Source organism: Nesoenas mayeri, assembly GCF_963082525.1.
Source record: "Nesoenas mayeri genome assembly, contig: SCAFFOLD_59, whole genome shotgun sequence".
NCBI lineage: Eukaryota > Metazoa > Chordata > Aves > Columbiformes > Columbidae > Nesoenas > Nesoenas mayeri.
In genome coordinates, this window is record NW_027660042.1 from 100,659 (window position 1) to 172,264 (window position 71,606).

The following is a 71,606-nucleotide window of genomic DNA, read 5'->3' on the forward strand; positions in this document are numbered from 1 at the left end:
GGAGTGGATGACGAGCGAGTTGAGAGTGCATGGGTCAGGATCAAGGGGCAGGCTGGCAGGGGTGACACTGTTGTGGGCATCTGTTACAGGCCACCAGATCAGGCTGAGGAAGTTGATGAGGCCTTCTATGGGCAGCTGAGAGTGGCCTCACAGTCACAGGCCCTGGGTGTTGTGGGTGATTTTAACTTCCCTGATGTTTGCTGGAAGGACCATTCAGCCAGCCAGCCACAGGCCAGGAGGTTCCTCCAGTGCCTTGATGAGAACTTCCTCATGCAGATGGTGGAGGAGCCGACTAGGAGAGGTGCACTGCTGGACCTCATTCTCACTAACAAGGAGGGTCTGGTTGAAGCAGTAAAGGTTGAGGGCTGCCTGGGTTGCAGTGACCACGAGATGGTGGAGTTCAGCATCTTGTGTGGCAGGAACAGAATAGTGAGTAGAATTGCAACCCTGAGCTGTAGCAGGGCTAACTTTGGCCTTTTCAAGCAACTGCGGGGGGAAATCCCATGGGCAAGACTGCTTGAAGGAAAAGGGGCCCAAGAGAGCTGGACTGCATTCAGAGATTGCTTCTTCCACGCTCAGGATCAGAGCATCCCCACACGTAGGAAGTCAAGGAAGAGAGCCAGGAGGCCTTCGTGGTTGAATAGGAATCTATTGGGTATGCTCAAGCAGAAGAGGCGAGTTTACAGGTCATGGAAGCAGGGGCTGGCCACTTGGGAGGAATATAAGGCTGCTGTTAGAGGATGTAGGAAGGCAGCTAGGATAGCCAAGGCCTCCTTAGAATGACAGCTGGAGAGAGGGGTCAAGGACAGCAAAAAGAACTTTTTCAAATCCCTAGCAGATAAAACTAATACCAGAGACAATGTAGGCCCACTGAGGAATGGGGTGTGTGCCCTGGTGGCAGAAGATACAGAGAAGGCAGAATTACTGAATGCCTTCTTTGTGTTTGTCTACTCTGCAAGAGGCTGTCCTGGGGAGCCCTGTACCCCTGAGACCCCAGATGAAGCCAGGTCAATGGAGGAGTTTGCTTTAGTCGAGGAGGACTGGGTTAGGGAGCAATTAAACAGTCTGGACATCCATAAATCCATGGGTCCAGATGGGATGCATCCGCGGGTGCTGAGGGAGCTGGCTGAGGTCATTGCTGGACTGCTCTCCATCATCTTTGCCAAGTCTTGGGAAACGGGAGAGGTGCCTGAGGATTGGAGGAAAGCAAATGTCACTGCAGTCTTCAAAAAGGGCAGGAAGGAGGACCCGGGTAATTATAGACCGGTCAGCCTCACCTCTGTCCCTGGGAAAGTAATGGAACAGCTTGTCCTTGGTGCCATCTCAAGGCATATCAAGGATAAGAGGGTTATTAGGGGCAGTCAGCATGGCTTCACCAAGGGTAAGTCATGCTTGACCAACCTCAAAGCGTTTTATGAGAATGTAACAAGGTGGATGAATGATGGCAGAGCAGTGGATGTGGTCTACCTTGACTTCAGTAGAGCCTTTGACACAGTCTCCCACAGCATCCTCACAGCTAAGTTGAGGAGGTGTGGTCTGGACAATAGTGAGGTGGGTTGCAAGGTTGCAAACTGGCTGAAGGAGAGAAGCCAGAGAGTGGCAGTCAATGGTGCGGAGTCTAGTTGGAGGCCAGTATCTAGTGCAGTGCCTCAGGGGTCAGTACTGGGGCCAGTATTATTCAATATATTCATCAACGATTTGGACGAGGGAATAGAGTGTACTATCAGCAAGTTTGCTGATGACACTAAGCTGGGAGGAGTGGCTGACACGCCAGAAGGCTGTGCTGCCATCCAGCAGGACCTGGACAGGCTGGAGAGTTGGGCGGGGAATAACCTGATGAAATTCAGCAAGGGCAAGTGTAGAGTCCTGCATCTGGGCAGGAACAACCCCAGGTTCCAGTATAGATTGGGAACTTACATATTAGAGAGCAGTGTAGGGGAAAGGGACCTGGGCATCCTGGTGGACAACAGGATGACCATGAGCCAGCACTGTGCCCTTGTGGCCAGGAAGGCCAATGGCATCCTGGGATGTATTAGAAGGGGGGTGGTTAGTAGATCAAGAGAGGTCCTCCTTCCCCTCTACTCTGCCCTGGTGAGACCCCATCTGGAATATTGTGTCCAGTTCTGGGCCCCTCAGTTCCCTACTCCAGCCCAGGTGAGCACACAACCTCTGCCTACGCAATTTAATGCGTCAGCAGATTAACCAGGGGCTCCCAGAGCTCCGTCCGCCCACCGCTGACTCCACGCATCCGGGCAGAGCAACTCCCAGCCAAACGCGTACCCGCGCAGACCGACGCTTCCCACAACGTTAGAGACCACGTGACGGCCACGGCACCAAAAACACTCCGCAACGAAAACGACGCTCCAAGACCAGACAGGCATCCATCCAAATCATCTACGGGGAGGCAGCGGTCAGGCGAGGAGCCTCTCCTATAACCCCAAGTGAAAAAGGAGCCCAACGTCAGGGCTCCTGACCAGACGGCGGCACCACCACAACCGAGCAGAGGCGGCGCAACCAGACGAGAAGCTGCTGCAATGCCTAAGAACTTCTTCCCAGCATCTTGAAGTTCCAGTCCCTGAGATTGGATGCGTAGAGAGCACAGCCGCCGGCACAGCCCATGACAACGCCACAAACGCCACTGACCAGAAACGGCCGACACGCAAGAACCCTCCACGCTTTCGGCTGCTGATGCCAGAAAACCAGCGTCCAATGGGTGCTACGCCAGTCGGCACCGACGTTCCAGATCCTGGGACGGCACCCGAGGTGCCTTTCGTGTCCCTCGAATGCAACGAGACCCCAGCATCGTCTGACAGGCGCAAGGCAGGCTTCCCGAGTTACACCACAATGCAGACACAGGCTGGAGCTGCCCTGCCTGGCACACGCTGGCATCGCTCTGTAAAGGTCCCCGGGCCCTTTCCCCGCGCCAAGGGGACGATTCCCGGACGGCCCTTTCCCTTGTCAGAACTAAACCCCCCGTCCCTGCCATTCCCAGCCCCTTCCCAGCCCCCGTGCCTCCACTTAGCTTTCAGAGGGCCAAGGGACTGAACCCGTCTTCAACAGAGGAAAACGCCACGTGCGCGAAGGGCCGTCTTCCTGCATCGCCAGCTTCCTCTTCAGCGTCTACAGGAACACGAGAAAACACATGCTCGCTAAGCAGCGCCGGCACACGGCGTCGTGGGGTAAATGCCGACCCCTTCTGCAACACCCATCTCCTGCTAAGTTCCACGGCGTTCCGTTGGGCGCGTCGTGCCGCGGCCGCAGTCACCGACCCTCACCGCTCGAGGCGCCTAAGACGGCGAGAAGCGAAAGAACTGCTGTGCCTGGAACGAGTCGCCGGCCCCACGCTCCTCCTCACCCCTAGCCCGGCTCACTGCAAATGCTCCTCCCAGTCCAAAGGGCCCACAAAGCGCCTGCGAAGCGAGAAAGAAACGCTGAACCCAGTCACCAGGCAATACCGGGCTCCTCCACGCCCTCCGCCGCCTCACCTTCTCGGCTGCCGGCCCGCCTGCGGCTTCGCCCCTCACAGCTCGTCTGCGGCACCTGCAAAACCAGAGGCACGCGCTCGGACGCCGCCCGAAAGCGCAGCCTGCCTGCAGACGGTCCCATCTTGCCCTCCCTTACCTGGGCCGCTCACCCACCTGGGTGCCCTTGCTTTTGCCTGCCACGCTGTTGACCACGAAGACGTTCAGCTACCACCTCTAAAACACAACCAAAGGACGCTCAGACCTGCACCAGCAACATGGGACCTGAAACCAGCTGCCGCTTCAGCCCAGCGCTCCGTGCTCACCTTGCCCGAGGAGCTGCAGTGCCGATACCCAGCTTTCCTCTTCGCTTCACACCTAGGAAACAGAGAAACAACCAAGCTCAGTGAGAGCCACACGGCACGGCTTCTCTCTGGCGCCACGCACCGACCCAGCTGCTTACGGTGCACAGCTCACCTCCTCCATCGCTCCTCCGTGCCAAGTTGTTTATCTACATCTGAAATCAAGTTATTCAACAAGTTACCCAGGATCTCATCAACAGCTTGGGCATTCCACCCACCCCTGACTGCACACCTCCGGGCAGAGTAGCCTTAAAGACACTGCCTTATGATCCTGGTGCTTCTTTCGGAAATCCTAGAACTCTACTTATAGATACGAGATGGTCATTTTAACCCCTGCTAGAAAACCAAAGCATCAGTCCTAGGAGGAGAGATTATATCAGCAACTTGTTACACGCCTATACAAACCATAAATTAACACCTCATCTTCATTGCAGTCAGGAATTTCAGGAAAACGCAAAGCACGGGGAATTTATTCAATAAATGAAACCTAGTTACAAACATACCTTCAACTACAGCTGGTATTGAAACTTTGCTGCTCCTGAAGGTCCTGCGTCAAACAGGCATCTCCACTTCTCCAAACACAACTGCCCACGTAGCTTAAACAGCCCAAAAGCTGCCGACTGCTGAAGGAGCAGCAGAGAACCAGCACCCAAGCAGCCCAGGAGCAGCATGAGCTCCTGTCCAGGGGCTGGGGCTCAAATACCCTGAGACCCGCCCACCCCTTCCCACAATCCTCTGGGAAAGGAGAGGGGCCAATCACCCCAGGCCCACCCACCACCCTTATCAAATCACCTGGACCCTCACTGGAAATGACAGCACCTGCACTCCTGTCGGGCTCTGGCAGACACTGTTGGTTTTTGTGAAGCCCTGTCAAGACCTCTTGGGGTCTGTCAGGCCATATCAGGCTTCGATGGGCTCTGTAGGGCTCTGTCGAGACCTCTTGGGCTCTGCTGAGCCCTGTCAAGATTTCTCTGGCTCTGTTGAGGTCTCCAGGGCTCTGTCATACACATTGAGGCTCTATCAGGAACTGACAAGATTTGTCAGGCCGTGACAGGTCCTGTTGGGCTCTGTCAAGCTTTATCAGGCTCTGTGAGGATCCATCAAACTCTCTTGGGCCCTGTCGGGCTTTGTCAGGCAGTGTCGAGACCTGTCGGACTTTCTCAAGCTCTCTCGGGCCCTGCCTGGCTCTATTGGTCTTTCCTGAGCTTCGTCTGCCCCTGTCATGCTGTCGGGTACATGGCTCAGCAGGGGAGGGGAAGGAGTTGTAGGTCTGTAGGCCACACCCCCTGCAAGGAGCCCACCAATGGGGGTGGAAGTGTGGGTCAAGGGGGAGGAGCCCAGCTGGGAGGGTGGGGTGCTTGGAAAGGGGGTGGGGCCTGGTAGGGGCACACCCCTCTGGGAAGGCACATTGGGGAGAACTTGGGAGGGGGGTGGGGTGGGCAGTGGCCATAAGCCTAAACCTCATCCTTGCAGTAACCTAAGCCTAACCCTAACACTAAGTCTAATGCTAAACCAAGTCTAATCCTAACCCTAACTGTAATCCTAACCCTAACCCTAACCAAACCCTGACCCTGGCGGGCCACCGGTCATGTACCAGCCCAGGAACTCCAGCTCCTTAAACACCTGCTTGACTGTGGGTTGGGGGGGGGGGGTCACCCCAAAAACAGCCCCGGCCCCGCCCCCCGGGAAACCCCAAAACCCCCCAGGGACACCCCAGAGCCCCATGGGGTCCCCAAAACCCCCCAGGACACCCCAAAACACCCTGGGTTCCGTAAAACCTCCTCGATACCCCAAAACACCCTGGGGGCCCCAAAACCCCCCTAGGGCCCCCAGGTCTACCCCCCTACCAGGACCCCCCCCCAGGTCTACCTCCCACCCTGGGGCCCCCAGGTCTACCCCCCTCCTTGGTGTAGTAACGCTCCTTACCGATCAGCACGTGTGTGCCCAACATATGCACCGGTACCCCCCCAAATCCCCCCCAGGACTCCCCCAGCCTCCCCCAGACTCACACTGCTCCTCCCAATCCAAAGGGCCCACAAAGTGCCTGCGAAGCAACAAGGAAACGCTGAACCCAGTCACCGGGCAATACCGGGCTCCTCCACGCCCTCCGCCGCCTCACCTTCTCGGCTGCCGGCCCGCCTGCGGCTTCGCCCCTCGCAGCTCGTCTGCGGCACCTGCAAAACCAGAGGCACGCGCTCGGACGCTGCCCGAAAACGCAGCCTGCCCGCGCATGGTCCCATCTCGCCCTCCCACCTTGGCGCCCTTGCTTCTGACCACGAAGACCTTCAGCTACCGCCTCTAAAACACAACCAAAAGACGCTCAGACCTGCACCAGCAACACGGGACCTGAAAACAGCTGCCACTTCAGCCCAGCACTCCGTGCTCACCTTGTCCGAGGAGCTGCGGTGCCGATACCCAGCTTTTCTCTTCGCTTCACACCTAGGAAACAGAGAAACGACCAAGCTCAGCGAGAGCCACACGGCACAGCTTCCCTCTGGCACCACGCACTGACCCACCTGCTTACGGCGCGCAGCTCGCCTCCTCCGTCGCTCTTCCCTGCCAAGTTGTCCCTCTGCATCTGAAATCAAGTTATTCAACAAGTCACCCAGATGCTCAAAACAGGTTGCCCATCACACAGGTCTGCTTTCTGTTTAGGAATCCCACCAGAGGCTCTAATTGAGTCCCAAAAAACACTGGGGAAGCGACAGTCCGCTCCCCTGCCCACGGCTACTCCATCCCAGATGACTGCACAACCTTTGCCTACGCAGGTGAACATGTCCACAGATTAACCGTGCACCCCTAGAGCTCTGTCCACCCACCCCTGACTCCACGACTCCGGGCAGAGCAGCTCCAGCCAAATGTGCACGTGCACAGACAGACGCTCCACACAACATTATAGACGACACGACAGCAACAGCACCAAAAATGCTCTATAACAAGAACGACTCCAAACCAGAGACTGCATCGACCAAAAGAACCTGCAGGGAGGCAGCGGTGAGGCGAGGAGCCTCTACTGCAACCCCAGAAAAAATAAGAGCCGAACATCACGGCCCCTTATGAGACGGTGGCGCCGGCGCACACACACACAGAGACGGCGGCGCAACAAAAATGACTCCAAACCAGAGATGGCATCGATCAAAATAACCTGCAGGGAGGCAGCGGTGAGGCGAGGAGCCTCTATTACAACCCCAGAAAAAAAAAAAGGAGCCGAACATCACGGCCCCTTATGAGACGGCAGCTCTGGCGCAAACACACAGAGAAGCTGCTGCAAGACTTAAAACCTTCAAGATGCTGGGAAGAAGTGCCAGTCCCTTAGACTGGATGGGTAGAGAGCAGAGCTGCTGTGGCAGCCCAGAACTACACCATAAAACACAACTGACTGGAAACGTTCAAGATGCAAGAACCGTGCACCCTTTCAGCTGCCGATACAAGAAAACTGGCACCCGATTGGTGCTACCCCGATCGGCACCGGCTTGCCAGACCCCGGGATGGCGCTTGAAATGACTTTCGTGCCCCTGGAGCGCAATGATAGCCCAGGATCGTCTGACAGGCGCGAGGCGCGCTTCCCGAACTACGCGACAACAGACACGGGCTGGAGCTGCCCTGCCCGGCGCACGCTGGCGTGGCGCTGTAAAGTTCCCTGACCCCATTTATCTGCCCAAAGGGAACTGCTCCTGGACTGCCCTTTTCTGCCTGAGAACTTTAAACCCTCCCTGCAGTTCCCAGCCCTTTCCCAGCCCTCATGCCTCCACTTAACTTTTGGAGGGACAAGGGACCGGATCCGTCTTCAATAGAGGAAAACGTGACGTGGGCTAACGGGGATCTTCCTGCAGTTGTCACTTTCTCCATCATCACCTACAATAAGGAAAGCAAGGACATGCCTACAATTAGGCACCCGAATAATATTTATCGGTAGCAGCCTACGAGTCATTGCTTGCCTTGGCTGAGCTCCGGGAGGTACATTGAAATGATCTACCAGGGGCCGCTGCACGCTGCAAAGGTCCTGGAAACAAAACACTCTTCTAGGAGAGGAGATTATATTAACAGCTATTAATACAGCAATGCAAACCAAAACACAACACTCCATCTTCATCGTGGTCAGGAATTACTGGAAAATGCAAAGCACCCGGAACTGAATCAGCCAATGAAACATAATGACAAATAACCTTTCTACTACAGCTGCTACTGAACCTTTGCTGCGCCCGAAGCTCTTGCCTCAAACAGACACCTCCGCTTCTCCTAAGACGTCTGCCCACGTAGCTGAAACAGCTCAAAAGCTGCCGACTGCCGAAAGAGCAGCAGAGAACCAGCACCCAAGCGGTCCTGGAGCTGAATGAGCTCCCTCCCCGGGGACTGGGGCTCAAATACCCTGAGCCCCGCCCACCTCTTCCTACAATCCCCTGGAAAGGGGAGAGATCAATCACCCCAGGCCCACCCACCACCCCGATCAAATCACCTGGAATCTCACTTGAAGTGACAGCACCTGCACTCCTGTCGGGCTCTGCCAGACACTGTTGGTTTTTGTGAAGCCCTGTCGAGACCTCTTGGGGCCTGTCAGGCTCTATCAGGCTTTGATGGGCTCTGTAGGGCTCTGTCAGGCTCTATCAGGCTTTGATGGGCTCTGTAGGGCTCTGTCGAGACCTCTTGGGGCCTGTCAGGCTCTATCAGGCTTTGATGGGCTCTGTAGGGCTCTGTCGAGACCTGTTGGGTTCTGCTGAGCCCTCTCAAGATTTCTCAGGCTCTGTTGAGGCCCCCAGGGCTCTGTCATACATGTTGAGGCTCTATCAGGAACTCCCTAAGCCTCTTCTGGTTACTCTTATTTAAGTTTTAATTCTAAACGTCTTACAGTAAGTAAGCAGTTTCAATAATAAAACACCAGGACCCTGGAATTTCCAGGAAAACCCACCGCAGCGCCTCGACGTGTCCAGAGACTGTCAGTGCCGGCTCCACCAACAACGCATCCAACGAACCCCACGGTGCTGCCGAGGCTGCGGCAGCGCGATGGAACCGACCGGAGCGCGGGGAGGAGACTCAGCCCAGCAGGTACCGCACGCAACGTGAAACACCGGGCAGTGCAACTTCATTTCAAAGGAGGAACACGCACACGGAGCGCAAAGGATGTTCTTCTGCACGGGACACGCGCTGTCCTTAGCAGCTGCACAGCAACATTGTCTCTGTGACTTGGAGATCTGGTGGCAAATGAGGGAGCTCTGCACGTTGCACCTTTCAAACCTGCACACGGAATCACATTTCACCCCACAGATGACACCAGAAACTAGGAAGCCTCCAAAAAGAATTTACAACCCCACACCCAAACCAGTTCCACTCACCTCCACAACCAATCCTGCTCTACACACATCTCCTTCTCCTTCACGCACCCTTCCACAGCCAGATCCACAGCCATCTCCTGACGGTCATTTGCTGCACTAAACGCAGTGAACGAAAGCTAAAGGAAATGTATTAAAAACTCCCTGTGTTTTTTTCGATGGCATTTTTGGCGTTATTTTTGTTGGGGGACACGTTGGGGTGTTTTTAATTAAGGAAACTGCTGTTTGTTGAAATAAATAACTTGCGCTTTTTCTATGGATAAACAACGTTTAATCCAATTCCTTGTATTCCTTAAACACATGTTCATTAGAGCATAAGCAAAACAGCGCTGGGTGCGCGGGGGATTCGCTCCGCCCAACATGCACACCTTTAAACAATAAGAAGTGTGCTTAAATACAGTAAGGTATTACATATTCATAATGACCCCAGGAACGCCTATACATATTCATAACCTTTCCCACTTCTGATTAAAATGAGTCTCAGAGAACCATTTCCATAGACCCTCCCCTGTTGCGCCTGCGCAGTGCCACTTGGTGAATTTGAGGAGGGGTCTTTGGGGGTCTTTGGATGAAGCTCCTTCAGCTTCGTCACAGTGAACTTTTTACCTTTGGCTCATTATGTTGAATTGACTGGGACCCAAGCTGCCAAGTCGATTGAGACCAGACTGGTGCCCCCTTTTGCCGTAAATCTTCATTATCTTGTCTCCTCAAGGTTACAGCTGGTGTGGTAAAACTTCTTATCTTGGCATTCAATGGGGTTCTTTTCTTCTTAACATAAAACTCTAAACTAAGCATTTATTGTGTGGCTAAGCCTTAAAGTGTTAGTTCATTAGCAGGCACTCATTATATGTTTAGTTAACTGTCGCGGTTGAGACGGACAAACAACATGGACCAGGTTCCTTCAAGATGAAAGTAGTAGATGCCATTTATTGCTACAAGTGCATTTTTATACAATTCGACCAGTTCATGTGTCTTTTCACTCTTGGTTACAAGTTACAGCACTAACTAATAAATCCTGCAAGAATTCATCTCTAAAACACTGTAGATCAACAATGACAGTTTTAAGTCACAGAGACTCCTCGTTTTCTCTCTGACTCTCACAACAGTAATAAGTAAGTCCCAAAGGATGGAAAACACCAGGATCGGCTGGGAACGACAACAAAGGTAGGTCAAAGAAGGTAAATGGGGGCTCTCAGGGGCCCCAAAAGACAAGCTCAGCTGTCCTGAGAGGAGCAGATGGGAATCAGAGGAGTTCTGAGGGGATCGCGGTGGGGGGCTGTCCTGGTTTTGTTAAAAAACAAGTTTCTCTTTTAGTGAATTTGCCTGTCAGCTAAAGCTTCACATTAGCTGCATTTTCCTGGAGAATCAGATACCTGTTTTGGTGAACAGAGCAATGGAATGCTAATTTGTTGATAAGGACAGATTCACATCTTGCGAGAGGTGCAACAAGAAACAGGTGACCAAGAAACTGACCAACTGTGTATAACATCCCATTCACGTGAATACTTCATATAAAAGTGGGAGATCACGAGGATCTTGTCCTCTTGGCCCCTTTTCGTCCCTTCTGCTTATGGCGACATTAGGAGAGGACCTTGTTAGTCGGCCCTGCGAGCTGAGGCCTAGTGAGAGACTGAATCCAGCTCCAGTTGTCTGCAGAGTCCAGTCCAGGACTTCGGGTGCCGGCTCTATAGGGGCTGAGACGTTCAAGATTGGTTTTGTATATTTTGTATGTTTTTCTCTATTCTTATTAGTAGCATTAGTAAAACATAGTTAATTTTTCCAACTCTAAGGGGGAGAGGGAGGGGCAAAAGGGGGAAGTGGTGGGGAGAGGGGGTTAACAATACGTCTGCCAGGGTTTTACTGTCACTCCGCAATCTAAACCCTCGACAGAGGCCAACAGATGGGGGGTCCTGAGAGGAGACAAGAGGGAAAAATGAGGCCTCTGGGATGTGTCAAGAGCAAATGGGCACGTTTTGAGGGGAATTTAATGGGGCGAAGGTCAAACAGGCACCGTGATGCCACCAAAGAGCCTGCAGGGACCCAAAGGCAGGCAGGGCAATCGCAGAGGAACTGGAAGGAAATGGGTTTCTGAGGGAACCAGGGGGCGAGTAAGCTTGTGAGGGGTCCAGAGGCAAAGGGATGTGTCCTGAGGGGAACAAATCGAAAGGTTCTTACCTCTGAGAAGTTGTCCTTGACTTTGGTTCCACCAGCAGCCGTCCTGTGGTCCCGGCACAGCCTGGGGATCCCTGACCCGCACCACCACAACCTTTAACAGGACATTGGACCGTTCTAGAACCTGAATGACAAACAGTGAGTATTTCTCTAGGACGGCTTTGATGTGGGATTGTTCTGTTTACCCTGCAGCGGACAGGGAGAAATTTCTCCTCCCCACAGTAACACTGAACACCCCGCCCATGACTCTTCAGGCATTTTGGGGCTGTAAGCCCCCATCTTTCACTGGCCTGCTCCTCCAGCAACATCATCGTCACCCCCGGAGCCTCCCCATTTATTCACTCCAAAAAAAAAGGTAGAAAAGGAAAATGGGGAAAGAAATGGGACGGCAGAGTCAGCAGCACTGCTAAGCCACATTCTTTACTTCATTTGATGAGGTTAGTTATAACCGTTTGGTTTCTCGCTGACAACACATCTGTTAATTCTTAGTTAAATACAAACTAAGCTCTCAGCTTCTAAACAACGTGTTACTTAACCTTCCGTCTCCCTCTTGTCGTGCAGAAGGATCTAAAAGGCGAAAAATGTCCCCTCACCGTGCAGGCCGTCAGAAAGCCTTTCCTGCACGTCAACCGGTTAATGAGGGCTACATCTTCTATAACTTCAGCGCAGCATACGTTAACTTGGCAGCTTCTCTTCAAAAGCGAGAAGAGAAAACAGGGACAGGCGTCTGAAAAAACAAAGCAGAGAACAAAGAGTTTATAAATCCGCTCTTACCTTTTTGTCTAATCTCGATAGAGCGCATCAGCTCCTCACGCCGCGAGGCACCGCTCCCCTCCCGTCGCCGGTGACAGCTTCTTTGGACCCTAATTCTAATTCGGCTATAAATCTCCTATTCATTTCTTAGCCTCTTTGTTACAGTTTCCTGATGGAGGTTGGAGGAGACAGCCACCTGGGATCAGGGACGTGGCTCCTGTATCAGTCTCTGTCCTTTCGGTGGCTGGTTTTACAGCCAATTTATTTCCAGTTTCCTGATCAGTGTTTCCCTTTGCAACGCATGACGGTGACTTTTCTAGCAACAGCACAGCTTCCAGCAACTGGAGCATCATGTTTAATCTGCCTTCCTTGTGCTGTGAATAAACTATGCATCTATTGCATATTCATTTGCTGCTAGCGCTTAGTTAATGCATTAAACAGAAGTGCTTTCCATAACGCCACCCTCCGCTGACAGTCCATCGTTGGTACGCCAGAGTGTCCGTCAAGGGTCTCCAGTGGTCCCCGGTGCCCCCCCGCCCCGGTGTCGGCTTCTCGACCTCATTTCTTGAGCACGCCCACTGCCATTTGGTGCTGCTACTCCAGTAGCTCCTTCTCCAGTCAGTGGAACGTTCCCTCTTCCCAGCCTGCGAGCCAAGGACATCCCGCTTTGCCCCACCTCCAGTCCCTACAGAGCTAGTTTTGCTCCGTTAGGTTTCTGTTACGTTAGGCCTAGTCTTGCTACCTCATGCCGAGGGCTTTCTAAAAGACTTTTGCTCCTCCTATCAACGGGAAGCAAGAGGGAGAGCAACAGGCAAAACCGATGGCAGAGCCAGAGAGACGGCGGGGAGCACAGGGGGCTGGAGGAGGAAAGAGAGGAACGAGGAGCCCCGCGGAGAGACGGAGGGCAGGGAAAAAACAACAAAACGAGAGAAAAACGGGGCGGGGGGCAGCACGAAGGCTCAGAACAGGAACGAGGACGGGAACAGCGCCATACAGAATGAAGAAAGCCAGCAACGCGGAGCACGAGAAAGGCACAGAGAGACAAGGCAAAGGGAGGGAGGAAGGAAAGAGAAAGACAGGAAGGTCGGGGGACAGAGCAGCACGTACAGACGCAGAGAGGAAGAGAGCAGCGGGGGCGGCAGAGCAGCGGGGGCGACAACGGGCCAGAGAAAGCGTGGGGAAAAAGGAGACGGAGGGACAGGGAGGCACCAGGACACACAAGCCGGGGACGAGGCCCCGAGGGCCAGAGACTCACAGCGACTCTCGCTTTCCGTGGCTGCCAGGAGGCTTCTAACAGCTCAGACGCTCCTGTCTCCTCCTCTCCTCCCTCGGGGCGCTCGGCCGTCCTCAGCCTAGGAGAACACGATGGGGTGTCAGGGCTCCGACGAGACGAGGCTTCGGGGACACGCAGCCTCGCCGGCTCGCTCGCCACGCAGCCGTCCCGCTCCAGGATACGCGCACGGACCCTGCTGCGCGCGTTGCCGGCCTGACCCGCCGCACGCCATGCAGAGGGACCCTTCGCCCTCCGCAGAGAGGGGCTCTCTCTCTTGCCCGCCGCAGGAAGCAGACGTCGGGCCGACGGCCCCGCGTTTCTTCCTCTTTACCTCTCCGCAACCCCTCCGGCTCCAGCCGCGCCAGCACCCGTCCACGGACGGGACGCGCTCCCCGGTCCCTTTTCCCTCTGCGCTGTGAGACGAGCCTCGCCAGCCCGAGGCGGGCGCAGCCCACGGCATATCCGGGGGGGCAGCGAACGGCCACATCCTCAGCGTGGCCTCTGGGAGCGGGAAAGAAGAAGCAGCGGCCGTTAGCACCGTAGCTCACCCCTGCCTGAGCCTGCTCCATGCGCAGGGACCACCGGAGAGGTGCCGAGGGCCGGCTTGCCGCCTTCACCGTGGGGCTCGGGAGCGGCCCAGGAACGCGGGACGGGTTCGCAGGAGCTGCCGGAGCTGGGGGCGGCTGCACGGGGCAAGTGGGGCCGCGGGAGGAGGCTCAGGGGGAGCTCTGGCGAGCTGGGGACGCACCCGGCACCTGTCCCCGGCCGGCTGTCGCCTCCCGCTCCTCTGCGGCACACTGGGGACGGAGGACGGTGCCGCATCTCCGACCCGGGTGCTGCTCCCCACTTTCCATTCCCCGCCTGGACTGGGGGGTCTGCTGAGCATCGGGCGTTCGCAGCTCCGCCTCTGAAAAACATAAATTCCAAATTAGAGTTCAGCGTCTGAAAAAAATAGAGCAAGAGAAAGCAGAGGAATTAGGCAGGAGAACGGGCAGGAGAGCAGCTGAGCTAACAGAGGATTCCAGGGAAATGGGCTGCCTCGAAACGCAAGGCAGCCTTGAGAAACTAGAGCGATTGGAGCAACGCCAGACGGCAATAAGACAAACTGACACCGTTTAGGACACGCTCAGCATAAAAGCAAACGCTCCCACTGGTGCAGGAAAGCATCTCACGCCTTCCCCACAGCAGCGCCACAGGAGACAGCCTTGTGAGGCCACGGGACGGGCTCCTACTGAAACGGAGCAATTTGCGAGACAGCAGAGTCAATCACGCTGTTGAGCAGGCAACGTTTCTTTCATCAGTACTGGGGAGCTCCGGGGATTGTCCTCTCCAAGTGCTCCCACCACTGGATGCTCTTGCATTGCTTAGAGTCACACAATTGCTACATATTCGTTACTTTTTTTGGAAATTTTAAACATACAGTATATCTAGGCTAAGAAATGATTGATGATGTTAGTTATAAATGTTTTGTTTCTCACTGACAATACATCTATTAGTTAAATATAAGCTAAACTCTCAGCTTCTAAACAACGCGTTATTTAATCTTCTGTCTCCCTCTTGTCACGCAGAAGGGTCTAAAAGGTGAAAAACGTCCCCTCATCGTGCAGGGGGTCAGAAAGCGTTTCCCTCACGTCAACTGGTTAACGAGGGTATGAGTTCTGTAACTTCATCGCAGCATACATTAACTTGGCAGCTTCTCTTGAATTCCCCCCTTTTCAATATACTTGCAAATTCTTCGGCAGTATAAATCTACAAAACACTATCATCGCGTGCTGCGGTACAGCACGATTATTTGTTACGCAAGAGCAGCACCAAACAGAACACCGTAGCATAATGCAAGTAAAAATGACTAGCATCAAAATCAGCGTCATACGATCAACGCTGAAAGAGCTGTGAAGCCGCAGCTCCTACCGGTTCTGACGTTTGTTTCTTATCGGGCACCTCTGACTGCTTGTGTTTCTTACCTGGCACTTACCTGGCACTTCTGAGCGCTTCGGGTCAAACGGCGTCTCTGCTCCCTGGCCGTGCGCTGCAGTACCCGGGTTTCGCCACAGGGCGGCAGCACTGAGGCGCGCCGCGGCACCGCATTGGGGCGGCCGGCTGCAGTACCGCGTTTTGCCCACAGGACGGCGACACTGAGACCCGCCGCGGCAGCCCCGGCCGAGCGCTCGTGCCGCGTGGCGCGGGAATCCCCAAAAAATAACCCAAAAAACAAACGCCACCAAACAAAAAAGTGCACAGACAGCCGCGGCGCGACAGCCGCGCCACCGGGACACAGAACCCGCCGCGCCGCGCCTCGCCCCGAGCTCCCGCCGAAGCGGCGCCCCGCTCGCCACGCCACCGAGCCTGCAACCGCGCCTTAGCTCTGCTTTTCAACGTCCCCCCGGCTAACGGGGGCTGCGCCGCTCCCGGAGGGACCGCCGGACCGGGCACGGGCGCCACGCCGGAGGGAGACGCGGCTCCAGAGCGCCAGCCTTCAGCGCACCTGCCCGCAGGGTCCCACACGCGCCTCCCACCAGCTTCGCCAGCTCGGCGGGGGGGGGAAGCGGAACGGCACCCCGGTCACCCCCGCCGCGGCCGCACTCACCTGCCGCCTCTTTCGCCGCTCCGCTCCGCTCCCCTCGCGCTCTCTCGCCGTCCCGCCGGGCTCCGCGGGCACCGACACTCGCCGCGCCCCGGAGACCCCCGCGGCGGGAGGTCCCCAACTGTCGCCTCCTTCCCCTCTGCCCTTCTGCCGCCTCCGGGGAGCCTCACGAAGGGCGTCCCGTAGCCGCCTGCCTCCAGATGCCCGGCCGCCGGCCGCAGCGAGCGCTCCGCAGCCGCCTCGAACCCCGGTCCCGTTCGCTCTCGGTTACCTCTCCCCGCCGCCCCGCCAACGCCGCGAGGCGCCCGCGGTTTGAGCATGCGCAGTAGGGAGACAGCAGCATCCGCCCCTTGCTGCGTCCCGGTTGGCTGCCTAGGACACGTCAATCACCTCTCTCGCAGCCTATCAGCGCTTGCGGCTTTCGCATGCGCAGTAGGGAGACCACAACGCCCGTCTCTTCGGCTACATCATTGGCTGCTGGCGGCACGCCAATCACCATTTTCTCTGCCTATCAGCGCTCGCTCTTTGGGGCATGCGCAGTACGGAGACCTCAACGCCCGCCCCCCCGGCAACCTGATAGGCGGACAGATTGGCGACTGATGTGCCTAGGCAGCCAACCAGCGCCCCGCCCCTCCAGCCCTCCCGAGCGATCTGATTGGCCCGCTCTGCATCCTCACCCCCCCCCTGCTCGCCGTGCAGCTTCCAGCAGCCGCGTTTAAAAGGAAACAACAAACCACGCTCATTTGCTTTGCACTGGGAAGGGGGGCGGGTGGTCTCCTACCCATAAATTCATTGTGAACAGAGAGAGCCCTGAGGAGCTCCAGCCGGCAGGTTTGTCTCCCCTGTGCCCGGGACCGAGGAGCCGCCGCCGCCTCCTGCTGCCGCCTCGCCCGTTCCCCTCGCAGCGGGGCTGCCCCGGGGGAGCCGGGGGCCTCTTTGTTTCCCGGCGGCTCATCCGACCGCTGCCCCCCCCGCTTTCTGACCGGCACGACCCCGCCCGCAGCGGCAGCGCCCCCTCGTCCCCCCGGCACGGGCACAGGGCGCCGCTCCCCAGCTGCAGTACCGGGCTGTGGCCACCAGGCGGCAGCACCGAGCGCGGTCCCGCAGCGCCCCCGGGCCCGCAGCGCGGGCGCTGTTTCCTGACCCGCGGGCAGCCGGGGTCCCTGAACGCGCTTTCCCGGAGCCGCGGGCACGGCGGACACGCTGATAAAAGATAAGACCCCGACGTTTATAAAGTATTATTTTTCCTCAAGATGTCTTCTAGCCTAATAAAATACATTGCCTCTGCCTGTGCCCGTGTCTCGTCTGCAGCAATAACTCGGCTCCTCCGCTGCGGCAGCTCTGGGGCTGTTACGGGGTCCGTTCCAGCCCTTCCCCATGGCTGAGCAGCAGCCGGGCAGGTGTTGCTGTTCTGGGCGCTTCGCATCCTTCAGGAGCGGTTCTCAAACGACCCTGCGCAACGATGCCCAGCGCCGGGACAGCCCGCGGCGGCGGGACAGGAGGCACGGCCAGGGCCGTCCCGGCTCGGGCTGTTCCGTGAGCTGGAACCAGCCTCCTGCTGCCCCGGCCCCTTGTCCCCGGCTTTCCCGGGCAGCTCATGGGCTGGGTCACAGAGACTGTTCTCTGCCAGCACCACCCACCGGGTCACCTGTGTCTGTGGTTCTGGGGACACCCCGCAGGCTCCCTGGAAAACGGACATCGCAGCACTGAGAGGGGGCGTTCAGGAGCCTCTGCGCTTTGGGGTTTGTTTGTGTGGGGTTTTTTGCCTCTTTTGTTGTTTTTATCATTAGTTTCTTCTTGTTGGTTTGTTTGTTTTTAAGCTGTCACTCTATATAGCTCATCGATGGTGCTTATAGAGTATGGATAAATCTATCCTGGTTCCCCACAGGAGACGACCATCTTGCTTTACAACAGGTGACTGAATCTGCTACAGAAAAGTTCAACCACCTCCTGCACAGCAAAGGATAAAAGAAAGTACGGATTTTTGTTGCATCTAATCCATTACGCAAGTACCAATTAAAAATACATTAGCAGTGGGTTCCTTCAAATATTCACTGTGAAGGCAGTTCCTGGCACGATTATATCAGCGTTCTTACTATTTTACAGGAGAAACACAGGGCACGGCTGATTTTGCCCACGTGCAGCGCAATGATCACACAAGTGCGGTGAACCGGGTGAAAGGCCCTAGAGAAGGAAAATCAGGCTCCGTGTACTACAAAGGATATAAAGCAGAAAAAAGAGCAGTGAATGTGCATAATGACACAATTAGATGGTTTTTCAGTTCCATGATGTGCTCTTTTACTAAAAAGTGTCTGCTGGAGTGGATATCCTGGACACAAACAGGCGGGTTCTGGTGCTGTGCCCATGGTGATTCATCCACTGTGGCTGTGGGTGTCAGGCCCTGATACAACAGACACAAAACCTTGGGAGGGAGGTGATCACAGTAAAACGCTTAAAGATAATGAGCTAGCAGACTTGATTTAGTCTTTATTTAAAAATACACATGGCTACTGTCTTTTCTCCAGTTTAGTTAGCATGGGCTTCAAGATCTCTATTAATTCTAATTACAATATGTGACAAAAATTAAGGGGGGAAAGCTTTATTTTTACAATGGTGTTTAAATCGCAATTTGGGAAACAGATAAAGGGGTGTAGCAGATGAGGCACAGACTCTCTTTAAGATGCAAAGAGACATTTAATACAAACTCAGGTTTGCATTTGAAACATCACATACCTCTGTCCCTGATGAACCGATCCCGTATCAATCCCTCTGTCCCTGATGTACCGATCCCGTATCAATCCCTCTGTCCCTGATGTACCGATCCTGTATCAATCCCTCTGCCCTTGATGAACCGATCCCGTATCAATCCCTCTGTCCCTGATGTACCGACCTCGTATCAATCCCTCTGTCCCTGATGTACCGACCTCGTATCAATCCCTCTGTCCCTGATCTACCAATCCCGTATCAATCCCTCTGTCCCTGATGGTTCATGTCCCACACAGTCTTTGCTGTTTGTTGTTCCATCAGCGCTTGTTCTCACACTGTGACTCTTGCAGTTTCTCAGGCCTGATGTCCCAACCCTGCCACATCTCCCCTTCTTTGTTTAACAATTGCAGCCATAGCAGCGTGTAACTGCACAGCCATTGCACCATTAAAGCTTTTTTCAACCATCATTGTGCATAAGATAAGACACATGGTACACAATGCAAATTCTCCTTTGTTGTAGGAATAAACATACCATCAGGTCTACCCCATACATAGCATATAAACATTCTGTGCCTTTAATTATTGGCTTCGCATACATTTCTTTTGTTATCCAAACTGTTTTCATTGGTGTGTAATCTAGAAAAACCCATACGGCCACAGTCACCTTTCTCCTTCCTTGAGCTCTCCTGACCTGCGGTTCCACCACCGGTGTCTTCTTTCTTGATCCCTCCTGACTAGCAGGTGCGCTCCAACCTTCTTTCTCCATCACTCTTACTCACAGGTTCACCTCCTTCCTTGCTCCCGCTCGCCGTGCTCTTGCTGCTTCTTTTGAGACTTGTCGATCCACCAGAGTGCTCCCCTGCACCATCCTCTTGCCTTTTTTGGGGCAGTCTTGTGACCAACTGGAGCACTCCCCGCTGTTGTCCTCCTGCCTTTTTTTCAGGGTGCCTCTTGCCCTGTCGAGCCGCTCCCCTTTGCCACCCTTTTGTTGCTTATTCTCTTCATGCGTAGGTCCTCCATCATCATCTTTTTTCTTGACCCATCTTAACTTGCAGTTCCACCACAGTAGCCTTCTTTGTTGATCCCTGTTGACACACCTGGTATTTACAGCAATACACAACAGCATCCAGACAACCATGAGTTGAGAGCTGATCAGGCAATGCCCAGGTGAGGTCCCCTTCCCCCACCTTTGCCAGCTGGCAGACAGACAGACACCTCCCAAGAGATGACCACCCTGCTCCCTTTACTGCTCCCAAGTCCAAGAGCCCAGCCCCTGCTCAGCGCCCCACCTCCCAAAACCAGGCCAACAGCCCCTGCTCCCACTTTACCAGCAGCCAACGCTCAAGACCCGGCCCAGGCTCTTGGACACCACCTTGGCCAGGGAGACCCACGCCCCTGAGTACAGTTTCTAGGGGTGGGAGGGGGCAGCACTAATCACAGGTTGTTCCCTGTGCTTAAGGAGACATTCTCCTCCTCGCTGGCTCAGGCTGCCCATTTTCCTCCTCACTCTTCACTCATAGCTCCATCACCTTTCTCCTCTTTTGTCCCCTCCTGACTCGCAGGTCCACCACTGTCATCTTCCTTCTTGTCCCCTCCTGGCTCGCAAGTGCACTCCGATCCTCTTTCGTGATCGCTCTTCTGTGTCAGTACGTGAAGACTAGGCACATGAGAAACTTGCTGCAAGAGTCAACAGATTAAGAACAAATATTAGTGGAAAAATACAAGGAGGAAGGACTATATGCTATGCGATACATCAAGGACAGAGGGATTGACGCAGGATTGATGCATCTAGGACAGGGGGACAGCTTCTGATAGACAAAAAAGGTGTTTATGGCAGTAACTTTGGTGGGAAGACAACATATGTCACTTTTGTAATTACTAACTTAGCTAATCAGCAAATGCTTGAGCAAGCATCGTAGCAAGTATAAATGCAAACCTGAGTTTGTAATAAATGTCTCTCATGGCACCTTACGGTGAGTCACGCCAGATTCGCTACACTCTTCCTCACAGGCTCACCACCTTCCTCTCCTTCCTTTTTTTTCCTTTGCACGCTGTTCCACCTGAAGAGAAACACACGGAGGACTGAACTACACCAGGCCAAGGGCACTACAGTCAGACGGGGGCTGGGTCCGGGGGCTGACACCTCCCCACACCCCACAGCGCACCCACCTTGCCTTGGCCCCGGCCCCTCGCACATGCCTTAGAGATGCCATCGCTCAGTACTGAAATAAATAACTTACGCTTTTTCTATAGATAAACAACTTTTAATCCAATTCCTTATATTCCTTAAACACGTGTTCATTAGAGCATAAGCAAAACAGTGCTGGGTGCGCGGGGGATTCACTCTGCCCAACATGCACACCTTTAAACAATAAGAAGTGTGCTTAAATACAGTAAGGTATTACATATTCATAATGACCTCAGGAACGCCTATACATATTCATAACCTTTCCCACTTCTGATTAAAATGAGTCTCAGAGAACCATTTCCATAGACGCTCCCTTGTTGTGCCTGTGCAGTGCCACTTGGTGAATTTGAGGAGGGGTCTTTGGATGAAGCCTCCTTCAGCTTCGTCACAGTGAACTTTTTACCTTTGGCTCATTATGTTGAATTGACTGGGACCCAAGCTGCCAAGTTGAATGAAACCAGACTGGCGCCCCCTTTTTGCTGTAAAGCTTCGTTATCTTGTCTCCTCAAGTTTACAGCTAGGTGTAGTGAAACTTCTTATCTTGGCATTCAATGAGGTTCTGTTCTTCTTAACATAGAGCTCTAAACTAAGCATTTATTGTGTGGCTAAGCCTTAAAGTGTTAGTTCGTTAGTAGGCACCCATTATATGTTTAGCTAACCCTTAAAATGTTAGTTCCCTCTGTCAATACAACTTAATAAGCAAGTTTCATAACTTTTTACATAGAACTTAACCACCTTTTTCCAGGTTCAGAGCCCTTGCCTCATTTGGTTATATATGTAAACATTAAACATTTTAGCATGAATCACAACTGCATTTCTCACAGTACAAATGCCCACGGTCCTCACCTGCTCTTTGGTACTTGCTGGACCCAAGTGTCATGGGATAGAGATGTCACAGCTCAGTACAAATGCCCACGGTCCTCACCTGCTCTTTGGTACTTGCGGAGGGTCACGTCGCTGTGCCCCAGGGCACTGGCCTGCACGGCCCTGCCCGGCAGCGGGAGCGTCTGGAGCTGCCGGCTGGTTCTCCAGCTTTAGGGTCACCCGCAGCAGCCCGCTCTCCTCAGCTCTGCACACCCAGCCAGTTGCACCACCCAGGCAAAGTCAGCTTCACCCTCTGCCCTACACCTCACCTGCAAACAGCCAACTCTTCAGCTGACAACCGCCCAAAACCCACCGACAAACCCTCCAAATCTCAGCCTTTCGCTTTCAACTGCTGCCTCTAGTGCATCTCACAGACAAGCCTCCAAAATCCCCTCATCCTGCAATAATGCTCCAGCACTCATCGCCTGCGGGAACAACCGCCACAATACCATGCAAACACCAACCAGTTCTGGCACGGAAATATCGCTTTCTCCTCCAGACTCCACCTACGCCAACTGCTGACAAACACACGCTGTCCTCACCAAAGCCAAATGCTGCAACAACCAGCGACAACTCAAATGTGCGTGTGCGGCGCAAAACCGCAGGTGTGAGCTAACGCAGAGCTGGGCTTGACAGCTGCACAGTGTGCACCCTGTGGCTTAACGTGGCCAGTCACTGCCATTCCACCTTCTCCCTGGGAGAAGCGCATGAGCACAGGCTGCTTCAAGGCACGATGCGAACGGTTTGGATCTCCGGGTCTCTGAGGGCGAGAGCGATAAATGTGATCTGTGTGTGGCGCAGGATCTTCCCATCCACTTGCTCCTCCATTCGGTCTCAGGTGCTGCAAGAGAGGGAGAGAAAGATTCAGGGCAAGATTGACAACCTTGGCATTCCCGTCCCAGCCACGGGTCACCCAAACCTGCAGACATCCCAGGAGGCCCCATAACATTTACGCTCCCCTATCCCCCACCCTCGAAGCCTAGACATCACCAGAACCACAGAGCAAGTATTTCTGGAGGAGGCACCCAAAGGGTCCGTGTTCTCTTTCAGGCAGATGCTAGCGCAAGATTGCAAATCATCTCACAGCTACCAGGAAGGTAAAAAATAACATCTCGAAATGGAAAAGGAACAGGTATTGTTTCTCTTCATCACCCCCCTCAGTGCCACATTATCAAGGTCTCCCGCAACGTTCCACAGGAAACTTGAAGCTTGGAATTCACAGTATTCTGAACCTGGGCAAGAAAGGAAGAAAAGCATGAGACTGAGCATAAAGAGGGTGGCTGCTCGTAACATGAAAAGAGCAATAAAAAGGCAACAAAGTATCACTTTTACTTAGAGAGCTCTCAAAGCTGCCTGTTAAGGACAAGAAAAACAAACTTAAAGGGGAACCAAAGAAAATACTCACAGAAAATATGGTGATAAAAACCTCAACATCGTTCAATAACGCATCCTGAGCATAAGAGAAAATCCTTTATTTAAGGAATAACAAGTTTTACTGTAGAGGGCGACAGAGGAAGGACAGAGTGCCATTTAAAGTCCATTTGACGCAGTCCAGGAACGCAGCGTTTCCCACCGTCCCTCGTTCACTTCTACAGACCACTTGTCTTTGAAATTCATAGTTCCAGAAAACTGTTTCATTGCCACTTTTTGCCTGGTAATAAAAAGGTTTGTAGTTTTTTGGCAGGTGACACATTTTTGAGGTTACCTCTGCGAGCACACTCACTTTATTGCACTGATTGCTCCTCCTCAGCTGCAGGATCACATAATGTGAACCAAAATACAGCATGAAGTAACTGTCTTCATATTGTACACAAGTCAAAAGTCTACATGAGGAAAAAGCACTATCCAGCCTTCCCTTCCCGGTTTCTTCATGGGTTTATTTACCAACTCCATGACCAAGTCATCTGTTCTGAAGAGACCAACCAAAGAGTGACAGAACTCAACCCACTGTTTCCCAATTCAGGACAAAGCCTTTTCCCATCCTAACAAGAAACACGACAGTGACACACATGCGGATCTTCCCAAGAACTTCTCGTGCTTTCATAAGGCTCAACTCCCCACAGACCAACAGCAGGGCTGCCCAAAATCCCCACTGCAGACACTGCAGACTCCGCGCTGACGGATCTCACAGCACACGTGTTTGATCCGCTCTGTTGTTGCTGTCCCCCACCTTCCCAGACGAGCTGTGATTACAGGGTTCTCAGCAGCACCTTTGGAACGTTAACGCCTCCACGGAGCGCCTGCTTCAGCCTTACCCACTGAACACACAGCCCTTTGCTTGAGCACAGACAAGCTCAACCACAGCATTCCAAACGGCAAGAACACTGAGCAACTCTAGGGGCTGTAACCCTGCTGCAGTCAACATCTTTAAGTGCTCAGCAGATAACTAAAATCAGAGCTTCGTCACCTGGCTCTTTCTTTAATTAGTGCAATTTACATTACCAGTGAATCAGCTGGGCTCAGCCGAGACCCAGAGGAGAACAGCGGCTGGAGAAGTAGAACAATCCACACCAGACATTTATCTACATTAGTTGTTAGTTTTCCTTCATAACTTTTCCTTCAAGCCTTCTGGTTAAACAGGTTCACAGAGAGACCTGCAAGCAAGAATGTACCAAACACAACATGCAGAGCTGATGGGGAAGTCAATTACAGCAGCTGGAGCACCTCTGAGTCTTATGGGGGATTTTTTGTGTGTGTCTCTGTTTGGTTTTTTTGGTGGTAGTGGTTTTGTTGTTGTTCTTTTAATTAGACATGAATTCAATGAGCCTGGGGACGCAGTCAGAGCACACGAGCCAGGGCAGCTCTTTTCCACAGGCTTTGCACTGCGGACACTCTGGCGCAGGTTCCAGAAATCACTGTTCAGTCACTGATTTGCCAGCACAGCCAGAGCACCGTGAGCTGGGCGTCTGCGCACAGGGACCCTCTGCAGGAATATCCCGGACAGCTCTACCCACAGTCCCAGCCCCTGCACGGCCCTCAGGCCAACCGCCCCATTGGAGTCTGGGGTCTCCCTGTTCTCCATGGAATCTCCCCATTCTCCTCAGATGGGGCCGTCAGGCCAAGTCCTGACCTGCAAGTTCCTGTTTTGCAGCTGCAGCTGCAGATAAAGAGTTATTTGCAGTAGCCAAACCAGCCCTGTGTGTCCCGTCCCGTCAGACCCATCCTGTTCCTCTCTCAGCAGCTCCCTCGTCTTGAGCACTCTGAGCCCTTTTTCCTTAACAAACAGAAGTTCCAGAGTCCACAGCTCACAGCTGCGTTGGGCAAACTCACTTATGCTGAGCGAGTTCTATAAAGCCGTTTCTAACCAGGCTCTGTACGAAGCCATATACTCAGTAATTAGATAAGCTAAGGCAGCCTGTTCCCTAACAGTGACTTATTCTGGCTTGTTGTGCTTTGCTGGAAACTTGTATTTAAATCGTGTCTTTCAGCCAGGCAATCATAAGATGAACTGTAAGAGCAGCTTTTCTTTGCGGGCAGGAAAATACTACTGGAATATAGAATATTTTTACAGAATAAAATATTTTCTGAACATATTTATTCATGAAATTATTGAAAGAAATTGATAAATTATTAGTATATAATTAGAATAGACCTGTAGAAAATGTGGATAATTATTGTGGCAAGGGTCATTGCCACTCCTAAATATTTATTTCTAAGTGTCTATCAGGCCTGGCCTGCTCTTCCCAGTTTTCCTTCTTCTCTTTTGCCCCATTCATTTTGAGTCCTGGTTAAACAAACAAACAAACAAAAAACCCACACACAACAAACAACAACCAAAACCAAACAAACCAACCCCAGCCAAACACACAAGCACAGCTGGCCGAGCTGCCGCAGCTGATGGGCGGCATGTAGGGGAGCTGGACTCCACTCGTCTTGGAAAGTTAGGGGAACATGATCAGAATGTGAGATGAGCTGATTTAACTGATAAACATTTGCCTCACTCCTGTTACTGGCTGCTGGTCCCCACGCTTGCTGCCTTCATTGCATTTTTTTAAAAGACTCTCCAGTCCACCGGAACTGCCTGAAAAACTCGCATGCAAAGGAATACGTTTGGCTTCGCAGTTGGCTTTGGAATGTTGGGGCTTTTTTGAAACAAGTTGAACTATCCAGCTACTTTTGTCACTTTTATCCTCCCTCCCCCACCCCCGTGAGGTGACAGTGGCAAAGGAGTCTCTTTGGTAGCAGTCTGAGGTGCTGCTGGTGCCCAGCACAGGGGTCCCAGCGCGGAGCGGTGCCCAGCTCTGGGTCACAGGTACCGACGTGTCCCCGGGAGCGGAGCCGCGTCCGCCACACCGCGAGGGGACAGAACCGCGTCCCACCGGGCCTCACCCGGAGCTGCGGGTGCAGAACACCAACCCAACGCCAGGACTTGGGCTGACGGGGCCGTGCGGGCAGAACTGCCCAGGACTTTTCCTGCTCCGGTCCCTCTTCAGGAGCAGCAGCTCGAGCTGCTCTACACTGGGCCTGGCTGATAAACTGATATTTTAGCAGAATTTCTGGAATCCACGCCAAGTCTGTGCTGCAGGAAACCCAGGGAAAAGGAGCTTCCCTAGTGCCGAGCTGATCGCCCTCCCACGCAAAGCTTCACCTTCATTTCTGGTTCTGAAATACCTCCTTTGAACCAAAGTCAAAGTTACTTTTGCTTTTTTCCTATTACAGCTGACAACAGTTTCTGCAAATCTTGTTACATTTTTTACCTTTGTAGCATCTATAAAATTGTTTCCAGAGTCCAATTAAATTTGTTAAAAAAACTCACAACATAACCCTGTAGCCAGTTTTGAATTCTTGCAATTGGCCTTTCCTGTTATACGTTTCCCAAGTGCCACTCAGAACAAAGTACTGAAAACCAGAGAGGCAGTCAATATCACTGTACTTTACAAATCACCAGCTTCACTGTATTTACAGCTTTCCTCAGGCACGTTCAGCATCTCCAGAATCAACACCTGATTGTAACTCACTAGTAACAAACCCACAACTTTACCAGTAAAGGGGAAGAGAAAGACAGCCAGGGTTTCCAGAAATCATGACAAGGCAACAACTGGAGTAGGATTCATCATTAACTGGCAAGACTTTTTTAATAAAGTACGTACTCACCGCTATTGTTCTTCGCCACGTGTCCTGTGTCACCGCACCGTGTCTGCCCAGCGCTGGGGGACAGCCCGTGTCTCCGGGCAGGAGCCCAGGCCCTGGTACCGACACGGGTGCTCCTGCAGAAAGCGTCCCTGCGCACACAGGGGTTCAATGGAATCAGGTGCTTCACTTGCAGCAGCAACAGCCAAAAGAGAAATGAAATGCTTGAAGAGAATTTTCCCTGAACGCAGGAACACCCGCGAGCTCTGCAAGAGACTCATCGTTCCACCAGCGCCGCGGCCACCGAACCTGCAGCCCGTCCGAACTCACACGCTGCCCGCGCCGCCTCAGCTCCCCCAGGCAGCCCCGAGGCGCAGCCCCGCGCCCCTTCCAGCGCTCCCGCCCACACAGCCACTCTGCGCTCGGCAGGGCGAGCCTCGGCCCGGCCGCCCCCCGGAACCGTTCTGTCTCCTCACCAACCCCCCCGGACCACAACTTCCTATCCCGATCGCCGCCTCCCTGCACGCGCTCGAACCCCCAACTGCGCCCGGCAGCCAATCAGCGCTGAGCTCCCGCCCCACCCGCTAGGCGGGCGGCGTGGCTGGCCAATGAGAAACGGCGTAAGCACGGTGGGGCGGGAGGAAGGCGGGTGGGGAGGAAGGCGGGTGGGGGCGGGGCCGTCCGCAGCGGGGACCAATGGGCGGGCGGCGCGTGCAGCCGAGGGGCGGGTCTGAAGGCTGTGGCGGGAGGGGGCGCAGAGCGCGGCGGGCGGGGATCGGGGACAGCGGGTCCGGGAACGGGGATCCGGGGACAGGGGGTCCCGGGGGTCCCGGGGGGCTGGGAATCCGGGGACAGCGGGTCCCGGGGGTCCTGGGGGGCTGGGCGATCCCGAGGGGTTGGGGATCCGGGGACAGCGTGTCCCGCGTGGTTGGGGGTCCCGAGGGGTTGGGGTCCCGTGGTGATGCTGTGTCCCCTCCCCGCCTCCAGGATGGCGCAGAAAGAGAACGCGGACCCCGGCGTGTCCAGCCTGCCCGAGGTGACACCCCCTCCCCCGCGACGTTCCCCTGCCAGGGTGTCCCCCCGGGGCACTCGGGGTGACGCTGCCCTTTCTGGAGTGTCCCAGTCCCTGGGATGGGGGGTCTCGGAGTGCCCCAAACCCCTCCGGGGGGGCCGTCCTTGGGAGGGGGTCTCGGGTTGCCCCCTGGGCCCCATCCCTGGGGCACCCTCGGGGCGGGTCCCGTGTGCTTTGGGGCCGCACCGACCCCTGGGGGTGGCCCCGTCCCAGGGGGGTGCGCTCAGGCACCCCCAGGCCCTTTTTGGGGGGGTGTCCTGTCCCTGTGGAGGGTGTTGGGGTCCCCCACCCCTGCAGGGTGTCTCGGGGTGACCCCCCTCCCCGGCCGGGCCGCAGGTTCGCCGCGAGGAGCCGCTCACGCCGGAGCGCTGGCCAGGTACGGGGAGGGAGGGTCCGGGGGACGGAGCCCCATGGGGAGTAGTTGGGGCACCCGGACGCCTGGGTCCCTTGGTGGGGGCGCGGGTGTTACCTGGGGGTCCATGGACGCCTGTGTCCCACGGGAGGGTCCTCGGGGGCCCCCAGGGTGTGTGTGGGGGTTCCCGCAGCTGAGCCTTCCCCACCAGGAGCTGCGCCCCTGCAGCCCATTGCCCTGCAGGCCTCTCCCCCGCCACAGTGAGTGACGGTGGGGGCAGAGCTGGGGGGCCTGTGGGTAACAGGGACCCCTGGGGTGATGTGGGACACTGGAGACCCTGGGGTGATGGGGGAGGGGGTGCCAGGGACCCCCTGGGTGGCACTGGGGGATGCCAGTTACCCCCTGGTGACAACGGGGGGCTCCTGGGGAGCTTCTGGGGACCACAATGTGGGGGTCCCAGAGACTCCCTGGGTGTTGGGGGGAAGGGGGCCCTGGGGCCCCTGGGGTGATGGTGGGTGGCACTGAGGGGACCCTGGGGTAATGAGGATGGCTCCTGGGATCCATGGGGTGACAGTGGGGAGGTCCTGTGGTCCGTGGGGTGTCCTGGGAACCCAAGTATAATAAGTTGGGGGGTCCCAGAGACCCCTTGGGTGATGGTGGGCGGCACTGTGGGGTGTCCTGAGGACCTTGGGGTGATTGTGGGGGCTCCAAGGACACTTTGAGTGGCACTGGGGGGCCCAGTTACCCCCAGTATGACAGTGGGGGAAGCATCCCAGAGACCCCATGGGTGGCAGTGCGGTGGTCCTGTGACCCCTGGGCATTGGTGGGTGACACTGGGGTTGGTGTTGACTATGTGTGGGCGCAGGTGCTGGGTGTCCCCCCTGTGATGGGGTGTCCCCCCTATGATGGGGTGCCCCCGCCATCGTGTGTCTCTGCCCCCCACTCTGCAGACGGACCTTCACGCTGGATGACTTTGAGATTGGGCGGCCGCTGGGGAAGGGCAAGTTCGGGAGCGTCTACCTGGCACAGGAGCAGAGCACGAAATTCCTGGTGGCGCTGAAGGTCCTCTTCAAGTCCCAGGTGGAGAAGGAAGGGGTGGAGCACCAGCTGCGGCGAGAGATCGAGATCATGGCCCACTTACAGTCAGGAAGCACAGGCATGGGGGTGTCGGGGGGAGGCGGGGTGGGGGAGCCTGGGGACCCTGGGTGGTGCTGGTAGGGTCCTGGGGACCTCCTGGGTGATGGTGGGTGGCACTGGGGCGACCCTGGGCTGATGAGATAGGGGGTCCTGGGGTGATGAGGTGGCACTCGGGGACCCACGGGGTGACAGTGAGGGGATTCTGGGGACCCAAGTATGATATCAACAGGTCCCAGAAGACCCCCTGGGTGGTGGTGGGTGGCACTGAAGTGACAGTGTGGGAGTCCTGTTGTCCTCTGGGTCATGGTGGGGGCTGTCCTGAACACCCTGGGGTGACAGTGGAGGGGTGTCCTGGGGCTCACTGGGGTGATGGTGGGTGGCACTGGGGTCCTCTAGGTGACACTGGGGGTGTTCTGGGGTCCCCTAGGTGACAGCGGGGGTCAGTTGCAGAGAGCCCATGGGAGGCACTGGGGACCCTGGGGTGGTAGTGGGGGGTCCTGGGGCCTCACCATGTGTCCCTGTTCCCCTCAGGCACCCCAACATCCTGTGCCTCTACAACTACTTCCATGATGAGCGGCACGTGTTCCTCATCCTGGAGTACGCGCCCGGGGGGGGCACTCTACAAGGAGCTGCAGCGCCAAGGCCGCTTCGATGGCACCCGCATCGCCACGGTCAGGTCACCCCGAAATGGGGCAACCCTAGCGGGGAGCTCTGGAACCACCCCAGACACCAGGGTGACCCCCACACATGGGGGTCTGGGCCCCCTGACCAGCCCCAAATGCTGAGGTCCCACCCAAGAATTGGTGTTGGGGTCCCCAAGGGCCCCCTGGTCAGTTTGGGGGTGCCCTGACCCCCTCGTTTCATCACCCCAGCTGATGGAGGAGGCGGCAGACGCGGTGCTGTACTGCCACGGGAAGAAGGTGATCCACCGGGACATCAAACCTGAGAACCTGCTGCTGGGGCTGATGGGGGAGCTGAAGATCACCGACTTCGGGTGGTCTGTGCACGCCCCCTCCCTCCGGTACGGCTGTGGGGGGCCCTGTGGGTCTGGGGGAGCACCCTGTGGCGCTGGAGGAGCCGAAGATCACTGACTTTGGGTTGTCTGTGCACCCCCTCCCCTTTGGTATGATCTGGGGAGGGGCCCTGTAGGGCTGGGGACGCTCTGGGGGGGGTCCTCCATGGGGCACCCTGTGCGGACAGGGACACAGCAGGGGCTGAGACCCCATGGGGATGGCGTCACCGGCCTGGGGGTGGCAAGCACCCCAGAGGACTCCAACATGCCAAGGCGGGGCTCCCCCTAAAACAGAGCTGCCTTTATGTACCTCTGGAGAGGCGGTGGGTACGTGTACACATGGGGGTGTCTCCTCATGGGGTGCCCCCCAGGCGGAGGACACTGTGTGGGACGCTGGATTACCTTCCCCCTGAGATGGTGGAGGGACGTGAGCACGACGAGAAGGTGGATCTGTGGTGCCTGGGGGTGCTGTGCTATGAGCTGCTGGCTGGGCACCGCCCCCTTCGAGAGCCCCTCCCACAATAAGACCTACCACCGCATCACCAAGGTGGGGACTGCGCCCTAGGGACCCCCACCCACCTGGGGAGCACCTCCGGGGACCCACAAGGACCCCAGAGCAACCCTCAGCCTCACGTGCTGTGCTCTCACAGGGGGGACCCTGCCACAGAGACCCCATGTTTAGGGAGCTCACACCCCCCTGGAATCCCCTGCCATGGGGACCCTGCCTGTGGAGAGCAGCCCCTGCCCCACTGTCATGGAATATTACCCCGAAGTACAACAGGGTCCAAAGCAGCCTTTATTAAACTGGTGAAACAGGGTTTTAATATTCCAAAGTGACTTAAATACAGGTTCGAATATCAGCTGGAAACTTATTTAGGGGCGGCAACCACTACAGCAGGCGGTCCACAGAGTGCATGCACGTGGCTTCACTCAAAACAATGCCGGAGTCGCCCCTGAGTCCCGGAGAAGCACACACTTGCCCAAGCCTATCCGTAATTATTTTAAAGAGGTAATTTAGAGTATGTGTGAAAACGGGCACAGAAAGTATGAATATATTCGCAATCCTGCGAGAAATTTTCCTCCATTCGGTGCTTAAGTTTACACAGATCCTGTGCTACCTTTAAGCAAACACACAAACTGAAGCACATCACGCACCACATAATGAAAAACCACGCCGCAAAATGCCAGGTTTCTGCAGAAATGTTACTCAACCCTCTAAAAAGTACCTCAATCTCTGATATCCTGCCGACTACGCCAAATTGTCACGGAATATTACCCCGAAGTACAACAGGGTCCAAAGCAGCCTTTATTAAACTGGTGAAACAGGGTTTTAATATTCCAAAGTGACTTAAATACAGGTTCGAATATCAGCTGGAAACTTATTTAGGGGTGGCAACCACTGCAGCAGGCGGTCCACAGAGTGCATGCACGTGGCTTCACTCAAAACAATGCCGGAGTCGCCCCTGAGTCCCGGAGAAGCACACACTTGCCCAAGCCTATCCGTAATTATTTTAAAGAGATAATTTAGAGTATGTGTGCAAACGTGCACAGAAAGTATAAATATACTCGCAATCCTGCGAGAAGTTTTACTCACGGCCGTGGGGGCGAGGCAAGCGGAGACTCCGTTCCGGGGAGCTGGGGGGGGCCGTGGCTCCTGGCGGCAGTGGCTAAGCTCGTTCTCTGAGAAAACTCCAACCAAAAAGGAAGTTTTCGACGAGTGTCCCGTTTTTAAGAGCTTGACCTGACTGCAGTCATTCCTCCTATTCCTGGAAGCCCCCCAAAAACATCCCCCACCCTGGGTGTGGGCGCCCAGCGGCTTTTGCCCCTAACGACTCTGCTGGTACGGGTGCTCTGGGGCCAGACAAAGAAGCTGTTAGGCCCACGGCAGCCAGGAGAGAGGGGGATGTGCCCACTCCTCCATACTGAAGGAAGGAGGGGGAGAGTGGGGGCAGAAGAGGGGGAGAGAGGCGAGGGGGGGTTGCATTCTGCCACACCCACATGCTGCTGGGGAACCCAAGGGCTGGGCAGGACCCCAGGATCTGGGCCCCACATACACAGCACCTGCCCCACACCCTCCATTCTCACTGTGGGGCGAGACCCACGACTGGGGGGCCAGGGACACCGGTGCTGGGTGGGGGTGTCCTTGTGCCCCGTCCATTTCCAGGGTCCCTGAGTCCCCCGCGTCCCGCCAGGTGGACCTGCACTTCCCGCCCCCCGTGCCCGAGGGCGCCCGTGATCTCATCTCGCACCTGCTGCGCCGCAGCCCGGCCCAGCGCCTGCCCCCGCGGGACGTGCTGCAGTACCCCTGGGTGCGCACCCACTCCCGGCGGGTGCTGCCCCCCGCCTGCGCGTCCCCACCCCGTGAGTTCAAACACTTGGATTATTAAAGATCTGCGGTAATATAATAAATATCAGCCTGCAGCTTTGCTAAACATCCGTGTCACAGTTCCGTCCAAAGGTGTCAACTACTGCATGAAACAAAAGTAAAGCTGCAACTCCCCTGCAGCAGCTGCCGAGCGCAGGGACACGGCTGCGAGGCCTGACACCTGCACCCCGGGCAGAGCGCGGGTGGCACCGCGCACCGGGCAGACCGCGGGCGACAAAATTCTCAGGGAAAAAAACTGGAGTAGAATAGCAGCAGGGCTGGCACAAGCTGGTACCTCCACAGAGGTCCAACCCGAGCATAGTAAACCATAGACTTCTGTATCTTTACAAACCGTTCATACCATCATTCAGTCCAACAGCAATATTTAACTGTGAGGTCTTCTTGCTTCTCCTTGGATTTTTTTCTCCGATTCCACGTGGGCCTTTGTTTTTCAGCTGTAGACATTGTTTATGGTCCATAGCCTTGCAGGTACTGTTTTGTCTGAATAAATCCTTTCTTCTCAGCAAAGTGTGAAATAGGCCCCATTTTGCAGATGTCTGTAATGTCTCCTCTGTGTTAGTTTTGGATCGTTGTTTTTCCCAGACAGTTCCGTTCTTCCCAGTAAAGTGCAAACAAGACCTTATCTTGCAAGTGTTCAGTGTGGTTTGTAGTTTGTAGTCAGGCCCCCACCTCCTCTGGACACGTGTTCATTAGAGCATAAGCAAAACAGCGCTGGGTGCGCGGGGGATTCACTCCGCCCAACATGCACACCTTTAAACAATAAGAAGTGTGCTTAAATACAGTAAGGTGTTACTTATTCATAATGACTCCAGGAATGCCTGCACATATTCATAACCTTTCCCACTTCTGATTAAAATGAGTCTCAGAGAACCATTTCCATAGACGCTTCCCTGTTGTGCCTGCGCAGTGCCACTTGGTGAATTTGAGGAGGGGTCTTTGGGGGTCTTTGGATGAAGCTCCTTCAGCTTCGTCACAGTGAACTTTTTACCTTTGGTTCATTATGTTGAATTGACTGGGACCCAAGCTGCCAAGTTGAATGAAACCAGACTGGCGCCCCCTTTTGCTGTTAATCTTCGTTATCTTGTCTCCTCAAGTTTACAGCTAGGTGCAGTAAAACTTCTTATCTTGGCATTCAATGGGGTTCTGTTCTTCTTAACATAAAGCTCTAAACTAAGCATTTATTGTGTGGCTAAGCCTTAAAGTGTTAGTTCGTTAGTAGGCACCCATTATATGTTTAGTTAACCCTTAAAATGTTAGTTCCCTCTGTCAATACAACTTAATAAGCAAGTTTCATAACTTTTTACATAGAACTTAATCACCTTTTTCCAGGTTCAGAGACCGTGCCTCACTTCGTTATATCTGTAAACATCAAACATCTTAGCACGAATCACAACTGCATTTTTCACAAGAGTGTCCTGATTGCGGTGCTGAGTGTTGGATAGATTTGAGCTGCGTAGCGGAATTGTTTTGTTTTGGAGAGGGTGGGATAAACTTGGAACACAACTTGTGAGGGCGGTATGTCGTGGGTAGGCTTTAGTATTATGCGTGGAGCGCTGCTGTAAGCGTTCATAGTTATTGCCTGTCTTTGTTCCAAGATGAGCCGCGTCGTTCTGTGTGACGCGTAACGGGAGGACGGCGTAGGAGCGTCATTCTGAAAAAGAGCCCGTTGAGGGGTATTTTAGCTGGCAGGAAAGAGACTGGGGAACCGCACGCTGATAATGCGAGTAGAGCAGCCTTGATGAGATGTGATGAGCAGAGGTCATTGTGTAAAGTGGACAAGGAAGGAAAGGCTGTGGGCAAAGCGCGGTGCTGCAGCCGGCCGCCCCAGGGCGGAACTCTGCTGTGGAATTCCTGTGTTTCAGAGGAGGAGCTGTGACCGCCCCATGCTCAGCAGACCCCCCAGCCCAGGTCGGGGGAGCAGCCCCAGAGCAGGACTCGCGGCACCGTCCTCTGTCCCCAGCGTGCCGGGGGGCGGCTGCCGGCCTGTGGGACGTGGATGCGGCTGTTCGGGGCACTGACGCCCCGTTTTTGCGGGGCTCTGGTATGTATATATGTAGATGGCATTTTAAAGTCATGAGCTGCCCGCTGAGGCTGTTTTCCTTTTCTACCTTTTTTTTTGAGTGAATAAATGGGGGGACACGGGGGATGACGATGATGTTACTGGAGGAGCAGGCCAGTGAAAGATGGGGGCTTACAGCCCCAAAATGCCTGAAGAGTCATGGGCGGGGTGTTCAGTGGTACTGTGGGGAGGAGAAATTACTCCCCATCCCCTGCAGGGAAAACAGAACAATCCCACATCAAAGCCGTCCTAGAGAAATACTCGCTGTTTGTCATTCAGGTTCTAGAACGGCCCAATGTCCTGTTAAAGGTTGTGGTGGTGCGGGTGAGGGATCCCCAGGCTGTGCCGGGACCACAGGACGGCTGCTGGTGGAACCGAAGTCAAGGACAACTTCTCAGAGGTAAGAACCTTTCGATTTGTTCCCCTCAGGACACACCCCTTTGCCTCTGGACCCCTCACAAGCTTACTCGCCCCCTGGTTCCCTCAGAAACCCATTTCCTTCCAGTTCCTCTGCGACTGCCCTGCCTGCCTTTGGGTCCCTGCAGGCTCTTTGGTGGCATCACGGGGCCTGTTTGACCTTTGCCCCATTAAATTCCCCTCTTTTCTCTCTTCCCCTCAAAACTTGCCCGTTTGCTCTTGCCACATCCCAGAGGCCTCATTTTTCCCTCTTGTCTCCTCTCAGGACCCCTCATCTGTTGGCCCCTGTCGAGGGTTTAGATTGCGGGGTGACAGTAACACCCTGGCAGATGTATTCTTAACCCACTCTTCCCCCCCCCACTTCCCCCTTTTTGCCCCTCCCTCTCCCCCCTTACACTCAGGACAGGCGATTGGGAGAGAAAAAGAAGGACAGAGAGAAGAGAGTTGGAAAAAATTGAAGATGTTTTACTAATGCTACTAATAAGAATAGAGAAAATAATACAAAATATACAAAACCAATCTTGAAAGTCTCAGCAACTGCAGAGGCGGCACCCGAAGTCCTGGACTGGACTCTGCAGCCAACCGGAGCTGGATTCAGTCTGTCACTAGGCCTCAGTTCGCAGGGATGACTAGCAAGGTCCTCTCCTAATGTCGGCCATAGGGAAAAGGGAAAAAGGGACGAGATCCTCGTGATCTCTCATTTTATATGAAGTATTCACGTGAATGGAATGTTATACACAGTTGGTCAGTTTCTTGGTCACTTGTTTCTCGTCGCCCCTCTCGCGAGATGTCCATCCGCGCTTATCAATAAGTTTTCATTCCATTGCTAGGTTTTACCAAAACATGTGTCTGGTTCTCCAGGAAAATGCAGTTAATATGAAGGCTTTAGCTGACAGGCAAAATTCACTGAAAGAGAAACTTGTTTTTAACAAAACCAGGACATTCCACCCCTTATAATATGCCACTCACTGAATACTTAAACCTTATCAATACAATCTATCAACACAATCTAATTAATCACTACTACTATATATATATACACATATGTACATATATACACAGGAGTAATTAATCTAAATCAGTGGACCATCCTTTAAAAAGTTCATTAAGTTCATTTTGTCACAGCAGCCTTCCAGGGCAGGAAAAATGGTACAAGTGCATCTCATGACCACTGTTTGTGGGTTAAAGACATCAACTTCGAAGAAGTTGTCAGGCGCCACTCGAAGAAGGCTAGCTCTGGTTTCATCATCACTGTCTTGATCTGAAAGACACTTATTAAATACTGTTAGTGTGGCAATTCGCATCCTGCAGTTCAGTATTGCATATTTTCACCTAAGCTCAAATCCCCTTGAGGTACACACCGAACTTCCCCATCCTTAAGCATCACCCACCAGGTGCTGCCAGGTCCCTGGGCAAAAACAATCCCAGTAATGGGCTTGCCTTTGCCTGAGGCAGGAGTAACCCAGAGCACCTTTCCTAACATGTTTTTCATGTGTACTACAGGGACTTTATCTCCTTCCACAGGATGAAGAATCTCTGATTGGGCAGGCCCGGCTCGATTGGTTGATCCCCTGGTGTTGACCAACCAAGTGGCTTTTGCTAAATGTGAATCCCAGTTTTTAAAGTTTCCACCACCAAGTGCCTTTAGTGTAGTTTTTAGCAAACCATTGTACCTTTCAGATTTCCCAGAGGCTTGTGCATGTTATGGAATATGATATACCCACTCAATACCATGTTCTTTGGCCCAATTGTCTATAAGACTGTTTTTGAAATGAGTACCATTGTCGGATTCAATTCCTTCTGGCGTACTGTGTCGCCAAAAGATTTGCTTTTCAAGGCCCAAGACAGTATTTCGGGCTGTAGCATGAGGTACAGCATATGTTTCCAACCATCCAGTGGTTGCTTCCACCATTGTAAGCACAGAACGCTTACCTTGACGTGTTTGTGGAAGTGTAATATAATCAATCTGCCAAGCTTCTCCATACTTATACTTTAACCATCGCCCCCCATACCATACAGGATTTGACCGTTTTGCTTGTTTGATTTCGGCGCAAGTTTCACATTCATGAATAACCTGTGAAATAGTGTCCATAGTTAAATCCACCCCTCGATCACGAGCCAATTTATACGTTGCATCTCTACCTTGATGCCCTGAAGCATCATGGGCCCACCGGGCTAGGAAAAGTTCACCTTCATGTTGCCAGTCCAAGTCCACCTCAGCTACTTTAATCTTAGCAGCTTGATCCGCTTGTTGGTTGTTTAGATGTTCCTCGGTGGCTCGACTTTTAGGCACATGAGCATCTACATGACGAACTTTCACAGGCAGGCTCTCTAGCCGAGCAGCAATGTCTTGCCACAGTGTGGCAGCCCAAATGGGTTTACCTCTGCGCTGCCAGTTGCTTTTCTTCCACTGCTGTAGCCACCCCCACAAGGCATTTGCTACCATCCATGAGTCAGTATAGAGATAAAGTATTGGCCACTTCTCTTGTTCAGCAATGTCCAAAGCCAGCTGGATGGCTTTCACTTCTGCAAACTGACTAGATTCACCTTGTCCTTCAGTGGCTTCTGTAACTTGTTGTGTGGGACTCCACACAGCAGCTTTCCACCTTCGATGTTTTCCTACAAGACGACAGGATCCATCTGTGAACAGTGCATACTGCTTATCAGTCTCTGAAAGTGTATTATATGGTGGTGCTTCTTCAGCACGTTTTACTTCCTCCTCATCTGGAGACATCCCAAAGTCTTTGCTTTCTGGCCAGTCTGTAATCACTTCTAAGATTCCTGGACGGTTGGGACTTCCAATTTGAGCTCGTTGCGTGATCAATGCAATCCATTTACTCCACGTAACTTCGGTTGCATGATGTGGAGAGGGAACCGTCCCTTTGAACATCCAGCTCAGCACTGGCAGTCGAGGTGCCAGGAGGAGCTGTGCTTCAGTACCGATCACTTCTGAAGCAGCTCGAACTCCTTCATATGCTGCTAGTATCTCTTTTTCAGTTGGAGTCTAGTTGGCCTCAGATCCTTTGTATCCTCGACTCCAAAAACCTAAGGGTCGACCTCGGGTTTCTCCTGGTGCTTTCTGCCAGAGACTCCAGGTAAGTCCATTATCTTCGGCTGCGGTGTAGAGGACATTTTTAACATCTAGTGCAGTCCAAACTGGTCCAAGGGCCATCGCATGAGTTATCTCACGCTTAATTTCTTCAAAGGCTTGTCGTTGTTCAGGGCCCCACTCAAATTGGTTCTTTTTACGAGTCACTCGATAGAGAGGGCTCACAATCTGGCTGTAGTCAGGAATATGCATTCTCCAAAAACCTACAATGCCCAAGAAAGTCTGTGTCTCCTTTTTATTAGTAGGTGGAGACATTGCAGCAATTTTGTTGATCACACCCATTGGGATCTGACGACGGCCATCTTGCCATTTTATTCCTAAAAACTGGATCTCTCGTGCAGGTCCCTTGACCTTGCTTTGTTTTATGGCAAAACCAGCATCCAAAAGAATCTGAATTATTCTCTCACCTTTCTCAAAGACTTCTTTCGCTGTGTCGCCCCATACGATGATGTCATCAATATATTGCAAGTGTTCTGGAGCTTTACCTTGCTCCAGTGTGGTCTGGATCAGTCCATGGCAGATGGTAGGACTGTGTTTCCACCCCTGGGGCAAACGATTCCACGTGTCCTGGACGCCTCTCCAGGTGAAAGCAAACTGCAGCCTGCACTCTGCTGCTACAGGAATAGAGAAAAATGCATTAGCAATGTCCATTGTAGCATGCCACTTAGCTGCCTTTGACTCCAGTTCAAATTGCAGTTCTAGCATGTCAGGCACAGCAGCACTCAGTGGTGGCGTAACTTCATTCAGGCCACGATAGTCCACAGTTAGTCTCCACTCGTCACTAGACTTACGCACCGGCCAGATTGGGCTGTTAAAAGGTGAACGAGTCTTACTGATCACACCCTGACTTTCCAATTGACGGATCAACTTCTGGATAGGAATCAAAGAGTCTCGATTGGTGCGATATTGCCGGCGATGCACCGTCGTGGTAGCAATTGGCACCTACTGATCGTCAACCATCAGCAGTCCTACAACAGAAGGGTCATCTGAAAGACCAGGCAAATCAGACAGCTGTTCAATTTTCTCAGTGTCCACAGCTGCTATACCAAATGCCCACCTATACCCTTTTGGGTCCTTAAAATACCCTCTCTTAAGGTAGTCTATGCCAAGGATGCACGGAGCATCTGAACCAGTCACAATGGGACGCTTTTGCCAGTTTTTTCCAGTTAGGCTCATTTCAGCCTCTACAACAGTCAGTTCCTGGGATCCCCCAGTCACTCCAACAATATTGATGGATTGCGTTCCTTTATAATTAGAAGGAATTATCGTGCACTGAGCAGCAGTGTCCACTAAAGCTTTGTACTCCTGGGGGTGTGTTGTACCAGGCCATCGTATTTGTACAGTCCAATAAACTCTGTTATCCCTTTCCTCCACCTGGTTGGAGGCAGGGCACCTCTAATTTCTGTTTTGCACAGTCTCTGGGTGTGAATTAGAGGTTCCTTCAAGAGCATCAGAATCTCTTCTGCTCCTTTTGTAAACTGGAGCAGCCACCTTCCTAGGAGTTTTTCCTTTGATCTCACGTACTCGTTCTTTGAGTTCTGAGATAGGTCTTCCATGCCACTTATTCATGTTTTCTCCCTGCTCATGTAGGAAGAACCACAGTGAACCTCTTTTTGTGAGCTGCCTCTGTCCTCTCTCTCGAGATTGGAAACGTCTTTTCCTAACAGCTGAAACATAGGTTTGTGCAGGTCGTGAATGGTATTTGTCTTCTCTGAGTTCTTTGATCTCTTGCAATAGCTTTTCAAACCGGTCATCAGATTTTTCGCACAGTTTCTCCACAGCAGAGACACAAGCCCGTAGAGAACCAGCAAGGCTGTCCTCAAAGTCATGGAGCTGCTCAATCACTTCAGTAATATCTTGTCCACCTCTAGATGACCAGAGCATTCCTGCCAATGACTTAGCATATGCAGGTGATGCACTTTGTACAAATCTGCGCCACAGAGGTCGTGAACAATTGATTCTATCTGGGTCTGTTCCCTCTTGGCTGTTTGGTCCAAAATAGATGATCTCTTGCACAGCTAATTCTCTCAGGAATTGAATACCTTTCTCCATAGTATTCAATTTCCCTAACTTGGATATACAGTCTTCCTTGTAGGGAAATCTTACTTTCATAGCTGCCAGGAGTCGGGTCCAGAGAGTAGTGGCATTAGACTCTCTTGAAATTGCCCTATCAATGGTGGAATCTCTTGACAGAGATCCCAGCTGCCTGGCTTCACCACCTTCCAGTTCAATTGTATCTGCCCCATTGTCTCAGCATCGGAGCAGCCAGGTTAAAATATTCTCTCCTTCATGACGACTAAAGTCTTTTTGCAGATCTCTCAGCTCACCTGGAGAAAAGGACCGAGTGGTGGTCACTTCATCTCCTCCCTGTCCTGATGGTGCCTCTTGGGTTGATGTTGGCCCTGTGCCATCATCTGCTGCACGGGTAGTCTTCCTAGTGACTATCTTACAACCAGCAACTGATGCTGATATGGGTTTACCATCATTTGATTCATTTCCAGAGTCTGAATGACTGTCACAGTGATCGCTATGGTTACAGCGGCAACAGTGCCCAGTGTGTGAAGAAGGGGGGGCTGCCTTTAAGGCTGCAGAATTATTGTTATCACTAGTGACCTTGGCAGAAGAACTCTACGGAGGAGCTGTAGCTTCAGCCTGCGAAGGCATTGGGGGGGCAGCTTTTGCTGTTTTGCTCTTCCTCGAGCGGCCAGGAGTGCTTTTTGCTAAAGCTTCCGAAGACGCACCGCAAATCTCAGGACTAAAATGGGACGCAAACCTCCTGTTGAACGCTATTTCTCTTAACAGAAGCACAAACTGACACACATTCAGAAAACCAGATAACACCATCACAGTTCTATCAAAACTCCAAGGATATTCAAAGCTCTCTAAAACATTTGCGAACTGTCCTAGCAAAAAAACGAAAGTATTGTTAGTCAGCCTTTCTAAAGATTCGCTTGACCAATTAGCAAACACAGAGCCGTACTGCTCTTTAATCTCTCCTGGAGGCTTTTCAAGGTAAAGCAGAAGCGAGTAGAAATTCATTAGTGGCTGCAGTATAATGAAATAAACCAGTGACAAACCACACAGTATCATCATGAGCATTGTCCAGTTCCTTGTTGTTATATAATGAATACTTCGATTTAAAAAGAAAGCCCAGCACAGATATGGAATCAGTGAGCACAATGTAGAAAATAACTGATACAACTTATGCCATAGCATCTTTAAATCAATGTAATTCACTTTGCTTTAATACAACCAAATAATATCCGAAGCAAACAGACGCGCGAGTATCACAACTCTATGAGTTGGCACCGTGCCAAGAAAATTGAAAGGTACGTCAGAGCAGTAGAAAAGCCAAAAATCTCCAGATTTACCCCTTTCTCTTCCCCACGTTGGGCACCAATTATCTGTCGAGGGTTAAGATTGCGGGGTGACAATAAAATCCTGGCAGATGTATTCTTAACCCCCTCTTCCCCACCACTTCCCCCTTTTTGCCCCTCCCTCTCCCCCCTTCCACTAAGGACAGGCGATCGGGAGGGAAAAAGAAGGACAGAGAGAAGAGAGTTGGAAAAAACTAAAGATGTTTTACTAATGCTACTAATAAGAATAGAGAAAATAATACAAAATACACAAAACCAATCTTGAAAGTCTCAGCAACTGCAGAGCTGGCACCCAAAGTCCTGGATTAGACTCCACAGCCAACCAGAGCTGGGTTCAGTCTCTCACTAGGCCTCAGCTCGCAGGGACGACTAGCAAGGTCCTCTCCTAATGTCGGCCATAGGGAAAAAAGGAAAAAAGGGACGAGATCCTCGTGATCTCCCATTTTATATGAAGTATTCACGTGAATGGAATGTTATACACAGTTGGTCAGCTGTTTCTCATCGCCCCTCTCGCGAGATGTCCATCCGTGCTTATCAATAAGTTTGCATTCCATTGCTAGGTTTTACCAAAACATGTGTCTGGTTCTCCAGGAAAATGCAGTTAATATGAAGGCTTTAGCTGACAGGCAAAATTCACTGAAAGAGAAACTAGTTTTTAACAAAACCAGGACATTGGATCCACACCCCATTACTCCAGGAGGTTCATGGATCCACCAGGTTCATGGATGATTCCTGAGGACCGTCCAAGTGTTGGCAGTGTAAGAGAGGAGCAGAGCAGGGTCAGCTCATGGGTCATGACTGAGCACAGCCACCCCAGCAGCAGCCGTTCCCCATCTCCCAGGCACAGCCATGCCCACAGCATGCAAATGGCACTGCCATACATGATTAGCCAAAGAGAGGCCTTTCCTCCTTCCATATTCCCAGGAAAATCTCCCTCCTGTTCCTCCTCCACCTGCAGACATCAACTGCTTTCCATTGCTGGGCTCAGACATGGCTGGAAGGGTTCACTGAAGCCATCAGCCATCTCATTGCTTCTCCCTGGCATGCCCTGACCTCTCCCACACCTACAATGGCCAATCACGGCTGCTCAGGCCTCCCACTCTTCAGAAGACACCTCGAGCTTCTTGGTTCTTGATGGTGCTTATTATAAACTTCCTCGCCCTCTCCAGAGTTCACGGTGAGCTTTCTTGTCCATAACAGCCCTTTATGACCATGTCTTAGTAAATGGTTGTGTTTGTATGATCATTTGTGCAGAAAGGGCAGTCACAGGACAGCACCCAATATGTCAAAACTGATGCCGAGTGAAATGCCGTAAAGCCCCGACGAGTTCCCCCTGTGTCGGTGTCTCTCCTGGAAGGAGTCTGTCCCGAGAAGGGGATGCAGCTCCTGCCACTCTCTGCAGAGGCACATGAGCAGTGTCCATCACCTGGGGACACAAAGGGTGACATTTGCCACACCACCCGTCATCTGAAACACTTAGATGTGTGCTTGTGGATGAGGTATGGAGCCTTATAGTGCAAATACCTATGTAACTGTCATTGCCAGAGGGGCGATCACACATGCAGAGTACTATTTTACACATATTTAAATATAAGCATGTTAAACTTTTATTTTTCTTTTTAAAACCGTCATTCCCAGACAAATTACACAAACACTTGAAGGATTACTCATGTCTTTTAACATGATTATCCTCAGAAGGCCACCAGCTTTGCTTCTCAGGAAATGGAATCCAGAGTCCAAGGGCAGGATGGTTTGGACTCTGTGCTGGGATTTGGAAACTGAAACGTGCTCCCATCTCCCAGCCCCCTGCCCTCCTGAGTGAGGGTGTGAGACATTCTGCCAGCCAGGGCTGAACTCACAGCCATGACCAGTATCTTATGTCCAACTGCAGCCAACGGTGTCCTGCCAGCTCGGGATTGCAGCTTCCATTGCTGGAGGTGTTTAAAAGATGTGGAGATGTGGCGATGAGGGATATGGTTTAGTTGTGGACTTGGCAGTGTTTCATTGACAGTTGGACTCCATGTTCTTAAGGGTCTTTTCCAGCCTAAATATTTCTATGATTATATGGTTCTATGTTGCTATGATTCTATGATTTGGGTTGGAACTATTCCAGTTCCCATCATTTCCAGCTTCCCTCAGAGGCAGCTGTTGTGTGGCACAACTGTCCTGGCTCTCCAGGCAGGTTGGGCACTGGGTTGGTGTTGGCGTTAGGAGTTTTCCACTTCCTGGGATAAAAGACTGTTGAGCAGAGACAGTTGTAGAGATTTGGGTCACAGGGGTTTGCAGCAATCCTGTCAAAATCTGAGCAGGATGAGCTTTGGAGCCCAGGGAGGACAGAGACATTCTCAAGGATGGTTTTGAACAGTGGCACTATCTATCACTAATAACAGCACCAGGGAACTCCTCATTCTTGGTTATGCTGCTGAACTAAAGGTCTTTAGTGTCCCTCCCAGCAGTCATTCTCACTTCTCAAAACTACATCTCAGTAGTTATCCTCTTGCATGAGTTTCTGGTTCCAGCCAGGCGGAGGAAAGGGATAACAGAGTTTACTGGATGGTACACATAAGATGGCCTGCTACAACACACCCCCAGGAGTACAAGGCTTTGGTGGACACTGCTGCTCAGTGCACAATAATTCCTTCAGACTGTAAGGCGACACAACTCATCAGTATTTTTGGAGTGACTTGGGGGATCCCAAGAGCTGACTGTTGTAGAGGCTGAAAGGAGCCTAACTGGAAAAAAATGGCCAAAGCATCCCATTGTGACTGGCCCAGACGCTCCGTGCATTCTTGGCATAGACTACCTTAAGAGAGGGTATTTTAAGGACCCAAAAGGGTATAGGTGGGCATTTGGGACAGCAGCTATGGACACGGAGAGACTTGAAGAGCTGTCTGATTTGCCTGGTCTTTCAGATGACCCTTCTGTTGTAGGACTGCTGATGGTTGATGATCAGCAGGTGCCAGTTGCTAGCACAACGGTGCATCGTCAACAGTATCGCACCAGTCGGGACTCTTGGATTCCTATTCAGAAATTGATTCGTCAACTGGAAAGCCAGGGTGTGATCAGTAAGACTCGCTCACCTTTCAGTAGCCCAATTTGGCCAGTGTGCGAGTCCAGCGATGAGTGGAGATTAACTGTAGACTACTGTGGCCTGAAGGGCGAAGGGGGAAAAAGGGTGAAGGGAAACCTTCTCCCACGGTTTTGATTGTCTCCCCACGATCAGACCACGACAAAAACAGAGAATCAGTGCGGTGAGGCTGTAGAGTGGCCCTTGGCTTGTCCTGCCAACAAGCTCTGAATGCGGATTCTTGCAGGTGTAGCAGAGCAGGCAGCAGCGTCTCTGAGCAAAGCTCTGGGGGACAGGGTCCTGTGTGCTGGGCACAGCTTCCCTCGCCATTCTCTGCTCCCTCCTCCGTCACGCAGGGGCTGCCCCACGCCGCACACAGCCAGTCCCAGCCGGGCCCGGAGGTGGGTGTGTCCATGGCAACCGCCCGGGCTCTGTGACGTCATAACCAGAGCCATTGTGACACGGGGGTCCCCGCCCTGACCGTGGGGGTATTTAAGGAGCAGCTTCTCAGGAGGCAGCAGCTTCTCAGGAGCAGCAGCTTCTCAGGAGGCAGCAGCTCCCCTGGGTGCTCGCCGCAGCTCTGTGGTAGACGAGACCCAAGATGCCCATTGACGAGGAGGCGTATGCCCACTCCCAACCCCCCGTGCTCCATAGGCCACAGGGGAGGGTCGGGACAGGGCAGGAGGGAGAGGCCGACGACGCGGCTCTGTGGGACACAGCCCTGCGCATCGTCACTGAGGCCATGCGCAGGGCTGTGGCTGAGGTCCTGGCAGCTGGCCAGGAACCGGAGGAACAGCAGAACCTGGCCCAGAGCATAGACTTGCAAGACAAGAACAGCAAAGAGGGGTGCCAAGGCGGAGACACCATCCGCAGTACCTGGATCAAGCCCTCGGTCCAGGAGCACCTCCAGGACGCCCCTGCAGGTCCCCAGGAGGGGCCTGGCTTGCCCAGCTGCACAGACACAGAGGTGGCAGCAAAGGCAGAGCGCCCGGCACCTGCCCAGCACAGCCCCACAGAGGACGATGTGGCTCTGGCAGACATTGTGGAGTACATCGTCAGTGAGGCCGTGCGCAGGGCTGAGGCTGAGGTCCAGGGACCTGACCAGCAACCGGTGGAACAGCAGCACCGGGCCCAATGCACGGACGTTCCAGTGGCAGCACCAGCACCTGCAGGACCTGAAGCCGTTGAAGCTCACTTGGCTGGAGAGGATGAGGGACAGGCCAGCACAGCCCCTCTCGTCCCAGCTGCAGAGGAGGAAGAAGAGAACACGGTTTCTCCAATGCCTGCGGGACATGGAGGAGAGACCAGCGCAGACATGGCCTGCCCAGCGCAGGGCCCAGCTCCACGGCGACGGCCTTCCCGGTTCAGGAGGGCGCTGCGGGCTCTGCGCAGGGCTTTCCGCTGCAGCTGCACCGCGGGACAGCAAGAGGAGTAGAGCCCGGCTGCCAGCGCCACGTGGGTGCCTGGACATGCGGCTGGTCCTGAGCCTGTGCAGCGTCCAGAGGGAGCGTCTGAGGGTGCCACGCCAGGGATGGGTGCATGCACGGTGACAGCGGCGTTCACCTGCCCTGAGGACGTGGTGCTGCCAGCCTCTGCTCGGCCTTGGATTGTTTTCAGAAATCAATAAAGCCCATTAAAAAAAAAATGACAGTTTTCCCCCTGTGCTCATCTGTTTCTGCTCCACCTCGGGACAAAGAAGGCTGCAGGAAATCTCTGTCCTCGGGGTGTCCCGGCATTGGTTGCGGGAAGCCCTGGGCTGGTGCTGCCGCAAGCCGGCAGTTCGGCTGGATCCCCCTCAGGCTCCCTTCCCACCCGCCTGTCTCCAATTCCAGTCCAGGACTTGGAACATTTGAGATCTGTTGCTGACTTGGCCTGGTTGACCTGCACCGTACGGCATCCCTTTCATCTCACAAGGAACCTCCCCATTGCAGGGGTGTTTCGGAGCACCTACATGAGCTGATACAGGCGAGACCGTCCAAGCCCACATGTGGTCCCTCACCTCCACCGAGGGTCTTCCGAGTCAGGAAGAGCCGGCTGCTCGCTCCCTTGCTGGAAATCTGAGCCATGATCCATCTCTGCACAAGGCTTCCAGCATCACGAGAGCACGTTCAGGCCTGAGACACCGGGGAGGAGCGCTGCAAGCAGTGCTGGTCTTGAGAAGAAATCCACCCGCTCAGAGCTTCGTCTCAGATGCGAGTTATTCTGCACTGGGTTTCTGGGGCCCAAAAATGGAGGGAGGCTCAGGTATAAACCCCGTCAGCCAAGAGCCGCAGCAGCTGCTGATCCCTGCGTGGCGCATTGCCACGCGGCGGATGATGGAGGGGTACGGTGTTTTGAGGTCAGTTGCGTCTCAGACACTCATAATCCAGTCAGAATCATGTGGCTGTGAAGGGGACAGGATATGAGAAGTAAGAAATGTCACTGGAAAGGCAGTGCTGTGGTGCAAGAGGTGACCCAGAGGGAGCTGGATCAGCCCATGGTTTGTGTTCCAAAGAGCAGCCAGTGAAGGTGCAGACACAGCAGTGAAGGTGCAGAAATGCTGGGGTGAGAGCAGGTGGGGAAGTGAGATGGGTGTCTGCAGCCTGCGGGGAAAGAGGGGCAGGGGTAGGACCGTGTAGAACAGCCTGTGGTGGAGATGGCAAAGGGCACTGTAAGGCTGGAAGGGACCCACAAAACCCAGGTCTCTGTCCCCTTGGCTATGGCAGTTGTCTCTGCCACTGAGGCCCAGGAGAAGACACGTTGTCCTCATGGCACTGGGGCCTTGGTGCCTCCTTGCAGCCCCATGGGGAAGCTGGAAGCTGTTGTCCTTCCCTGCGCCTTGCACACTCACATCCCATGGTCCCAGGAAGAGCCGTGAGCCGTGTGTGAGGGACAGGATCCCCTTCCCATTGCCTGGAGCTCATGGCTTCTCCTTTCTGCTTCAGAAAGCAAAGCAAGTGGTTTCTGAGCATCAGAGCTGAAGAAAAGACTCAAAGGAGACCTCCTGGTGGCTACAGCTTCCTCACAAGGGGAGAAGGAAGGGAAGGTAATGATCTGTTCTCTGTGGTGACCAATGACAATACCCAAGGGAATGGAAGAAGGGTGTGTCAGGGAAGGGTCAGAGAGACATGAGAAAAGGTTCTTCACCCATAGGGTGCTGGACACTGAACAGGCTCCCCAGGGAGGTGTCACGGCCCCAACCTGACAGTGTTCAAGGAGAGACTGGACAACGTCCTCAGACACACGGGGTGACCTGTGGGGTGTCCTGTGCAGGGACAGCAGTTGGACTCCATGATCCTTTGAGTCCTTCCAACTCAGGACATTCTATGATTCTATAAAACACTAGGTCAAAAGTCCATGTTTTCATTGTGCAGATGAGTTGCAAACATACACATCATGTGCATGCCCAGTGTGTTCATGTGGTGAGATGAACCCAAGGGAGCACAAATGCTATCAGCTATTCCTTGGGGTGCCATAAAGGTCAGTGGGACAGAGATGGTGTTCAGGGGTCTCTTCCGACCTGTGTTAGTGTAGGATTCCATGAATCTTTTCCTTGGAGAGCTCTTTCACGCCAGAATAGAAATAGGAAGAAGAAAAAAAGGCAGAAGCAGAGATGTAAAATGTCTCAGAGTAAATACAGCAGCTCCTCTGAGGAACGTTTCTCCACTCAAACCCTTGATAGGAATCTATTAGATACATTTCATGAAAGCAGCTCAGTTTGATCTGCTCACACACTGGACCACAAAGAGGGTGATGGTGGGTACGACGTCATGTGGACACTGTGTCTCAGGAACTCATAGTCCAGTAGGAATCAATGGGTGTGGAGGGCACTGTGAGGTCACTTCTGTCTCTGCAGGGGATTGGCCAACAGCAGGAACATGGCTGGGAAAGGACTGTGAGGTTACACACACGAGATGAGCAATGGGGCCCAACCAGCATGGCTTGATGAAAGGCAGGTCCTGCTTGGCCACCCTGATCTCGTTCTGTGACAAGGTGACCGGCTGAGCAGATGAGGGAAAGTCTGTTGTGGGGAGTGAATCCGCCACACGGGCTGTGGGTGTTGTGTCCTTAGATGCAGTGAAGCCTTTGACACCGTGTCCCACAGCATCTCCTGGAGAAGCTGCAGCTCATGGCCTGGATGGTGTATCTGCGATGGGTAAAGAACTGGATGGAAGGCATTTCAGAGCCATTTGTCCCCTTCCTGTTCACATGGGCATCCCATTGAATGCATTACTGCTCTCTACCCCAGTGTAGACAAGCACAAGGCCTTCTTCACCTGGACCTCTCACCAATGCCACTGTTTTCTCCAGCACCCTCATCCTGGACTGTGGGATGCCCAGAACAGCCCTCCCAAGACAGTTTGACAAAGCATTTTTTCTACACCTTCCCCACATCCCTGCTCAATCTCCTCATGTAAAGCTTAAGGACCAGAAAGGTTGGGTACAAGCGGGACATGGAGAAAAATGGTCAGGAAAGCTTTGAGGTGCACAGGGAGGCCATCACCATGTTGGCAAGCTGTTCTCTCTGAACAGGCCCAGAGGACCTGGACAGCATTTGCTGTGTCCCAGAAACTCGCCTGGAAGGTTGCCTTATGGAGAAAAGGTTTGGTCTGGGAAGGGACAGACAGGGGCTGGTGGAACTGGCTGGTGTGACCGTGAGACATCTCTCTAACACCTCAGAAAAGTCCTGGCTCTCAGGGAGGCTGCATGGTCCTCTGAGAAAGAAAATAGCAAACATGACTTATCGTAGAATAATTGTGGTTGGAAGAGACCCTTAAGATGATCGAGTCCAACCATAACCTAAATCTGGCACTAAACCATGTCCCTAAGAACCTCTTCTGTATGTCTTTTAAACACCTTCAGTGATGGTGACTCCACAACCTCACTGGGCAGTCTGCTCCATTGCTTCAAAACCCTTTCCCTGAAGAATTTTTTCCTCATATCCAATTTAAACGTCCCCGTGTGCAACTTGAGGTCATTTCCTCTTGTCCTATCACTTGCTACTTGGGAGAAGAGACCAACAACCTCCATGATAAAACCTCCTTTCAGGTAGCTGTAGACAGCAACAAGGTCTCCTCTCAGCCTCTTGTTCTCAAGGCTGAACAGCCCCAGCTCTCTCAACCACTCCTCATAAGACTGGTGCTCCAGACCCTTCACCAGCCTTGTCACCCTCCTCTGAACTCTCTCCAGCACCTCAATGTCTTCCTTGCCATGAGGGGCCTCAAACTGACCCCAGCATTCAAGGTGCAGCCTCACCAGTGCCCAGTACAAAGGGATGATCACTTCTCTAGTCCTGCTAAAGCTCTGATTGAATCAAGGCTTGAACAGCTTAGTGTGACCCAGTTGGTGACAGGTTGGACTGTAGACTCCTGAGGCCCCTTCAACCTCAGTTCTCTCATGATCCCATTGTGATGTTGGGCTCTGTTTCAGACTGGAGCAGAGCAGGTGATGATGGGGCAGGACCCACCTGTGCTGTAGGTGACCATCTAAACTAACATCTCAGCCAGGGAACCAGCCAACACCTCAATGTGACTCGCTCTGGGCAAAGTGTGAGGAGTCCTGGGCAGGGAAGGTTCAGAGGGCATGGGGTGCTAGGCAGAGCAAGAGGACTATAGCCCATAAGTTGGCAGGGCTGATCAGGAGGGCTTTAAACTAGGTTTGAAGTGGGAAGGGATTGAAACCGGGCTCTCCAAAGATCAGCCTAAGGATGGAAAGCCCAAATTAAGAGTGAAATCAGCAGCCCACCTGAAGTGTATGTACACTAATGCACGCAGTATGGGCAACAAACAAGAGGAGCTGGAAGCCATTGTGCAGCAGGAAAGCTATGACATAGTTGCCATCACAGAAACATGGTGGGATGACTCTCATGACTGGAGTGCTGCTATGTGTGGCTACAAGCTCTTCAGAAAAGATAGGCAGGGTAGGAGAGGTGGAGGGGTGGCTTTATATGTTAGAGAGTCACTCGACTCTGTTAAACTTGAGGTCAGCAGCGACAAGGTTGAGAGCCTGTGGACCAGAATCAGAGGGAAGTTCAACAAGGCTGACATTCTCGTGGGTGTCTGTTATAGACCGCCCAACCAGGACGATGAAGAGATGAATTATTCTACAAGCAGCTGGCAGATGTCTCAAAGTCGACAGCCCTTGTTCTTGTGGGTGACTTTAACCTGCCGGATATCTGCTGGGAGCTCAATACTGCACAGAAGAGGCAGTCTAGGAAGTTCCTAGAGTGTGTAGAGGACAATTTCCTTCATCAGCTGGTAAATGAGCCTACGAGGGGCAAGGCCCCACTAGACCTACTGTTTACAAACAGAGAAGGGCTGGTGGGAGATGTAGTGGTTGGAGGCCGCCTGGGTCATAGCGACCATGAAATAATAGAATTTTCAATACTCAGAGATGCAAGGAGAACCATTAACAAAACCTCTACGCTGGACTTCCGGAGGGCAGACTTTTGCCTATTCAGAAGCCTAGTTCAGAGCATACCCTGGGAAACAATGCTTAAAAACAAGGGGGCCCAGGAGGGGTGGACATGCTTCAAGCAGGAGGTTTTGAGTGCACAGGTACAGGCTATACCAGTGTGCCGAAAGGCTAGCCGTCGGGGAAGACAACCGGCTTGGCTAAACAGGGAGATTCTGAAGGAAATCGGAAATAAAAAGAGACTTTACCAACTGTGGAAAAAAGGGCTGGCTACTTATGAAGAATTTATGGAAATAGCTAGATCATGCAGGAAAAAAATCAGGGAAACAAAAGCGCAATTTGAGGTTAATTTGGCCAATTCTGTCAGGGATAATAAAAAGTCCTTCTTTAAATATGTTAATAACAAAAGAAGGGGCAAGGAAAACCTCCATTCTCTGCTGGACTTTGAGGGAAATATAGTTAACAAAGATGAGGAGAAAGCTGAGGTACTTAATACCTACTTTGCCTCAGTTTTCACCAGAAAGACAGGTGGCCCTCAGGACAACTGGCCTCTGGAGGTGGTTGACAGAGACAGGAAGCCAAACAGGTCCCTTGTATTCCAGGAGGAAACAGTTGGTGATTTACTGAGCCATCTGGATCCTCACAAGTCTATGGGACCAGATGGGATCCATCCTAGGGTGATGAGGGAGCTGGCGGAAGAACTTGCCAAGCCGCTCTCCATCATCTTCCAACAGTCCTGGCTCACTGGGGAGGTCCCATATAATTGGAAATTGGCCAATGTTACCCCAGTCCACAAAAAGGGCTGCAAACCTGACCCTGGTAACTACAGGCCTGTCAGCCTGACCTCGGTGCCTGGCAGGGTTATGGAGCAGATCATCCTGAATGCAATCAGCACCTTCAGGATGGACAAGGGATCAGACCCAGCCAGCATGGGCTTAGGAGGGGCAGGTCCTGTCTGACCAACCTGATCTCCTTTTATGATCAGGTGACTCACCTGGTGGATGAGGGGAAAGCCGTGGATGTGGTCTATCTGGACTTCAGCAAGGCCTTTGACACTGTCTCCCATAATATACTCAAGCAAAAGCTGGTAGCCCGTGGCTGGGACAAGTGCACTCCACGCTGGGTGAAGAACTGGCTGGAGGGCCGGGCCCAGAGAGTGCTGGTGAATGGGGCCGCATCCAGCTGGCGGCCAGTCACTAGTGGTGTCCCCAGGGGTCAGTGTTGGGTCCAGTCCTGTGTAACATCTTTATTGACGATTTAGATGAGGGGATTGAGACCATCATCAGCAAATTTGCTGATGACACCAAGTTGGGAGGGAGTGTGGACCTGCTGGAAGGCAGGAGGGCTCTGCAGAGGGATCTGGAGAGACTGGAAAAATGGGCTGATTCCAATGGGATGAAGTTCAACAAGGCCACGTGCCGGGTCCTGCACTTTGGCCACAACAACCCCCTGCAGCGCTCCAGGCTGGGCACAGAGTGGCTGGAGAGCAGTCAGGCAGAAAGGGACCTGGGGGGACTAATGGACAGGAAGCTCATGAGCCAACAGTGTGCCCAGGTGGCCAAGAAGGCCAATGGTGTCCTGTCCTGTATCCAAACAAGCGTGGTCAGCAGGACAAGGGCAGTGATCCTTCCCCTGTGCTCTGCATTGGGGAGGCCACACCTGGAGTATTGTGTTCAGTTCTGGGCCCCTCAGTTTAGGAAAGAGATTGAAGTGCTGGAGCGGGTCCAGAGAAGAGCAACAAGACTGGGGAAGCAACTTGAACACAAGCCCTATGGGGAGAGGCTGAGGGAGCTGGGTTTGTTTAGTCTGGAGAAGAGGAGGCTCAGAGGTGACCTCATCACTCTCTATAACTATCTGAAGGGAAGTTATAGCCAGGTGGGGATTGGTCTCTTCTCCCAGGCAGTCAGCAATAGGACAAGGGGGCATGGGCTTAAACTCTGCCAGGGGAAATTTAGACTGGATATTAGGAAGAAATTCTTTACAGAGAGAGTGGTCAGGCATTGGAATGGCTGCCCAGGGAGGTGGTGGACTCGCCGTCCCTGGAGGTTTTTAAAGTGAGGTTGGACATGGCACTTAGTGCCATGATCTAGTAAACAGACTAGAGTTGGACCGAGGGTTGGACTCGATGATCTCTGAGGTCTTGTCCAACCCAGTCGATTCTGTGATTCTGTGATTCTGTGAAGACACAACATGATCTTGGCTTCATGCCTGCAGGCCCATCAGATGCCAGTTGATGTCAATGGATATTAAAATAAGAAGAAGTGAAGACAAAGAACTAAAGCAAAGGAAGGTGTCGACATAATTTATTTTTCTTTGGTGTTGTTTCTTTTGTTGGAAATGGAAAGTGTTCTCCAGACCTGGGCATGGATCTAGGACACAAATGTCTTCAGCGCCAGGGACACAAACACCTGGTGCCAGTGTAGATGCCCTGGGAACCCCTGCCCAGGCTCCACCTGCACTGCAAGGTGCTCTGCTATCCCCAGGTCCTGTGTGAGAGATGTCAATCCCAGGCCTGCACCTCAGGTACACTGGGCCCCAAAATGGCCCTGGCTGTTTATGTTGAGACAGCTGATGACTGATCTCTGCCTGGAAACCTCCACTATTTTGTTGTTGTTTTTTTGTTTTGGGCTTTTTGTTTGGTTGGTTCGTTGGTTGGTTTGGGTTTTGGTTTTAGTTGTTGTTCTTGGTTGGTTGGTTTGGTTTTTGTTTTGCTTTTGTATTGTGGCTGTTTTTGTTTATTTTGTTTGGTTTGTTATTTTCTTTTATTGGAGATTCTTTTTTAGTTGTTTTTTGTTTTTTTTTTTAACATATTAAAATTTAAAAGAAAAAAGCCAAAAAGGGAATTATGGGGAAGTTTAACAAGGGAAGGAGAAGAAATATTGGTCTTCCCCTGTACTTCTATTACCAACACTCTAGTATTTCATCTCCCTCGTCATTCAGGAGTTCCCACCTCTCCTGATTAAGTGTCCCTGTCCAAGGACAACTTTCCAGCACTGTCTGGACGTTTGCCCTTCCCAGTGCTCTCAGGTTTCTCCTCCACTTGCTCTTTGGTCATTCAGTGGCCTCTCAACTGTCTGGTTTCTGCTTTGAGCTTCAGGGAGTTACAAACTTGCCCCATTCTTCAGAGCTCTAATTAACATGGCAGTCAACACGTTCATTGTGTTTACTTCTATCCTCTCCTGTCTCTCTGTCTAAAGCAGTTCTTGTGTGGGTGTCCCTTGTGGATGCTGGACCTCATCAGATCCACTTACACACACAGCTGAGGAAAGTGTTTTGCTGTTGATTGAACTGTGCAGTGTTTGCACAGGAGAGCAGATGGAGCTGGTGCACAGGAGCTGCAGCATCTCCTGCAGAGCTCAGTGGAGAAGTCTGATGGAGGAAAAGTGATGCAATCTCTGGTGGCCAAGGAGGGAACCGGCAGACTGGGGGTGGGGGTGAGGAGCCAGGTTGCCCATACAGTGTCCAGCCTCAAGGGACTGTTCTCCTGCCTGTCCAGATGTCTTCAGGAGACCCTCAGGATCAATGTCCAGTGTAGAATGCTGCTGTCACTTCTTCCATACACTGAAAAATGACAGAAAATACCATTGAAAGAAAAACCCTCCTTTATGAAATCTTCTTTGAAACCTTCATCAGCAAGTGTCCCATTGAAACCTCTCCAGTTAGTTCTGCAAGTCTCGAATATTTGAAAAAAATTAGGGAAAGAAACATCGCTCGTTAGGGCTTTCTGTGTTTTAATGAGCCCCATGGTGTATTAGGTGCTGAGTCCATGAACCTCAGATACCAAGGACAGACTGAGCAATCTGCTCAAGAAGTCCAAGCCAGAGCAAACTCCAAAGTACCTTGAAGCCTTAATGTGCCCCACTGAGGGCTGTTACTGACAAAGCCTCCCCAGGGACTCCTTAGAGCAGATAATTGGAGGCAGTGATTGCATCAGGCAAAGGCAAAGTGCAGCAGCTCTGATGCTGAGAAAGCCCTTGGTTTGTTTGATGAAGGACAATGGCCAAGCCTTGAGCCCCTGCCCCTGGGAAGGGAGATCCTGTCCCTCACGTGTGGCTCAGGGCTCTTCCTGGGGCTGTGGGGAGTGCGATGCCCAGTGCAGGACAATGGTGTGACACTCCCTGGGGGTGCAAGGAGGCAATGGGGTGCCATGGCCATGACAACCATGTGTCTCCTCTTAGGCCTCGCTGGCAGGAACATCAGCCATAGCCAAGGGGACAAAGACCTTGGCTCTTGCAGGGACACCCAGCCTTGCCAGCACCCTTGGCCATGTCCACCACAGTCCATCCTGCACTGTCCCAGAACTGTGGCTGTTTCCCCACAGGCTGCAGACACCCCATGCGCTTCCCCACCTTCTTCTCACCCCAGTGTGTCCCCACCTGTGCTGGTGTCTCTCCATCCTCACCAGCTGTTCCTGGAAACACAAAGCCATGGCTGATCCAGAGTCCCTCTGAATGACCACAGCACTGCGCTCAGAATGACATTTCTTGATCCTGAGCTCCACTCTGGACCTCCAGAACTGCAGTTTCGATGGTTTTATTTTCTCATGCTGTTTCCCACTACCAAAAAAAAAAAAAAAAAAAAAAAAAGTGCCATCATCTTGGAAAGTGATTTTCAAGAGTTCTTGAGCCACTACTATCTTTCCCTCTCAATGTTCTACCCCAGCCAGCAACTAAGACCACAATAGCTGCTCACGTACTCCCCCAATATATTAAGTGCAATATGGAAGATAACCGAAGGGAATGGAGAAACCCGTGGGTTCAGAAATAGCATTTTAATAAGACAATAAAAATATTATAATATACTACTACTATGTATATAATTAAATGAAATGAAATTTAAAAATTAAAATTAAATATAAAAAATCAAACTAAATTAAATTTAAAAAAATATACTCAGTGCAATCTGTCACGTAACTCCAGTCACATGGAACAGCCAGTCCTGGAGAAAGGAGCACCTTGGTCCCAAACAACCAATCCCAGCAAGACAGAGCAAAAAGGCCCAAGGGCCACCTGCAAAATGGCAGAACAGCCAAAAACTCACTCAAATCTCCCAACAGAACGGAACTTCCAAACTAAACTAACCAAAGTACCTGGCAAATCTGAATTAACCAGCCAGAAATGTCAGCTCCAGCTTTGTACTGAGCATGACATTGATTGTAGGTGTGGGAAGATAAGGGAAGATTGGCAAGAAGGAGATTTGTAAATACGCTTAAGTGACTGTACCCAGAGTTTAGAAAACACAAATCACACTAATTTAGGTTTAGCCTTGTGTGCTTCACAAGTTGAACCTCTGTCTTTATAGAACATAGACTTATGAAATCTTAAAGACACCTCCTCAACCATCCTTGAAATTCCTGCTTCACTCAATGACAGGAAGATGTGCCAGGGGAGGGTCAGGTTGGACATGAGGAAAAGGTTCTTCACCCAGAGGTGCTGGACACTGAACAGGCTCCCCAGGGAGGTGTCATGGCCCCAACCTGACAGTGTTCAAGAAGAGACTGGACAACGTCCTCGGACACACGGGGTGACCTGTGGGGTGTCCTATGCAGGGACAGGAGTTGAATTTGATGACCCTTGTGGGTCCTTCCAACTCAGGACATTCTATGATTCTATGAAACACTAGATCAAAAGTCCATGCACAGATGAGATGTAAACACATGGCTCAGAGCTCTTCCTGGGACCGTGGGATGTGGGTGTGCAAGGCCAAGGGAAGGACAACACTGGTACAACTTCCAGCTTCCCCATGGGGCTGCAAGGAGGCAACAAGGCCCCAGTGCCATGAGGACAACATGTCTTCTCTTAGACTTTTTTTACAGAGACAACTGCCATGGCCAAGGGGACAGAGACCTGGGTTCTGTGGGTCCCTTCTAGCCTTACAGCGCCCTTTGCCATCTCCATCACAAGCTGTTCCACACGGTCCTACCCCTGCCCCTCTTTCCCTGCAGGCTGCAGACACCCATCTCGCTTCCCCACCTGCTCTCACCCCAGCATTTCTGCACCTTCAGTGATGTGTCTGCATCCTCACTGGCTGCTCTTTGGCACACAAACCATGGGCTGATCCAGCTCCTTCTGAGTGAGCTCTTGCCCTACAGCACTGCCCTTCCAGTGACATTTCTTCCTCCTGATAACCAGTCTCTACTTCCACATCTGCACTTGGTGGCTTTGTTTTTTTTTTCTCTGCTGCTTTTTCCCACTACTTTGGAAGCTTTACCACCTCAGAAACTGCCCATCAAGCAGAGATCCCAACCTGTTATTCTTCTAGTCGTCTTGCACTTGACCAGAGAGAAGTAACCTCACTGTGATCTCCTAAATCCCATGAGTGCTGCTGGCCTTTCAGCTTCTCTGATACACACAACCATGTCCCTGCTGCTGTTCCATCATGTTCTCAGGTGGGATGGATGTGACAACCTGTCTCCAAGATCTCTTCCTGGGTAGGATCTGTCATACTTAGGCAGAGGTTCTTTCCCAGCCATGTCCCTGCTGCTGGGCTGTCACCTCCAGACACAGAACTGGCCTCACTGTCCCCTTCACAGCCACAGGATTCTGACTGGATTATGAGTGTCTGAGACACAACTGAACTCATAATACCATAACTATCCATCACCTTTTTTATGGCCTAGGACCCAGTCAGATAAAAGTACACTTATTTTATCAAATTCATCAATTATATTCCCTACTAGAGATTTGAGTTGAAAAACACTCTTCAGAGGAACTGCTGTATTTTTGTTGACAACATTTCGAACTCCTTTTCTGTCTTTTATTCTTTCTATTCTTCCTCTGCCTATTCTGCCTTCAAAATCCTCTCCAAGGGAAAGATTCATTGAATCGCAGAATAACTTCAGGTTTGAAGAGAGCCCTTGTCTCACTTGTCTCACTGTCCTGCTCCAGGCAGGGTGAACCAGGTGAGGTTGTCCAAGGGTTCCTCACAACTATGCATCATCCACAGAGAAGCTGAAAGTGCACTCGTCACATCATACAGAGGGAGAATAAAGATGTTTAACAGTGTTGGTCCAAGTGCTGGTCACTGAGGGATGCTACTAGTAACTGGCTGCACGGAGGGCTTTGTACCGCTGATGACATTTGGCTTGATTGTCCAGCCAACTTCCCACCCAGCTTCCAAATCTCCAGCCCAGAGATCACTGATCTGGCTACTAGGACACCAAGGAACACCACGTCTGTGACCCTGCAAAATTCCAGGTATGGCGGCAGGTTGACCAGCTGTTAATTCTCCTTCATGCTTTTCATGCAGATGGGTTCGATATCTGCCTTTTCCAAAGACCTCGGAAACCCTCTTACCACTTTGTCTTACTTTGAGAGCACAACCCAGAATCACAGGCAAGGGTGACAGAGCAGACAGGAGCACTTGCAATGAGCCTGTCCCAGCAGCTGAGATGAATCTCACTGGGCCACTGAGGTTTGTTCCTGGAGTCACACACAGAAATGCCAGGGTTCCATCAGGCATCCATGTCTGAGTTGGTCTCAGGACTCCTTATGCACCCAGGGATGCTCAGAGACAGAGTCTGTCCCTTTTACACACAGAGGCAGGAGTCACAGTGTCCCTCTGGCCTCTTCTTGCCACTCCAAAGGGGTGGGAGACACCTCAGCCCTGTGGTGTGTCACCTGCTCTGCACTCATCTGAGATGTCCCGCGTCCTGAGGAATGGACACAGGGATCACAATTCAAGGAAGCACATCCCAGTACTGCATGCAGGTGATTTCCCATAGGTTGTTCCTCCCAATATGAAGTGACCTCAGGACCTCGTCTGTCTCACAGGCCTTCACGGAATGGAAAGGAATAGTTGATGGTGTTTATGCTCACTCAGGTTCATGTCACCTCACGTACATGATGTGCATGCTCACATCTCATCTGTACAAAGCAAACGTGGATTACTGAACTATTCATTGAGTGTCCATCCATGGAGAGAAAACAGCCTCTGTGGGTGAGAAGCCAGTGCTGGAAATGGTGGTTGTGAGGGGTCAGTCCATGGTGATTGAGGCTCCTTCTATGGGGTGTCCAGTGCACAGGGGCACAGCCCAGCCCCTGCTCTGCTGGTCCTGCAGGTCTCTGGCAGGAGCCTGGCTGTGAGAGGACACTGCTGTGTGCCAGCCCTGCACACACACACTGTTCAGCTGTACAATGGTGTTTCATCTGTGGGCCAGTTTCTTGGGTATATTCTTGAGAGAAGGTTTGGAAGAAGACCTAAACCTTCAGGCCCTGCCCATAGGAGATCACCTTTCTAACTGGAAAGGCTGTTCTGGGGCCAGCTCTGTCACAGCAGTGCCCATTGCCTGTCCCTGCCTGCGCTCACAGCACTGACACACAGCAGGACGGTGACCAAGCTGCCAGAGTACTCAGGCCTTGCACCAACAGAAGGGATGAGAAGGAGAGTGTGGGAGTGGAACCAGAACAGCTCTGGAAGAACAAGCGCTGCTGCTCCCTGGCAGGGCTGCCAGGATGGACTCTTTTACCCTCCTCCCATGAACACAGGAACTGTCCCTGCAGCTCTAAAAAGGCCTTGCAGGAAGGATATAGTGAAAAACAAGTCACTAAAGAGCCCTTTATTGTGTTTAGAGACAAGGAGAGCACGGCTCCTCATTTACACAGCCAACAGTTATAAAAGAAAAGCTGACAGTGAATTAGAAAGGGGATGACAACATTATCACAATAAGAAAACAACTAAGAACAAGAAAAAATCCGAATGACAGGCTGGACCTGTAATTAGCTACATTTAAACGGCTAAGCAGATGGGCAGTTTATTGCTTTAGAAAACACTAAGATATGAGTTTCCACAGGGCATCCTTGAGTTAACTGTTCCTCATGCTGTAGATGAGGGGGTTCACTGCTGGAGGCACCACTGAGTACAGAACTGACACCACCAGGACCATAGATGTGGAAGAGATGGAAGGGGGCTTCAGGTGGGCAAACATGACAGTGCTGAGGAACAGGGAGACCACGGCCAAGTGAGGGAGGCAGGTGGAAAAGGCTTTGTGCCGTCCCTGCTCAGAGGGGATCCTCATCACGGCCCTCAAGATCTACACATAGGACACCACAATGAACACAAACCAGCCAAACCCGATTAACAGACTAAACACAATAAGCCCAAGTTCCCTGAGGTAGGAGTGTGAGCAGGAGAGCCTGAGGATCTGGGGGATTTCACAGAACTGGCCCAGGGCATTGCCCTTGCACAGGGGCAGTGAAAATGTACTGGCCGTGTGCAGCAGAGCAGTGAGAAACCCAGTGGCCCAGGCAGCTGCTGCCATGTGGACACAAGCTCTGCTGCCCAGGAGGGTCCCGTAGTGCAGGAGTTTGCAGATGGCAACGTAGCGGCCGTACGACATGACTGTGAGCATAAAATACTCTGCTGTTATCAAGAAGACAAACAAAAAGAGCTGAGCAGCACATCACAAAAAGGAGATGGCCTTGGTGTTCCAGAGGGAATTGGCCATGGTTTTGGGGACAATGGTGGAGATGCAGCCCAGGTCGAGGAGGGCCAGGTTGAGCAGGAAGAAGTACATGGGGGTGTGCAGGTGCTGGTCCCAGGCTATGGTGGTGATGATGAGGCCGTTGCCCAGGAGGGCAGCCAGGTAGATGCCCAGGAAGAGCCAGAAGTGCAAGAACTGCAGCTCCCGTGTGTCTGTGAACGGCAGGAGGAGGAACTGGGTGATGGAGCTGCTGTTGGACATTTGCTGCTGATGGTCATGGGAAACCTGTCATAGGAGGAAAAGACAGTGACAAGTTATCAGTGACTTCTCTGAGCAAAATCAAAGCCATTTCTCACACACTCTCCCCTGCTCCACACCCCTTGTCCTTTTCCAGACCTTCCTCCAGCTCGGTGTCTGAGCCCTGGGTGGTGCTGGCTGGAGGTGCCATGAGGAGCAGGGCCTGTGCCCACTGTCTGCGGAGGAGTCAGCCCTGCTCTGCAGCAGGGGGCATGGGAACGGGGGGCAGGGGCCAGAACTGGGATTTAGCTGTGTCAGATGGAACCACAACATGTCTCAGCCTTTCCTAAAAAGCATTTTCTTGGTTGCAGAATCTCTGCACTTCTCCATGGGGCTTTCAGGTACACAACGATGGTGTAGGACAGGTTTGCATCCTGGAGGGAAGCTCTCAGCATGGAAGGAAACCTCAAAGAAACAGCCTAGAGTCCTAATGATGGCATTTGATTGAGGGAGACTCAGCTCATTGCCCAGCCCCACAGACTGCATTGCCCACAGCCCACAGGTCAGAGCAAAGCTGGGACACATGTGCCCATGGACACACCTGCAGGAAAGGACCCCCAAGATCAGGCTGTGACTCTGCAGCTGAAACTGCCATCCCCAGAGAGCCTGACAGCAAGAACAAGACCCCAACAGCAGTGACCCAGAGCAGGGGAGCAAGAAGGAAAATGCGGTGAGGGTGGGGGTGAGAGAGGCCAGGGCAGAGGCAGCCGGGCACTCAGACAGCGTCCCCCTTCCCCAGCTGTGCAGCCACCTCCCAGACACCAACAGTGCCGGGCAGCTGCTCTCAGCCCCTGTGCTCTGCAGAGGAACTGCAGCTCTGGCTGCACAGGAGCTGCTTCATGCCTTGGAGCCCCCGGCCCTGAGGGCAGAGGCTTTGCTGGGTGGGAGAGGAGGCCAGGGAGCTGCTCACAGGAGGGATCTGCACTGCAGGGGGTCACAGGGACTTTTCTCTGTTCTCCCTCCCATAACAATTCCGTGTTTGGTTTCCTCCCATTTCTGATCATTTCCCTGCTGCCTGGAGATTCTCCCCTGGGAGGTGTTTCCCTGTCCATGTCTGTTCCCTGTCAGTGCTCACAGACCATCCCACCCTCTGTGCCCTCCCCCTGGCCCTACAGATCCTGCCTGTTCACAGGGCACTGCCTGGGGGCATCTTCCTGTTTGCAGGATGGAAAACAGGACAGGTCAGACTAAGTCTGACGGGTCCAGCCAAGGTGATGCAGGTGCTGTGCACAGGCAGAGGGGTGGTGAGGGGATGTCATGAGCCTTCTGGGAGATGTACTGATCACTCAGAGTTGCAGTTCAGGAGTCTCAGTGACTTCTTAAGGCATGAGAGCTCATTTTGCATTTATCATTTCACACATGCCCCTCCTGCCCCCCCCCCCCCCCAACTTTAGTCTTGGAATAGGAAACTGAAAGGACAGACTCAGGTAACCTCCTTATCTTTAAAGCAATACCTGTACACAAGCAGCAGAAGGACCATTCCCTGCCAGGGGTCGCTCCTTTCCCCCCCAGTTTCTCGCCTCAGTGTTGCTGGGATCTCCCGGGCAGGCTGAGCGCTGACCCTGGCAGGCGGCAGAGTCCCTGCCCCGGCACAGCCCTGGGGTGCAGGGACCCTGCTCTGCAGGACAGCCCTGGGCACCCCTGGGGGCTCCCCGTGCAATCACCCTCAGCAGAAGCTGCCTTCATGCCCTGTCCCTCTGACAGTGCATCAGGGAAGCCCTGCTCTGGAGTGCGTTCTTGTCCTCTACATGAGAAATATTGTGAGAGAGACCTGACAGATCCTGCAAACTGTGTCATGTGCCAGCTTCAGGAGATTCTGCCAGGAAATGCAGCTGCATTGTCCTACATGCAGAGACTTACCATCTAAGGACTTTGAAGACTGGTCTCTCAATGAGCCCTCAGCAACCAACCCCCTACATTGCCTTTCCCTCTCTGTGCGTGGCTCCTGTGCCCTCGGTGCTGCAGGCAGAGCCCTCAGCCCTGCTGCGTGTGCAGAGGAGCTGCTCCTGGGCAGAGCTGTCTCTCTGCAGCGCTGCCGCTGCCATGAGCTCCCTGTGTCCCAGGAGCCCAGCCCAGCTCACAGCACAGGAGCAGCCCATGATGTCCCTTTCTCTGTCCCCTCTGGGCTCCTCCAGGTGTCCCTGGGGCTCCAGGGGCACATCCTTTCAAACAACTTCAAGTAATCAGTGATGTTGATTCTCTCTCCTCTGAAGAGACACTTCTCACCAGCATTGTATTCTTCATATTAAAAATTAAATTGCTATGAGAATCATCTTTTCTTGTCCCATCATTAGACAGGACACCAGGAATGTTACAGCAAAGGATTTTATTTCTCCAGGCTGGGGGAGGAATATCCTCAGTTGAATGAGTTCAGGCATTTTATTCTGGATTATACTCCCAGGTCTAGAGAGACATTCATCAGTCTTTGGCCATGTCACGTCTGTGCTCTGATTCAAAGCCTTTGCACACATGGGCTCTTGGACACTTGGTACCAGGTTTCTTGTGGCGGGTCAGAGCTGGGCTGGTGCCACAGCTGGGGTGGCTCAGCCCAGATGTGAGGCCATGTCCTCATCCAGGGACCTGACTGGGGGAGCTGGAGCTGTCAGTGCTGCAGACAGAGCTGTGACACGGATGGAATGAACTGCCAGGCAGGGTGGCAGAAGTGAGTTCATCTGGTCTGCAAGGACAGCAGCCTCCAAGCACAGCAACAGTCCAGATCAAAACTCAGTCTAGACCTGTATGGAAACTCAAGGGCCCATAATGAGCTGTTACTACTGCAGGAACAGTGAAAGGAGAAACAAAAATACTGTGCAGTGACTGATGACTTTAATAAGAGAAAGAGGTGAGAATTTCCATGTCCTCTTGTCCTCTGTCTTCACCAGCAATGTGTCCCAGGCCTCTCTGACATGAGATGAGAATCTGGAGAACAACCAGCAGTGGATGGGGATCATTGGAACTAACATGATCCTTTCCAGTCTATGGGACAGGAGGGGCAGCATCCCAGGAGCTGGGACAGCAGGACCATGTCCCAGTGAGGCCACCTTCCACCATCTTGGAAAGCTCATGGAGAGTAAGGAGACTCTGTATCAAAAACAGCGTGGTCAGCAGGACAAGGGCAGTGATCCTTCCCCTGTGCTCTGCATTGGGGAGGCCACAGCTGTGGTATTGTGTTCAGTTCTGGGCCCCTCAGTTCAGGAAAGACATTGAAGTGCTGGAGCGGGTCCAAAGAAGAGCAACAAGGCTGGGGAAGGGACTTGAGCATAAGCCCTATGAGGAGGGGCTGAGGGAGCTGGGCTTGTTCAGTCTGGAGAAGAGGAGGCTTAGAGGTGAGCTCAGCACTCCCTAGAACTATCTGAAGGGCAGTTCTAGCCAGGTGGGGATTGGTCTCTTCTGCCAGGCATCAGCAATAGGACAAGGGGGCATGGGCTTCAACTCTGCCTGGGGAAATTTAGGCATCTTTCCAGAGAGAGTGGTCAGGCATTGGAATGGCTGCCCAGGGAGGTGCTGGACTCACCATCCCTGGGCGTTTTTAAACCGAGATTAGCCATGGCACTTAGTGCCATGATCTAGTAAACAGACTGGAGTTGGACCAAGGGTTGGACTGGATGATCTCTGAGGTCTTTTCCAACCCAGTTAATTCTGTGATTCTGTGATTTTCAAGTTAGGGAGAGCTCTGAGGTTCTCCCTGACCACAGGAATAATTCACCTGAGGTGCAGGGCTGATTTACAAGTGCCCCAGTGTCAGCATCCATGTACAGAGTCTGCTCATCAGCCAGGCAGCAAATCCATCATTATAGAAATAGAGACGAGGCTCTTGACCAGCTCCTTGCACCGAGCAATTGGCATGCCTTGTCTGCTGAGATTCCAGGGAACACCTGAACTTTAAGAACTGAGAAGTTTTAGTCCTCACTGAGCATCCTGGTTCATCTCCTGACCCATGTGGTGCTCCAGGCTGTGAAGAGAATCCACACCAACTTCTTGACTGGGCTAGTTCCATTTCACATGGTGCCAAACAGGGCAGATGAAGGGGACTTATAAATCCAATATCTGCTGCACAGTTCTTCAGAGATTAGAAATGTAGGGAACAATGTATTGTCAGTGCACACCACATAAAGATTCTGGCTTCCTTTGTGCCTTTTCACTTAGCTGGGATCTGTTCCTTGGCTTTCATTGGCTACAAAGGAAACAACTCTCCTATGCCACCTGCCCCTCACACCAGAAAAAGAAAGGAGAAAATGTATGGAAGAGGGACGATTTGGGAAAAAGTTCTGACTAAGAAGTGTATTCTTTCAATAATAAAAAGGTGGAAGTGGGAGAAAGCACTGTTCCAAGAACTTCGTAGAAGAGGCCAACTACTGAGATGCAAGATGTATTTTGAGAAGTGAGAAGTGAGAATGACTGCTGGGAGGGAAATTAAAGAGCTTTAATTCATCAACATAACCAAGAATAGGGAATTTTCCGTTGCTGTTATTAGTGATAGTACCACTATCAAAAACATCCTTGAAAACGTCACTGTCATCCCTTGGCTTCAAAGCTCAGCCTGCTCAGTATTTGACAGGACTGCTTCAAACATCTGTGACCCAAGTCTTTTACCCAAGGAAGGGAAAAACTTCCAGTGCAGGCACCACACCAGTGCCCAATCTGCCTGGAGAGCCAGGACAGTTGTGCCACACAAGAGCCAGCCTGGACAGAAGCTACAGTTAGTGAGAACTGAAATATTTAAACTCCAATCATAGAATGACAGCATTATAGAATCATTTAGTTGGGAAAAGACACATAAGAACATGGAACTCAAACATAAGACTTCGACATAAGAACTCCAACAATAAACCATATCCCTAAGTGCCACATCTCCATGTCTCTTAAACACGTCCAGCAATGGAAGCTCCAATCCCGAGCTGGCAGGACACCGTTGGCTGCAGTTGGACATAAGATACTGGTCATGGCTGTGAGTTCAGCCCTGGCTGGCAGAATGTCTCACACCCTCACTCAGGAGGGCAGGGGGCTGGGAGATGGGAGCACGTTTCAGTTTCCAGATCCCAGCACAGAGCCCAAACCATCCTGCCCTTGGACTCTGGATCCCATTTCCTGAGAAGCAAAGCTGGTGGCCTTCTGAGGATAATCATGTTAAAAGGCATGAGTAATCCTTCAAGTGTTTGCGTAATTTGTCTGGGAATGATGGTTTTAAAAAGAAAAATAAAAGTTTAACATGCTTATATTTAAATACGTGTAAAATAGTACTCTGCATGTGTGGTCGCCCCTCTGGCAATGACAGTTAAATAGGTATTTGCACTATAAGGCTCCATACCCCATCCACAAGCACACATCTAAGTGGTTCAGATGAAGGGTGGTGTGGCAAATGTCACCCTTTGTGTCCCCAGGTGATGGACACTGCTCATGTGCCTCTGCAGAGAGTGGCAGGAGCTGCATCCCCTTCTCGGGACAGACTCCTTCCAGGAGAGACACCGACACAGGGGGAACTCGTCGGGGCTTTACGGCATTTCACTCGGCATCAGTTTTGACATATTGGGTGCTGTCCTGTGACTGCCCTTTCTGCACAAATGATCATACAAACACAACCATTTACTAAGACATGGTCATAAAGGGCTGTTATGGACAAGAAAGCTCACCGTGAACTCTGGAGAGGGCGAGGAAGTTTATAATAAGCACCATCAAGAACCAAGAAGCTCGAGGCGTCTTCTGAAGAGCGGGAGGCCTGAGCAGCCGTGATTGGCCATTGTAGGTGTGGGAGAGGTCAGGGCATGCCAGGGAGAAGCAATGAGATGGCTGATGGCTTCAGTGAACCCTTCCAGCCATGTCTGAGCCCAGCAATGGAAAGCAGTTGATGTCTGCAGGTGGAGGAGGAACAGGAGGGAGATTTTCCTGGGAATATGGAAGGAGGAAAGGCCTCTCTTGGGCTAATCATGTATGGCAGTGCCATTTGCATGCTGTGGGCATGGCTGTGCCTGGGAGATGGGGAACGGCTGCTGCTGGGGTGGCTGTGCTCAGTCATGGCCCATGAGCTGACCCTGCTCTGCTCCTCTCTTACACTGCCCACACTTGGACGGTCCTCAGGAATCATCCATGAACCTGGTGGATCCATGAACCTCCTGGAGTGATGGGGTGTGGATCCAATGTCCTGGTTTTGTTAAAAACTAGTCTCTTTCAGTGAATTTTGCCTGTCAGCTAAAGCCTTCATATTAACTGCATTTTCCTGGAGAACCAGACACATGTTTTGGTAAAACCTAGCAATGGAATGCAAACTTATTGATAAGCACGGATGGACATCTCGTGAGAGGGGCGATGAGAAACAGCTGACCAACTGTGTATAACATTCCATTCACGTGAATACTTCATATAAAATGGGAGATCACGAGGATCTCGTCCCTTTTTTCCTTTTTTCCCTATGGCCGACGTTAGGAGAGGACCTTGCTAGTCGTCCCTGCGAGCTGAGGCCTAGTGAGAGACTGAACCCAGCTCTGGTTGGCTGTGGAGTCTAATCCAGGACTTTGGGTGCCAGCTCTGCAGTTGCTGAGACTTTCAAGATTGGTTTTGTGTATTTTGTATTATTTTCTCTATTCTTATTAGTAGCATTAGTAAAACATCTTTAGTTTTTTCCAACTCTCTTCTCTCTGTCCTTCTTTTTCCCTCCCGATCGCCTGTCCTTAGTGGAAGGGGGGAGACGGAGGGGCAAAAAGGGGGAAGTGGTGGGGAAGAGGGGGTTAAGAATACATCTGCCAGGATTTTATTGTCACCCCGCAATCTTAACCCTCGACAGATAATTGGCGCCCAACGTGGGGCAAGAGAAAGGGGTAAATCTGGAGATTTTTGGCTTTTCTACTGCTCTGACGTACCTTTCAATTTTCTTGGCACGGTGCCAACTCATAGAGTTGTGATACTCGCGCGTCTGTTTGCTTCGGATATTATTTGGTTGTATTAAAGCAAAGTGAATTACATTGATTTAATGATGCTATGGCATAAGTTGTATCAGTTATTTTCTACATTGTGCTCACTGATTCCATATCTGTGCTGGGCTTTCTTTCAAATCGAAGTATTCATTATATAACAACAAGGAACTGGACAATGGCCATGATGATACTGTGTGGTTTGTCACTGGTTTATTTCATTATACTGCAGCCGCTAATGAATTTCTACTCGCTTCTGCTTTACCTTGAAAAGCCTCCAGGAGAGATTAAAGAGCAGTACAGCTCTGTGTTTGCTAATTGGTCAAGCGAATCTTTAGAAAGGCTGACTAACAATACTTTCGTTTTTTCGTTAGGACAGTTCGCAAATGTTTTAGAGAGCTTTGAATATCCTTGGAGTTTTGATAGAACTGTGATGGTGTTATCTGGTTTTCTGAATGTGTGTCAGTTTGTGCTTCTGTTAAGAGAAATGGCGTTCAACAGGAGGTTTGCGTCCCATTTTAGTCCTGAGATTTGCGGTGCGTCTTCGGAAGCTTTAGCAAAAAGCACTCCTGGCCGCTCGAGGAAGAGCAAAACAGCAAAAGCTGCCCCCCCAACGCCTTCGCAGGCTGAAGCTACAGCTCCTCCGTAGAGTTCTTCTGCCAACGTCATTAGTGATAACAATAATTCTGCAGCCTTAAAGGCAGCCCCCCCTTCTTCACACACTGGGCACTGTTGCCGCTGTAACCATAGCGATCACTGTGACAGTCATTCAGACTCTGGAAATGAATCAAATGATGGTAAATCCATATCAGCATCAGTTGCTGATTGTAAGAAAGTCACTAGGAAGACTACCCGTGCAGCAGATGATGGCACAGGGCCAACATCAACCCAAGGGGCACCATCAGGACAGGGAGGAGATGAAGTGACCACCACTCGGTCCTTTTCTCCAGGTGAGCTGAGAGATCTGCAAAAAGACTTTAGTCGTCATGAAGGAGAGAATATTTTAACCTGGCTGCTCCTGGATGCTGGGACAATGGGGCAGATACAATTGAACTGGAAGGTGGTGAAGCCAGGCAGCTGGGATCTCTGTCAAGAGATTCCACCATTGATAGGGCAATTTCAAGAGAGTCTAATGCCACTACTCTCTGGACCCGACTCCTGGCAGCTATGAAAGTAAGATTTCCCTACAAGGAAGATTGTATATCCAAGTTAGGGAAATTGAATACTATGGAGAAAGGTATTTAGTTCCTGAGAGAATTAGCTGTGCGAGAAATCATCTATTTTGGACCAAACAGCCAAGAGGGAACAGACCCAGATAGAATCAATTGTTCATGACCTCTGTGGTGCAGATTTGTACAAAGTGCATCACCTGCATATGCTAAGTCATTGGCAGGAATGCTCTGGTCATCTAGAGGTGGACAAGATATTACTGAAGTGATTGAGCAGCTCCGTGACTTTGAGGACAGCCTTGCTGGTTCTCTACGGGCTTGTGTCTCTGCTGTGGAGAAACTGTGCGAAAAATCTGATGACCAGTTTGAAAAGCTATTGCAAGAAATCAAAGAACTCAGAGAGGACACATACCATTCACGACCTGCACAAACCTATGTTTCAGCTATTAGGAAAAGGCGTTTCCAATCTCGAGAGAGAGGACAGAGGCAGCCCACAAAAAGAGGTTCACTGTGGTTCTTCCTACATGAGCAGGGAGAAAACATGAATAAGTGGCATGGAAGACCTATCTCAGAACTCAAAGAACGAGTACGTGAGATCAAAGGAAAAACTCCTAGGAAGGTGGCTGCTCCAGTTTACAAAAGGAGCAGAAGAGATTCTGATGCTCTTGAAGGAACCTCTAATTCACACCCAGAGACTGTGCAAAACAGAAATTAGAGGTGCCCTGCCTCCAACCAGGTGGAGGAAAGGGATAACAGAGTTTATTGGACTGTACAAATACGATGGCCTGGTACAACACACTCCCAGGAGTACAAAGCTTTAGTGGACACTGCTGCTTAGTGTACAATAATTCCTTCTAATTATAAAGGAACGCAATCCATCAATATTGTTGGAGTGACTGGGGGATCCCAGGAACTGACTGTTGTAGAGGCTGAAATGAGCCTAACTGGAAAAAACTGGCAAAAGCATCCCATTGTGACTGGCCCAGATGCTCCGTGCATCCTTGGCATAGACTACCTCAAGAGAGGGTATTTTAAGGACCCAAAAGGGTATAGGTGGGCATTTGGTATAGCAGCTGTGGACACTGAGAAAATTGAACAGCTGTCTGATTTGCCTGGTCTTTCAGATGACCCTTCTGTTGTAGGACTGCTGATGGTTGACGATCAGCAGGTGCCAACTGCTACCACGACAGTGCATCGCCGGCAATATCGCACCAATCGAGACTCTTTGATTCCTATCCAGAAGTTGATCCGTCAATTGGAAAGCCAGGGTGTGATCAGTAAGACTCGCTCACCTTTTAACAGCCCAGTCTGGCCAGTGCATAAGTCTAGTGACGAGTGGAGACTAACTGTGGGCTATCGTGGCCTGAATGAAGTTACGCCACCACTGAGTGCTGCTGTGCCTGACATGCTAGAACTGCAATTTGAACTGGAGTCAAAGGCAGCTAAGTGGCATGCTACAATTGACATTGCTAATGCATTTTTCTCTATTCCTGTAGCAGCAGAGTGCAGGCTGCAGTTTGCTTTCACCTGGAGAGGCGTCCAGGACATGTGGAATCGCTTGCCCCAGGGGTGGAAACACAGTCCTACCATCTGCCATGGACTGATCCAGACCACGCTGGAGCAAGGTAAAGCTCCAGAACACTTGCAATATATTGATGACATCATCGTATGGGGCGACACAGCGAAAGAAGTCTTTGAGAAAGGTGAGAGAATAATTCAGATTCTTTTGGATGCTGGTTTTGCCATAAAACAAAGCAAGGTCAAGGGACCTGCACGAGAGATCCAGTTTTTAGGAATAAAATGGCAAGATGGCCGTCGTCAGATCCCAATGGATGTGATCAACAAAATTGCTGCAATGTCTCCACCTACTAATAAAAAGGAGACACAGACTTTCTTGGGCGTTGTAGGTTTTTGGAGAATGCATATTCCTGACTACAGCCAGATTGTGAGCCCTCTCTATCGAGTGACTCGTAAAAAGAACCAATTTGAGTGGGGCCCTGAACAACGACAAGCCTTTGAACAAATCAAGCGTGAGATAACTCATGCAGTGGCCCTTGGACCAGTTTGGACTGCACTAGATGTTAAAAATGTGCTCTACACCGCAGCCGGAGATAATGGACTTACCTGGAGCCTCTGGCAGAAAGCACCAGGAGAAACCCGAGGTCGACCCTTAGGTTTTTGGAGCCGAGGATACAAAGGATCTGAGGCCAACTGTACTCCAACTGAAAAAGAGATACTAGCAGCATATGAAGGAGTTCGAGCTGTTTCAGAAGTGATCGGTACTGAAGCACAGCTCCTCCTAGTGCCTCGACTGCCGGTGCTGAGCTGGATGTTCAAAGGGACGGTTCCCTCTCCACATCATGCAACCGAAGTTACGTGGAGTAAATGGATTGCTTTGATCACGCAACGAGCTCGAATTGGAAGTCCCAACCGTCCAGGGATCTTAGAAGTGATTACAGACTGGCCAGAAAGCAAAGATTTTGGGATGTCTCCAGATGAGGAGGAAGTAAAACGTGCTGAAGAAGCACCACCGTATAATACTCTTTCAGAGACTGATAAGCAGTATGCACTGTTCACAGATGGATCCTGTCGTCTTGTAGGAAAACATCGAAGGTGGAAAGCTGCTGTGTGGAGTCCCACACAACAAGTTACAGAAGCCACTGAAGGACAAGGT

The 71,606-nt window shown here is 52.1% G+C and overlaps 1 protein-coding gene across 1 annotated transcript; it reads left to right on the plus strand.

Moving 5' to 3' along the window:
- Positions 1–27,748: 27,748 nt before the first annotated feature.
- On the plus strand, positions 27,749–32,720 carry LOC308052287 (aurora kinase C-like; the record flags this gene model as incomplete). The annotated part of the gene is given in 10 exon segments (XM_080364369.1): positions 27,749–27,796; positions 28,169–28,208; positions 28,378–28,444; positions 29,135–29,326; positions 29,853–29,925; positions 29,927–29,992; positions 30,194–30,342; positions 30,705–30,819; positions 30,821–30,880; positions 32,526–32,720. Coding segments are annotated over 10 exon segments (1,005 nt in total).
- Positions 32,721–71,606: the final 38,886 nt, after the last annotated feature.